The 72,089-nt window shown below is 43.5% G+C and overlaps 2 protein-coding genes across 3 annotated transcripts; both read right to left on the bottom strand.

Annotated features, from left to right (window-relative positions):
• Positions 1–23,521: 23,521 nt before the first annotated feature.
• Positions 23,522–25,480, bottom strand: Rpl22l1 (ribosomal protein L22 like 1). Of its 2 annotated transcripts, none has more exons than XM_052730795.1 (4): positions 25,229–25,255; positions 24,391–24,483; positions 24,121–24,242; positions 23,522–23,768 (listed from the first exon to the last, which is right to left on the bottom strand). In XM_052730795.1, exons 1-4 carry the CDS (start codon positions 25,238–25,240, stop codon positions 23,624–23,626), a joined length of 372 nt encoding a protein of 123 aa, XP_052586755.1. In that variant the 5' UTR covers positions 25,241–25,255; the 3' UTR covers positions 23,522–23,623. The 2 variants fall into 2 exon arrangements, with proteins under 2 accessions (XP_052586755.1, XP_052586754.1); XM_052730794.1 differs by lacking the exon at positions 25,229–25,255 and adding an exon at positions 25,435–25,480 and having other exon boundaries at positions 23,523–23,768.
• A 12,343-nt stretch (positions 25,481–37,823) lies between these two features.
• Positions 37,824–53,820, bottom strand: Eif5a2 (eukaryotic translation initiation factor 5A2). The gene is made up of 5 exons (XM_052730796.1): positions 53,686–53,820; positions 52,900–53,100; positions 52,288–52,392; positions 42,916–43,047; positions 37,824–42,220 (listed from the first exon to the last, which is right to left on the bottom strand). Exons 2-5 carry the CDS (start codon positions 53,062–53,064, stop codon positions 42,161–42,163), a joined length of 462 nt encoding a protein of 153 aa, XP_052586756.1. The 5' UTR covers positions 53,065–53,100; positions 53,686–53,820; the 3' UTR covers positions 37,824–42,160.
• Positions 53,821–72,089: the final 18,269 nt, after the last annotated feature.

The following is a 72,089-nucleotide window of genomic DNA, read 5'->3' as shown; positions in this document are numbered from 1 at the left end:
GTAACCACTTCTTTTTCTTGCATCGAAACAGAGGAAACACAGCCAACAAAGGAAATCTAGGTACCGCGTAACCACAAGAAGAGGCACCCTATGCTCTTTGCAGAAGCACCAGGCTACCTGCAAAGGAGCTAAGTGGAAACTCCTGGAGAACTCCCCACAGAAGTGAGACTACTCACATGCGTAAGTGAGACCTTACATGAGGAGTGTCCATTTTCCCAGGAGCAGCTGGATTGTCAGGGGTCCACCCTGTCAGTATAAGCTAGAACTTGCTGCAGAGACAAAGAACATTTAAAATCTCAGGAGCTTAGAATAACAAAGGTTTGTTTCCTGCCAGCATATATACATCTGTCAGAGTTTGAGAAGTGTATTCCATTCCCTACAGTCCATCAGAGACATGGCTGGTGGAGTCTCCACAGCAGCACAGGCTTCCACAGTCACACGGGCATATGAAGAGGGAAGTGACAACATCCACACCAGCTTTTAGAATTTCCACTCACACAGCTGCCATTCTGCTCTTTCATCAATCAAAGCACGTCACTGGGACACTGCTCACCTCAAAGGGGAGTAAAAAGAACAAATGATTTCATTATACATTCAGAGAAATAGAGAAAGCATCAAGGAACAAGCTGAGTGGTCACCACAAGGAGCTGCAGTACTCACTTAATAGGGAGCATGCACACTGTCCCCCTAACTTCTGTGCTTACAGAGGTCGTCCAGGCTCTCTGTGTGCCTGGATGCACAGGATTGGCCATTTTGATTTATGAATATCAGAAACTCTCCACTTCCGACGCTACATGAATACATCACATGGGATCCACATTAAGGGTCTAACTAACTGTTGGCTGAAGGCATCGCATGGTAACGTCCAAACAGCCCAGACTGTTGCCAACAACTATAGACTGCTCCCCACAAACGACGGCAAGGCCCCCTTGCTGAAGACAGCAACTCATTGACCATGGAGGAGCTGAGCTGGTGCCCATGCAGAGCCTCCACACCTCCATGCTAGCACCTGTGGTACAGGAAGGAATTCTGTACACTATCAAAGGAGAAACGTAAATCAAGCCAGCCACAAACCCTTTGGTCTACCATGGTGTCCCACCTGCAAGATATGCTAGGGCAATGGTGGCACAAAGCTTGAGGGAGTCACCAATATCTGATTTGACTTAAGACCCACTCCGTGAGATGAAACTCATACCCAACACTGCATGGGTGACCAAGAACCTGAGACTAGATAGCCCAGGGATCTAGGGAAAAACCAAATATTACTGTTCTAAAAATAAATAAATAAAAATAACCACCACCACCAACAACAACAAATGTAGCAATAAAATGACTCCTAATGACATTCTGCTATACTTATAGATCTGAGTCTTGCTCAATCATCATCAGAGAAGCTTCTTCCTACAGCAGATGGGAACAAATATAGAGATCCAGAGCCAGACGTTATACAGAGAATGACAGACCTTGGAACACTCATCCCTAAATGGGATGTCTCTATCATATCCCTCCTCTCAGAGTTCAGGGAATCCCGTGAAAGAGGAAGCAGAAAGAGTGTAAGAGCCAAAGGGGATGGTGTACACCAAGAAAACAAGCCCTCTACATCAACAGGATCAAAACTCATATGAACTCACAGGGACTGAAGCAGCATGCCCAGGGCCTGCCCAGGGGTGCACCAAGTCCTCTGCGGATACATTATGGCTTCCAGTTTAGTGTTTTTATGTGATTTCTCAGTGTGTACATGACTGGGTCTCTGTTTCTTGTGCCTTCTCTTGGGCTCTTTTCCTTCTGTTTGTTTTGTTCAGTTTAAATGTGGACATTGTTTTGCTTTAGTTAATTTTGTTTTATTATTATTATCCATGAAGCCTTTTCTTATGAGAGACAGAAAGTGGGTGGATCTGGATGGGCGGGGAGATGGGGAGGAACTGGGAGGAATGGGGAAAGGGGAAACTAATAAAATCTATTTTCGATTAAAAGGAGGAAAAGAATTTAACTGCATATAATTCATTGCAACATAGATTTAGTCATTTTAAGATAATGTCTTTAGTCACCTGGAAGTAAAAATATTAAGTAACTATAATAGCACTACCTTGAAATTAGGATTTTTAAAGAAATTGTGTTTTTAGTTACTGCTCACTCTGGGAAAAATCTGGGAAAAATTGAAAGCAGAGTGAGCATCTCTGGAGGCTCTGGCCCCTGAGACCAGGAGGAGGACCTATCCCCAGGCCCCAGACTATGAACAAATCAGTGTTCCCATTTTATATTTTATGTCCTTTTCTTTGGATGTGGGAAAGTGACTGAACACACAACCGGGTCTTTGGCTGGAGTCTTGGGTAGTGTAAAGACTCATCAAAAATTTAAGAAAAATGGGGTTGGGGATTTAGCTCAGTGGTAGAGCGCTTGCCTAGCAAGCACAAGGCTCTGGGTTCTGTCCTCAGCTCCAGAAAATTTAAAAAAAAAAATAGATAGATAGATAGATAGATAGATAGATAGATAGATATAGATATAGATATAGATATAGAAAAGGATTTCCTTATTTAAGTAATAGACAACTCCAGTAAGACCCACTTTTATATATTTTTATGGAAACATTATTTGACACAGTTCTTTTGGAAGAAGATGGGGATGTATATCAAGAGATCGAAAATTATCCTTCTTTCATTTAAATATCAATTTACTGCTGGAACTCTAGCTTAAAGAATCTCAAGTGTTCTTAACTGAAACATTGTGTTCTTTGTCAAACTGTATACAGTGGTAAAATTATTTTAGACAGGCTAAAATTTCAATAACAGAGGAATTATTTAAGCAAGTTACGGTAAATTTATGAGATACCTGCTAAAACTATTAACTTTTAAAAGCCATAAAATTTATAAAGTGTAATAAAATCTGGGTTGAATGTGTGTGTGTGTGTGTGTATATGTGTGTGTGTGTGTGTGTGTGTGTGTGTATTATGTGAACAAAATACTTCGTACAGTGGTTCTAAACAAGTCTTCTTTCCCTGTTGATATGATCACTGTCATAAGCAATGGACTATTTTCTTAATTGCCAAGACAGACCACTGCAAATTTGTTGTGATGGTTAATCTTAATTTGCAATGTGACTAGATTAAGAAGTGCTTAGACTATCAGGAAAGCACACCTCTGAGTGTTTCTGTAAAGGTGTCTCCTGAGAGGATTAACTAAGAGTGAGGGAGAACTCTTCTGAATATAGATGGCATTGTCTTACAGTCTCTGGGTCTGGATGGGCTAAGGGGAGATGGAGGGGGAGAAAGCCAGAAATGAAGACATTTTTCTCTCTGCTTCCTGACCTCCATAATGTGAACTGTTGTGTTCTACATTTTTCCACGATGCACTGAAACGTCTATAAATGTGAACCAAAAATGAATCATCTCTCCATTAAGGTTTTAGAAAGGGACTTTGTCCCTGTGACAAGGAGTCTGACTTCCCTAGGAAAATGGCAGCAGAGGATGGTGCTGGGGCTGTGATAAGCCATCCGAATGGTTGGTTCTCAGGACCTTGGAAGTGATTTGCCAGAGGGATTAAAGAAGTTGAGAGAAATGTGTAAGAAAAAGCCATGAGTGTGGTGATATATTGTATACCCTAATAAATTTGCCTGAAGATCAGAGAACAGAACAAGCCACTAGATTAAACATAGAAGCCAGGCAGTGGTGGCACACACCTTTAATCCCAGCACTTGGGAGTTACCCGCCTTTAATCCCAGCACTAGGAAAGTTGAGACAGGAAATTATTTGGGTGGGCGGAGAAAGGTATATAAGGCGTGAGGAGACAGGAGCTACGGGAACTCAGTTCTTTTAGCTGAGGAAAGCTTTTCAGGCTGAAGAGTTCTAGAGGTAAGAGGTGGCTTGTTCCTTTGTCTCTCTGATCTTTCAGTATTTACGCCAATTTCTGGCTCCGGGTTTTTAATTAAAGACGATTTAGCAATTCGTGTTACACACGTGTGCTACGAGAAAAGTGCAAAGGGAAAATCTGGGGGAAACAGGCAAGTAGAACACTGTTCAGCATGTGAAAAATGAACCAAGCTCAAGAGGAATCAGGAGGGACTTCACTGGAAACTAGATTTAAGGTCATTGTCTCTGGGAACCAAACTTGGGTCCTCTCCAAGATCAGTATGTGCTCTTAACCACTGAGTCATCTTTCCAGCCCCCAAGCCAGTTTCTCAAAAGTTCAAGACCATTAAAAAGCAGCCAAGAATTTTCCATCAGGACAATGGCACATCTCAAGAACTGAGGAAACTCTACTCACTGCAAGCCCAAGGGTATGAAAAAAAAAAGACAATGCATTTGAAAGGCTTTCAATTGAGAAGGGAGCTGCTCCAGGGCACCCTTAGAGCAGGGAGCAACTTAGGGAGTTTTTCCCTCCGCTCAGCCACCCAGGACCCCAGAAGCTGCTGTAACCATGGTCAGAGGAAACACTGATACAATTTGAGACAGCAGCAAGCCTTGGCTGGTCCATTTTACAAAATACAAAAGTCACAAGGTGATAGAGGTCTCACCTCGGTTTCAAGGGAAGTCCTGAGTCAAGCAGTTCCTTCAAGGGTCAGATTCCTGCAGGCAGTCCCTGAGTGTGATGTGGGAAGCAAGAGAGTGAAGCTAAAAACAAACAAGATCCTGGGAAGCTACAAGTGCCTGAAGCATACAATGTCTGCTAGACACTTCAAGCCAGCTAGAGGAGAGAACAGGTAGTAAACCTCAAATGGTGAGCCACTGGGCAAAAAATGCCAAATCTCTTGGAGTGAATATCCATGTACCCTGCTTACATGGCATGGATCTACGAGATTTCATGTTAGCCTTGCCGAGTTTGGATCCAATTTTGGTTCCAATTCTTCTATTTCTTGTCTGCTAGAAGCTTGTGGCTTGCTTTTTAAGTTTTTAGAGGCTCACAGCTAAGTTGTCTTGAGTCTCAGAAGAGATCTGGGGTGTGAGTTTTTGAACAAGGTTTGAGCTGCTGAGACCAATGCAGTTCTTGGCTATGGAGTGCTGGACATGATCCTTTTGTGAGCCAGGGGTAGAAAATTATGGTTTAAGAAAGTGTGTTCAGAGGCTGGAGAGATGGCTCAGTGGGTAAGAGTTCTAGCTGCTTTCCCGGAGGTCCTGGGTTCAAGTCCCAGCATTCACATGCTAGCTCACAACCATCTATAACAGTAGTCCCACGAGATCTGATGCCCTCTTGTGCTGTGCAAATGTACATGCAGACAAAGCATTCATATAAATAAATAAGTCATATAAATACTTAAGTTACTATTTATTTATTTTGTTTGTTGAGACAGGGTTTCTCTGTGTAGCCCTGGCTGTCCGGGAACTCAGTTTGTAGATCAGGCTGACCTCAAACTCAGAGATCTGCCTGCTTCTTCTTCCCAAGTGCTGAGCTTAAAGGCCTACACCATCACCACCCGGCCAATAAATAAATCTTTTTCTTTAAAAAAAAAAAAAAATGTCTTTGGGTAACAAGTTGTCAAGCAGTGGGTGGACTTGAGGTTGTTAACTGTGTCAACTGGTTGGGTTGAGCATGCTTAGGGTATTAGTAAAGCTTGTTCTAGTAAAGTAAAGCTTGAGGGCATCTGCGAAGGCATGTCCAGAGACGATTAACCGAAGGGGAATGACCTGTGCTGAGTGTGTACGGCACGTTTTCACAGGCTGGGGCTTGTGTGGAACTAAAGAGGAGGAGGGAGAAAACCCCAGGTACGGGCGATGCCTCTCTCTGCTTCTTGGCTGCCATGCTGTTCACTGCGGGGTCCTGCCACACCTTCTCTCGTCAAGATGGACTGAACCAGGGGCCCAAACAAATCCTCCCACTTTCAAGTTCAATTCAGGTACTTCGTCGTAGCAACGGAAGTCTAACATATATGGTGACATCACAATGCACTTAATAAGACTGTGAGTTTATTTTACAAAGTTGGAAGATAGAAACAAAATGTATATGGGTGTTTATATGTAAAAGAAAATCAGGATATTAGGTAATATATTTTATAAAAATCTTAATTCTGTTTTTATTTTATGTACATGAGTGTTTGCCTATACGTCTGTATGTGCAGTATATGCAGTACGTTCGTTCCTATTGCCTTCAGACACTGGAAGAGAACATCGGATCCCCTGGAACTAGAGTAACAGACAGTTGTAAACAGCCATGTGTATTCTGGGAACCACACTCAGACGCTCTGCAAGAGTAGCAAGTGTTCTTAAACACTGAGCCAGATCTTCAGCCCTATTTTTAAAAATTCATTAGAAGGAATCTGTTTGGTATAAAAAGACATGTCAGAAAAAGACCTCTTGGGAACACTGTAAAGGCTGTGAAGGTTCTAGAGCGCGGGCTTAGATATTAACCACAGGTATAAGGCAAGGGAAGTGGCTTTCTGCCAGCAGAAACCGGTTTCACAGGTTCCTGAGGAGTGCTGACCGCAGGCTCTCCTCTCTCCACCAGTAATCCTTCTGCAGTCCAGCTTGAGCTGAACCCTGGTAGTCCTCCTGGACCAAGCCAGTGGGCCTGTCTCTTTTGGTGGTGGTCGGCGTGTGTGTGTGTGTGTGTGTGTGTGTGTGTGTGTGTGTGTGTGTGTTCAGGGGTGAGTTGGGGGTTCCCTTTGGACCTGACGCAATGCAAGCCAGCAGGAAAAAAGCTCCCTGGTCAGTATCAATTGGTTTCCCAATGTCTTGTGGTCAGTGTGTGTGGTGAATTAATTGTTTAAGGCTAGCATATATGGCTCTGATAAAACATCCTGTCAGAAAACAGCATAGGGAAAGAAACGATCTATTTGGTTTATATTCCAGGTTGTAGTATATAATTGCAGGGAAATCAGTGGCAGGAACTTGAGACAGCCACACCACTCTCAAGTCTAAAGGAGGGAGGAATGAATACAGCCTTGCTCCCTGCTTGTTGGCTTGCTAGCTTCCTTCACTCTTACAGGGTTCAGGGCTCAGCCTGTGAAATAGTCTCCCCACATTCATCGTAGGTTTTCCCACCTCAATTAACAATAAAGACAATCCCCTGCATCCAAACATCTTGGAGACAATAACGTTTTGGAATCCAGTATTTTACACATTTAATAGAAGATAATATGGAGCTGGACATGGTGACATGACATGCCTCTAATTCTAGGGTAGCAAGCAGAATCATGAGTTTGAGACCAGCTTGAGCTAGAAAGAGACACTTTCCCCTGCCAAGACTGGACCATTAACATTCCACCATGAATGGGGGAGAGGAGAGGGTTCATGAGGACCCAAGCTTCCCCAGGAGCTACAGGAAGTCAGTGTTTGCTGGGGCTTGTGGGAAGGAGAGTGATTGGTCTCAGTGGTGTGGCCACTGGTACAGGGCCGCCCCCAAGGAGATAGCTTCCCACCCGCACTCCTGCAGACGGTCCTAATCGAATGCTAAGTGCATGATCACAAAACAAACAAATACGCCATGAAAGTAGGAGGAGCTTGGGAAAGTGAGGGCGAGGGGAGAGGGCAACGCGACTCTGATCAAAGAACAGTAAGCACAGAAATGAAATTCTGAAAGAATATTTTAAGTTTAAAAGATTTTTTAAAAAGCTCTGTTTTTAAAAAGTCATGTATGTATATCCATATATAAACACTGAAATATATAAGTGTATATGGCACAAATATAAGAAATCATGTAATAGTCTTCGTGTAATCTTCATTAATCAAAAGCAGTATCTTTACTATGATGTGTGCATAAATACAATCTGATTTAAGGCTATGACGAACTTCACGTCAATTTAAGTTATATTTTGCAATCAAATAGTTATAAAAAATCCTTCAGTTTTTAGATAGTTTCAAAAATCATCAGGAGAATGCCTAGTGACATTTGAATTTCATATAAACAATAAATAAATTGTTGGTTTTGTTTGATTCATTTGTGTTGTGTGTAGTAAGAGGGTCGGGAGATAAATAATTGTTAACATACATCCCAAGTATTAACCTAACACACACTAAGAAGGATCAATATCTGGAATTCAAGTGTAACTTGACTGTAATTTTTTTTTGCTTTCAAAATATGATTTGTTGGATTTTTGAGTTGTAAATAAAGGGTTATGAAAATGTATCTAGACGTGTCTTAATTGAAATACTATCACTTGTTTTGTGTTTTATTTTTTGAGATGGAGTTTTTCTGTGTAACAGCCCTGGTTGTCCTGGAACTCACTCTGCAGACCAGGCTGGCCTTGAACTCACAGAGATCCTCCTGCCTCTGCCTCCCGATTGCTGGGATTAAAGGCGTGCGCCACCACACCTGGCTTGAAACACCATTAAGACTACTCTTCCTAGAGTGACTGGATCCCTTTTGAAAGGATTCAAAGGTAAAAAAATTTTAAAATATGCTTATATCTGCAGCAAAGCCAATCAGATTAATGACTTAAGATATTTCAAATGCTTGAAATAACATAATAGTCTAAAAGCAATTTATGACATGCATTTTTTATAAGCAGTTCTTTCCTGTTTTACTTTAAAATTCATCATCTATAAAACATCTTCTTATACTGTCACAAATTTGTGTTGCGTCAAAGCTGTAGCCCCACCTAATGGCAGAAATACGTGATTGCAGCCCTCGGGGAGCCCGGAGTCACAAAAACGTTAGTAAAAATACCATGTGTGCGCCGTCCACATGCACGCACTTGGATGCCCCTTTGTACGCCTCCTTTTTGTAGTTATCTGGGGTTCAGAATGCACAGTCTCGTTCTTACAGGAGTCTCTTCCCATGGGTTGGACTTATGAGATATTAATACGTTTCTGTCATGTATAACCACCAGCTCCACTCCAGGCGCCCATTTACCTACACAGTAGAACCCTCAGTGTTTAACTTTCTGATTTCGAGAATCAAAGAAGGGAGGGGCACTAACAGTTACCAAAATTTGGGGTTCCATGCCCTGTCTGGGAACTAGATAAGAAAGTGTTAAAAAAATAAAAAAAGTGTACCCTTGACTGATATATTCTTGTACACGTCATCAGGGAGTGGCCAGGCTCGGACAGGGTGTGAAATCTCCCTGGAGTGGTTCCATTGTTCCAGACAGCACACATATTTCACTTGAGGAAATCAGGGCCGGCTGTAGGTAAATGGTTCTGTCGTCTAGGATGTTAGTCTCTGGCATAAATCGCAGTAGTGATCTTACCCATTCTTTTACATTTTAAAAACTGGTTGTTATTTTTACTTATGTGTATGTGCGTGTTCGTGGGCAGAGGCACACATGGGGGTTTGTACTCGGAGGGTGGAAGCATCAGATACAGAGCTGGAGTCACAGGAGACCATAAGACACTCGGTGTAGGTCCTGGGAACCACAGCCAGGTTTGCAAGAGCAGTGTGTACTATTAACAACTGAGCCATCTCTCCTGCCCTTTTGTGTGTAAAACTTTCCACTAAGAAAAATGTATGTATTTAAAACTCAAACTCAGTGATATCAAGTCAGAAATAAGAGTTTGTACTCATTTCTTAATTTTGAAGTTAAATTTGTAATCAATTTTATCCCCACCTATGGCTCCTTCCTTTCTCCATGATCAAATCCTGTTGTAATTTACATGAGATCCATGTGGATAGAGCATGGATATATCCATGTGGATATATCATGTTTGGCTCATAGTAAGCACTCAATAAATATGTGCAAATTTTTAAAATAAGAAACAAACGTGTAGCATGTCCATGTTGAGACAAATCCTCGACTAGTCCCTGATATGAATTCACAACACGCCCCCACTGTTGGGCATGGTCACACATGCCCGGCGGGACCTAGTTACTTCCGCCTAGTCATTTCCGGGTCAAACGTCTCCTGTGACCCAGGAATGTGGCTTTATGCGATTGCATAAAGCTCTCGCAACGCAACCACGTGGTCTATGCGCATGCGTAGAATAGTCACATGGGCCTGTGTGCGCAGGCGCAGCCCAGCGTTTATAAGCCGTTTATGATTCCCAGGCCCCCTTCACTCACGTGTCTTTCTGCAGGCCGGTGCATATCTGTCCCTCTCCCTTATCTTAATAAAACTTTTGTTGTGGATTCTGTCGTGTTTCATGACTTTTCCTTGAAGGGCAAGAGCGCCTCAAAAACCAACAATCCCCACATGAGTAACCATTATAATCTTTCTTTTTTCTTTTCTCACATGTTTCTTAGCCTTTTGCTAATTTCCCAAGCCATTTTCCTAATTAGTCTCTCCCAACTAATATATTTTGCACGATATTTTCGGCCTGCAGCATTTCATTTTCCTATAAAAATACATTCATTTCTATTTCAACTTCTTGCCCTCTTTCTGCTCACTCGCCGCCTTTTCCTCTCTGTTCCCAGTTCCTTTCCATTCATGCCGTGTCTGCAGCTCTACTTCCTCCTGTGTGTTCACACCTCACAGACTAGAAGTGGTAAAGGAGAGTGTGGAGCCAGACTGGTGTCGTGCTTCAGATTCCAGCCGTGAAGTCATCTTCACGAGTCTCAGTTCATCGTTGTGATGGTGGGGTGGTCTGGATGAAAACGGCCTCCATAGGCTCAAGGAGTGGCACTGGTAGGAGGTGTGGCCTTGTTGGAGGAGGTGTGTCACTGGGCGTGGGCTTTGAGGTCTCAGAAGCTCAAGCCAGGCCTGGTGGCTCTCTCCCTTCTCCTGCTGCCTGTAGATCCAGATGTAGAACTCTCCGCTCCTTCTCCAGCACCAGGTCTGCCTGCATGCCACCATGCTTCCCGCCATGATGATAATGGACTAAACCTCTGAACTGTAAGCCAGCCCTAATTAAATGCTTTCCTTCATAAGAGCTGCAGTGGTCATGTGTCTCTTCACAAAAATAAAACACTAACTAATGCAGCGCAAATTCTAATTGGTCTTAACAATAAAAACCTGAAGTCAGAGATCAGGGTGAAAGCTGAAAGATCAGAGAAGCAGAGCAGCCGGCCACTAGAGAGACTTCTTACCTCTACAGAATCCTCAGCCTGAAGGGGCTCGAGATCCTGTCTCTACAAATCCTCAAACTGAGTGAGCTAAGATCCTGTCTCCACCTCCCTAATGCTGGGATTAAAGGCGTGCACTACCACTACCTAGCTCTGTTTCGCTTTTAGACAGATTCAATCTCGTGTAGCCCAGGGTGGCCTTGAATTCCTGATCTTCCTGCTTCCTCCTCCCAAGTGCTGGGATTAAAAGGTGTGTGCCACCACTGCCTGGCCTCTATGGCTAACTAGTGGCTGGCTCCGCCCACTGATCTTCAGGCAAGCTTTATTTGTTAGATCACAAACAAAATATCACCACAAACTAAGACAGATGGATTCATGGAAAACAGGGCAATGGGAGCTAAAAAGACCAGTCAGTGAGTAAGGGCTTGCTGCACAGGTGTTAGGGCCAGAATCTGGATGCCTAGAGCCCACACGAAAGCTGGCTTGGCTGTGAATGGCTGTAGCAGAAGATAAGGAGGATGGATGGAAATGGGAGGGACAGAGGAGAGGGGACCTGGAGACAGGCAGATCAGGGCGGGGGGTGGGGGCTCTTGGGAGGGTTCACTGGTGAGCCAGCCAGTCTGAATGGTGAGCTCCAAATTCAGTGAGAGACCTTGTCTCAAAAAGTGAAAGAAGAGGGGGCTGGAGAGACAGCCCGGCAGTTGAGAGGAAGAGGGGGCTGGAGAGATGGCCCAGCAGTTGAGAGAACTGACTGTTCTTGTGAGAGACCCAGGTTAGGTTGCCAGCACCCACATGGCAACTCACAGCTGTTTGTAACTCCAGTTCTGGGAATCCAATCCCCTCTTCTGGCCTCTGTGGGTACCAGGCACACACATGCACACAGACAGGTAAACACAGAGATGCATACAAAAATAATAAATAAATCTTAGAAAAAAGCAAGGTGCTCAAATTCCACCTCTGACTGCCACAGGAGCGCGCGCGCACGCACACACACACACACACATACATAAATGCACTTGCACATACGTGCCCACCCATATCCATACAAGGCACAGTGCACACAAATAGCATAATATATAGAAAGCCTTGTACATAGCATTGGGCTTTACCACCTCCACTAACACTGCACAGTCTTGATTCGTGTACCTGGAAAACAAGTCTTGAAATCAGGCACACTGCTCTCTCCCATTGTAAGATAGTTCAAAATGTTTTCACTGCTATGGGTCCTTAATCTTTTTGTATAAATTTTAGTATTCAGTTTGTTGTTTTGTTTTGTTTTTTAGTGAAAATGAACAGACTCTTGGTTTCCTTAGGGCAGACTCCCTCTCCCACTTCACACATGGTGAGGGGAGGAGGCACCACTCAGACCTCCATGATTGGATTACTATTGGTTACTTCCAGGACTGGCTTAGGGAAGGGTACCTGGCTTGACTCCAACCACAGAGACTTCAGCCCTGAACTTACTCTTTGCTTGTCAGGTTGGGGTTTTGGTTGTTGTTGTTTGTTTTGTTTTGATTTCCTGTCACCTGCAATTTATTGACACTTAGCCATCAAGAGACAGGAAGGCAGGTAGGAACTAGCTTGGCACTCACGGGTACATCAAGGTATTCTGTTGAACACAAACGTTTTTATAAGATGTGCCCTGCAGACACAGTTGCTCTGTGAAAAGGCAAAGCAATAACAAATAAAGCAATTTAGAGTCGTGTCTCAGCACAAAGTCAAGAATGCTGACAAGCCCACAAAAATAACAAATCTATCCCTTCTTAGCCAATATAAGGAACTGCTGCTGCTTTACCGCCACAGCTCAGCTCTGGCTCGTCTTCCCACCTCCGAGGTAAAACCGTAAAGATGCTTGTGATGATGCCATGCGCCACCGTTAATCCCAGCACTTGGGAGGCAGAGATAGGTGGATCTCTGTGAGTTCAAGGCCAACCTGGTCTACAAAGTGAGTTCCAGGACAGCCAGGACTGTTACACAGAGAAACTCTGTCTCAGAAAACAATCAAACAAAACAACAACAGAAGAAGATGCTTGTGATGGCTGATCTTGGCTGTCAGCGTGACTAGATCTGGAATCAGCTGGCCACTGGCACTGCAGGAGGGTTTTTTGATCAGAGTATTTAAAGTGGGAAGACCAGTTTAAATGTGGAGGGCACCTTCTGGGGGCAGCACACAGAAAAGGACACAGAAAAGGAAAGTTTCCTGTTCATGCTTACTTACCTCCACGCTCACTGCAGGTTCCTCCATGCTCACTGCTGGTTCACCTGCTCGTGGCATCTCTACTGATTCATTTGCTAATAACCAGCTCCTACCAGCTGCCAACATAGACCAAAGACCAGCAGCTCTCCAGGGATCTTCCAGGCCTCTAGTACAGCCTGGAAGGACTGAGACACTGAGCCTTTACTGAGCAACTACTGAATTCTCACCTCTCTGGGGTGAGACAGCCATTGTTGGGCTACAGCAACCATACTGTGTAAGCCAGTCTAATAGGCCCCCTTAGAATACATATTCATTCTGCTGTTCTGTTCCTTTAGAGAGCCCTGACTGACAGTGTCCACTCATAGAGGACTACTGAACCCCTAACCTGCGCAAGTCCCTACCACCTTGAAGCCTTTGCCAAATTGCCCAGTGTAAGCCCTTTTAACAACTTTATACTCAGGTGTCCGCCTCAGGACCTGTATCTTTGTGCCAGTGTGTTCCCCAGAATGACCCCAAACTAGTCCCCTGCCCCAACCAAAATGTCTGTTTTAGACTCTGATCTACCAAAACAAAAGCCTGCTCAAGAGTTGTTTTTTTGTTTTTTAATTACTACACCTTATTTATTTTCTGCTTGGGGAGGGGGATGCACAAACACACCATAGCATGGGTTTGGAGCTATTTTGCCAGGTAGTTTGGGAGTAGATTTTAATTTCAGATTTATTTTTAATTACGTGTATTGGTTGGAGCTGGGTACGTGCCATGGGTACAGGTGTCTCCGTAGGGCAGAGAGAGGTGTAGGATGCTCTGGAACTGGACCTACAGGTGTTCAGGAGCTGCCTTACATGGGTGCCAGGGATCGGACTCTGGTCCTCTTTAAGAACATTCCAACTCTTACTGCCATCTTCCCAGCCCTTCCGCTGGGGGAGGGGGGCCGGAGGAAGAGGGCCAGTTAGCCATAGCAAGACCAAAGAGAGATGGACCAGAAGACAGTCAGAGAGAAGGACCTCATAGCTGCAATCCATCTCTTCAAAACTCCAACTTCCTCGACTTCCTCTTGATAACTGTCTCACTAAATAAGGGAAACCCAAGCTTCCTTGTGGAACGTATTTTTCCCCAATTTTATTTGTATTTATGTGTCACATTGGCTAGAAAGGAAAACCCTCAATTCTAAACATATTTCAGTGGACATTTCTTTTATTAATTTCATATTTTAAAAAGTTGGGTCTTCCTTGAGATTTTTTTAAAATTAATTTATTTTTATTTCACATAACACATTGGTGTTTTGCCTGCATGTATATCTGTATGAAAGTGTTGGATCTCCTGGAACTGGAGTTACAGACAGGTGTGAGCTGCGGTGTGGGTGCTGGGAATTGAAGCCCAGTCCATCTGGAAGAGCAGCCAGTGCTCCTAACCACTGAGCCATCTCCCAGCCCCCTTCCTGTAGATGTTTATAAGAAGAGTTTATAACCAAAGGGCAGTTTATTTGATGGTTTCTCCTCTTGAGGACAATGCTATTCATGCACCAATGTGCTGTAACTTGAGCATGGTGATATAGATCAACATATGCAAATGGAGCCAATGATACAAATGTCCTAGACACTAAATACCATCTGCTAACACTTAAAGCTATGACTCCAAAGACCTATCTGCTAAGACAGACAGACAGACTGTGGGAAGTCAGAAAGACTCTCCACTGCTGGTGGTGGTGAGTAAGAATGGCTTCCATAGGCTCATGTGTTTGAATGCTTAGTCATCAAGGAGTGGCAGGACTTGAGAAGGATTAGGAGGTGTGGCCTAGTTGGGGGAAGCATGTCACTGGGGGTGGCTTTGAAGTTTCAAAAGCCCAAGAAAGGCCCAGTGTCTCACTCTTCCCGCTCCCTGAGTGTCTGGTTGTAGAACTCTCAGCTACCTCTACAGCACCAGGCCTGTGTTCTGCCATACACCCCATGATGACAATGGACTGAACCTCTGAAACCGTAAGCCAGCCCCACTTAAATGCTTTCCATTATAAGAGGTGTATGGTCATGTGTCTCTTCACAACGATAGGACAGTCAACGACTAAGACTCTGCTTCAATGTCCAGAACTATGACCAGACAGATGAAATGTGCTTCTCCCAGCAATTAATAACACGCAATTGCTAAAAGTAGAAAATGTCAATGACTTCTTACCTCAAAGAGATATTTTCAAACACAGGTGCATGTGCAAAAGTTGCCTCCAGGTAAATACTGGAGAGACTCCACCTCAGGAAGAGGAGCTCATTAGAGGTGAGGGAGAGCAAGACCTACTTCTCAATATACTCTTACTGTGAAAACTGGCTTGTTTTTTATTTTTAAAGACTTAAAATTTCTTGATTGTGTGTGAGTGTATGTGTGCGTGTGTGGGGGGGGTGGATGTGGAGGTCAGAGGATCCCCTGGAGCTGGAGTTATAGGGAAATAAGAGCCTCTTAACTTGGGTGCTGGACTCCAGCAAGAGCAATATGTGCTCCTAACTGCAGAGCCATCTCTCCAGGCCATATAAAAAGACATTTAAAAAAACTGTATATATCCATCTGTGAATCTAAGGAAAAAAACCAATAAATTACATTTTATAAAATGTTGTAGAACTTACATAACACATACATATCCAAAGTGTAAAGGACAACAAATACTTGTAAGTTAACAGACCTATGCCAGGACTGCTTTCATCAAGCGGAATGTGTTGGTAGCATCCATTTAAAAGAAACCCCACATTCTATCACTGCACTTGTGAATGCATGACCTTCCATTTTATTTTATGTGTGGCTTTTGTATCACTGTGTGTGTCATGTCTGTGCTTGCTGCCCGGGCAGGCCGAAAGAGGACACCAGCTCCCTCGGAACTGGAGTTAGAGACAACACCATAGAGTTAGTGAACCACCATATGGGTTCTGGGAATCAAACTGCTTTAATCCCAGCACTCAAAGGAGAGGCAGACAGAGCTCTCCCTTCAGAGGCCAGCCTAGTTCACACAGCAAGTTCCAGGCCACCCAGGACCACACACACAGTCAGACCATGTCTCAGACCTGAAAATCCAGGGGAGGGAGAGAGGCTCAGCACTCAAGAGCACCGACTGCTTTTCCAGAGGACCACTTTCAGTTCCCAGCACTCAGTGGTGGAATCAACTATCCAGAAGTCCAGTTCTAGGGGATCCGATTCCCCTCTGCTATCACTGTGGGCCTCCGGCACACACTGTGGTATAGACATACATGCAGGCAAAACACCCGTACACATAAAATAAGAATAAATAAATAATAAACAAATAAAAACATAAGTGTAATATCATGATCATACCCAGTACATTTAACAACTATTACTTTAAAATAATTAATTCTTTTTTTTTTTTGCCTTTCTTTCTTTCTTTTTTTTTTTTTTTTTTGGTTTTTCAAGACAGGGTCTCTCTGTGTAGTTTTGGTGCCTGTCCTGGATCTTGCGCTGTAGACCAGGCTGGCCTCGAACTCACAGAGATTCACCTGGCTCTGCCTCCCGAGTGCTGGATTAAAAGCGTGTACCACCATCACCTGAACACCTTTCTTTCCTTTTGAAACTACACTTTTTGCAGGTTGTCTATTTTCAAGAATATTCTACACAAATAAGTCGCTCAAGAGATTTACATTTTCACTGTTAAGAGATTCATCTGGTTGGAATCATCAGTCTCCCAAGCAGTGTTTGAACCTACCCTCTCCCATATTATATCTCTACCCCTCTTCCCCCACCCCAGGTGTAGAATCAGAGACGTGCATTACCACACCTGGTGCAACAGGGGGCCTGGATTTGATTCCCAGCACCCACATGGTGGTTCGCAGCCATCTCGAACCCAGTTCACTCTATAGTCACTTGCATTTTAGGACTGAAGTTGCACTTGTTCTGATTTCATATTCTCACAGCTTTCTTTCACTGTTTTTAAAAGTTACACGTATTTATTTGTGTGCGCCTGTACACGTGCACATTTGATGGTGTGCATGTGGAAGTCAGAGGAAAACTTTCTGGAATCAGTTCTCTACTTCTATCATGTAGGGTGGGGGCCGGGATCGAACTCAGATCACCAGGCTTGGAGGCAAGTGCCATTGTCCATACTCCCTCCACGCCTTGCAATTAAATCAGGCTGGTCACAGACACTGTTATGACTTCACTGGTGTAAGTTCTGCCCACTGAGTCTCTTTAGAGTTTGGGAAGGGATGTGGAATACATAATGGTTTTCCACACTGCTTATGTGTAGATTTCTCTCAATTGTGAATTCTCTCATGGAGTCATAAAATGAATGAATGCTATTCCTTATCTTTTACATACATAGGATTTCTCTCTAGTACAGAAATTTTTTCCCCAGGAATAATGGGCACTGTGATGGGTGAAGGCTTTTTCTACAATGCTAACATGTATAAGGGTTCTCTCCACTGTGAGTTCTTTGATGCTTGTTGTAATTCTTACTTTTTTGCTTTTTGTTTTTGAGGCAGGTCTTACTGTGTAGCCTGGGCTGGCCTGAAACTCGATATCTAGACCAGGCTAGCCTTGAAATCAGAGGTCCACTTGCCTCTGCCTCTCAAGTACTGGGGTTAAGACATGTGCCACCATATCCAGCAATTTTTGCTTTTTTAAGTAGCTGGTTTGTGTTCAATATTGCTTGCCTATCAAAAATGTCTACTTTTTTGTTTTTTTTTTTCCGAGACAGGGTTTCTCTGTGTAGTTTTGGTGCCTGTCCTGGATCTCACTCTGTAGACCAGGCTGGCCTCGAACTCACAGAGACCCTCCTGGCTCTGCCTCCCGAGTGCTGGGATTAAAGGTGTGTGCCACCACCACCCGGCACCCCACTCCTTTCTATCAATGCCGCAAATACACTCCTTTGAAGAAGCTGGCTATTGATCTTGTAGAGTGGCCTGAACTCTCGATCCAGGTCATCGGGCTTTCCTGGTAGCAGTTAGCATGTGCTTTAACCACCGTTGTGTTTGTTATTTGAGGGGTGTTTTGTTAAGATAGTACTTAGAGCTAGTCTCAGTATGTTTTCCTCAGTTGGAAAATAAACGTGCATTTGGGACCGGGCAGTGGTGGCGCACGCCTTTAATCCCAGCACTCGGGAGGCAGAGCCAGGTGGATCTCTGTGAGTTTGAGGCCAGCCTGGTCTACCAAGTGAGTTCCAGGAAAGGCGCAAAGCTACACAGAGAAACCCTGTCTTGAAAAACCAATAAATAAATAAATAAATAAATAAATAAATAAATAAATAAATAAATAAATAAATAAAATAAACGTGCATTTGGGAACTATTTCTCTTAAACTGCCAAGGCATCGTTTCAGCCCCCGTATTCTTGTTCCTAAGAAACAGGACTGAGCTGATGAATCGGCTGTGTCTAGGTATAAACTCACATGCTAGTTAATTGAGAGTCTGAGGCAGTAAGAACCAGCTGGGTGTCCTGCAGAGTCAGGGAGTAGAGTGGCCTGAAGAGGTCAGCTTTGGAATTCAGTAAATGGATTTACAAGAGATGAGCCAAAACAAACAAACAAACAAATAAACAGGTAAAATGCCAGGTGCCAGCTGATCTAGTCCCTTAACTTACAAAGGGCACGAAGCCTGGAGATTGGCAAGACTGGGCTAGGCACTCTTGCATTGAGTAGGCTGCAGGAAGATTCTTGGAGGTAAAGCACTTTGCTCTGCTTCCTGTTTGCACTGGGCACTTTTTGCTTGTGTGTGGGCATGTTCTCTTTAGCCTCTAGAGTACTGAAATCTCTTCAGGAAGTATCAATTTAGAGCTATTCTCTTCCTTCCTGGATTACAGTCAGCTGGGGGGAGGGACGGGACCTTTTTCTAGGTCAGTTGTTTTAACCCGTGTATCCTCATCTTTTCCTTTGATGCTGTTGGCTTTGCTCATTTCAGTGGATCTTGGTGGGTTGCCTTTCTTTATTTATGAGGGATGGGTAATGTTTTTAATTACTTGACTTGGAGTTATTTGGATTTGTTTATGTAGGAACACACACAGAGATAAATGTGGCTTGTGAACTGAGAGGAACTCACAGTTCACCGAGAAGTCAACTGTAGCCATGTTCAGGCCAGAGTGCTCACTGTGGCTTACATTGAGACACAGGGTTTCTCTGTACTAGACAGTCTAAGGCATGTCTCTCTTGGCTTTAGGAGGCTCGTATGGCTCCTGCAGATAGGGCTGGAGAGAGCTAGCAGAGAAGGGGTGTAGCAGGAATCTTAATGAGTCTTATTAATAAAATCAAACCTGAGCCAGGTATTGGGGTGAACACTGGAAGATCAGAGAGACAGAACAAGCCACAGCTAACCTCACCTGGCCAACTTCTCAGATGGTCTTGTTTCCTCAGACTGGAAGCTTCTGTGTCCTCATTCCAACGGCTCTCAGCTGAACTGTGCTGCTCAAAACCTAAAAGCTTAACCAGTCAAATGCTTAACCAGCCAAATGCTTCTTGTTCTGGTCCTCTCGCCTTATATACCTTTCTGCTTTCTACCCCACTCCCTGGGATTAAAGGCTCGCTTTCTGGGATTAAAGGCATGTGTTTCCAATGTGGCCTTGAACTCACAGAGATCCAGAGGGATTTCTACCTCTGGAGTGCTAGGATTAAAGGTGTGAGTGCCACCATTTTCTAGCCTTTGTATCTAATGGCTGTTCTGTCTCTGACCCCAGATAAGTTTATTAGGGTGCACAGTATTTTGGGGAACACAGTCCCCCCACAAAGGGGAGAATAAACCTTGGTTAGTAGGTAGAATTTGGTGGTGTAGTTAGAAAGTCTGATGTTTGTTTTCTCCACGGAGATTCATTTACACACATCCAAAAATGTAGCATTGGGAATCTTTCATTGCAACATTTGTGCCACAAACTATACCTTTTGAGATGCTTTTGCTTTCTACCCATGGCCTCTGAGCATGGAGTGGACTGTGATGGCTGAAAGAAGCTCTTATATTAGGCGTCCGTCTTGACCCCTAGCAGCCATTGGTCTTGACTTCAAGTTCCTGGAAGGAAAGTTCCCAGTAACCCTGACCCAATGACCCCCACCACTACCTCCAGAAATATATGGCGTGACCATCTGCTTTGTTGTGATATGGCTCACTGGTTTTCTGTTTCTGTAACCTGCCAGCCTCCAAAGACCCAGGACATCTCCTTCTCCCGGGACTCCTGTCCTTTGGGAATTGTGCCCCCTTTGTTCTAAGAACAGTGTACGATCAGTAAAGCAAAAGGATGGCGTGTTGCTTCTGAGATTAGTCCGCGGACACAGCAGCTTTGATCTTGGTCTTCTCCCTGGAAGGGAGACCAGCTGGTGTGTCCCCAGCAGCCCAAGGCCACAGAACAACGATAGGAATTCTGCTGGCAGTCCACGGGTGTGCTTGGGAGCTAACTCTCCAGCCCCATCAAATCCAAAGCCAACTTTTTTCTTAAAGGGCTAGATAGTACTCAACTGTGCTGTTAATACAATATATATATAAAAAAAATGGGTATGGCTATGTTCTAAGAAAATTTTATGGGGACCAGGAGATGGCTCAGTGTATAAAGTACTTGTTGTTCAAACATGAGGACCTAAGTTCAAACCTAGCATCTGTGTGAAAATTGGATGTGGTGGCGTGTGCCTGTTACTATAGCGTTGAGGAGTGGAGATAGCAGAATCCCTGAATTACTGGCCTGACTACAGAAAAATGGTGAGCCTCAGGTTGAGTAAGTCACTTTCAAAAAGCAAGGTGGGGAAGCAATGGCGGAAGACACCAACCTGTGGCCTCCACTTAGGCAGGCATGAGCGCTCCCTCTCTCCTCTCCTCTCTCCCTCTCTCCCTGCAGCCCAGGCTGTTTGGATATGAAGCATCCCCCATCAAGGTCATCTACTGAAGGCTCATCTCCCCTAGAAGCACTGCTCAGAGCAGGCTTTGCTGCAATGTTTGGAGTGGAGGAAACGGGTGGATCATGAGGGCTTCGCTTTCAGCAGTGGGAGATGCACAACCTGAATTGACTATTGTGTGTGGAGAAACTGTGGAAGGCAGACTCTGGCTGCAGAGAGCAACTCCCTGGGGAGTGCCTTTGATGGGCACCTCCCTCTGCTGCTTTCCTCTCAGCCTTTGCCTCCTGGCCTTTGTGAGATGAATAGCTTTTGCTCCATCACATACTACTGTCCCCATGCTTTGCCTCTGCGGCCCTGAGCCTCGGATCCCAGTGACCTGAAGCCTCTGCCACTCTGAGCTAGGACAAATCTTTCCTCCTTTAAGGTGTTGCTATAGTATTTTGTCATAGCAACGGCATTTGACCACATAGGACCACAGCTTAGAACCTCACAGAGCCTCAACCACAGTTTAGCTGAACCCCACAGAGCCTCAGCCACAGCCACTCAGCTAGGCTGCCTGGGTTGGTTTGAGTCTCACCAAGTGTGAACTACAGAGTCAAAGTTACTACCTTAGTAGAGCACTCCATCCATCTTTTGACTCCTCCGGTTTTCTACTTACCTTGCAGGCTTCCGGTTGCCATCAGAAAGGGTTCGATGGAGGTGGCAAGGGCATTCTAGCCACAGGACCTTGGCTCTTCTCTTCCTGGAATGCTTCTCTCCCAGATGTCTACTTGGTTGGAGGCAGTATCTCCGTTAGGACTGCACTGCAAGGGTTCTTTCCTATCCCCACAGCAATCCCTTCTCCCAGGCCATTCCTCACTGCCTTCTTTTTCTTCATAGCATACTGTCCTGAAACATACACTCCACTATTTTTCTTTTCTGTCCTCCTACACTGGACTGTAAGTTTAATGGCGGTAGGAATTTATGATTAAGGCAGTATCCAAAAAAGTACATGCAACTACCAAATAACAAATACTTGTAAATCCTTAGCCATGAGTATCTTATATAGCATAGTACATATTAAATGTAAAATTAATTTGCAAGTTTTTTAATACATGACTACCAGATGCATTTTCTTTTTCAAGACAGGGTTTCTCTGTGTAGCTTTGCACCTTTCCTGGAACTCACTCTGTAGCCCAGGCTGGCCTTGAACTCACAGAGATCCACCTGCCTCTGCCTCCCAAGTGCTAGGATTAAAGGCATGCACCACCACCACCTGGCCTCAGATCCATTTTCAAAAGCTTCTTGGAGGGAAGGCATTTAGGAAATGGTATGTGGGAGCCCTTGCTTGATCCTGTCTACATTCTCCAATTCCTTGTTTTCTTGATAGAGTCTGATGTAGCCCACACAGCCTTGCCTCACTCTATGAAACCAAATGACCCTGAATATTTGATCCTGCCTCCACTTCTAGAAGTACTGGTTACAGGACTGATCCACCAGGCCATTTTGTGAAGGTTAGATCTCTCACCTACATCCCCAAGGCTCCAAGCCTTTAGTCAATTTCTTCTTTTGGCCATGACAAAAGCATGTCACATTCATCTCACCTGAAACACTTCCCAGGGCAACACTGGAACCTTTCAAGAGACAGGAGGGGCCTTGAGAAATGGCTGGGGTATAAAGGTAGACTCTTGACTAGGATTTCTTATGAAACCTGACACTTAACTCCTATCTTCTACCATATACAGGGGCACACATAGCTGGTTCCATGAACCAGGAATCGACCCTGCCTACCCTGCTGAAGATGCAAGGTCAGTTACTGTGTACACCAGTACATCACTGTCTGTTTATTCTCTAGAAATTGTTGAATTCACTCATTTCTCATTTCCACCTTTTCTCCAAAACACTGCAATGGACCCTTCATGCATTCACCCTGGCCCCATCAGATGTCATTGGTCTCATAATGGAATCTACAGACATCTTTACCAGATCCCAACCAATACACTGGGATCATTCTAAACGTTATTCCACTTGACTAGACTACTTCCCCCTCTATTGTTTCCTGCTTACAACAGATTCAAGTTTTTATTACCTTACCTGATATAATTTATTAAGTTCCTTTCTAGCACTGAATTATTTTCCAATATCCTGTGGTACTCAAGAGTAAAAGCTAATGGGATGTTTGCCATCTTAACACCAATTTACCCAGTGCCTGGAGAAAAGATAAGCATGTTACCTAACTTCTTGTGAAAAGGTAAATAGGACCCAAAGCAGTTTAAGACAACTGCCACAATGGAGTAGTTCAGGAAAACTGGCGAACACCTGACCCCCAGTCAAAGCCAACCATTCACATTTACAAAGCAGGTCAAGACATTTGCTAAGGCTCCTTGTGCCAGGGCCCAGGGAAGCACCTGAATACTGGGAAACCATGGAGGTCGTCGGAAGACACTTCCTCCTGCCTCATCTCCCATTTTGCTAGGGATTAAGGGCCCATCAAGTACACTTCTTAGAAGGGCAACCTGAAGGTATGGGTGGTGAATCAAGACTCCAATTGGACAAGGCAGCAACTTTCTCTGATAAGGTCTACATCAGTCAATAAGCATAGGATTCGTTCACAAAGAGCCTTTCTGTTAATTAAAAGCATCCTCTAGACAAGGTATGAGTAACTTAACAACCATTTTCTAGGCACCGTGCCTAGAAAATTTACAAAAACCACACTTGTTTTAAGTGTACAATGATTTTTATTTGCTGACAAAATCCAATTTTAGTTGTTTTTTAAGTCTACAAAAGCCAACTAGTCCTCAGACTCTGACCCATCTTCATCTTGACTAATCTGGAAATAACGAAGTTCGTAAGTTTCCTTGTCAGATGCAACCACACGAAGCCAATCACGGAGGTTATTCTTCTTAAGGTATTTCTTGGTAAGATATTTCAAATACCTTTAAAACAAAACCACAACTTCATTAAGATATATAACTCCCACTATAGAGGCACACTGCCACGTCTTCCCAAACTCACTAGTCTTTACTTCTAAGAAGCAGATAAGGACAAGAGCAATCTCTCAATCCTATGTATAATTTATATCCCATGAAATCTGCTGTCCCTCTACCCTCAAAATGCTATTATTCTTTATGTTTGAAACTATTGGGAACAGCAGCAGTGGCAGCCTCTTCATCCTGTCTCTATTGCACGAACACTTTAAAACAGATTTAACAGAGGAATTTTAGCAGAATGCTACATTTTATATATTCTACAAAACATTTCATTACAATTTAAAACCCAGCAACTAACCTTTTAGAGAACTGTTTCTCAGAAACAACTGTGATTTTATTCTTCAATCGTTCAATGTGAACAACATTCCCAAGATTTCCAGTTTTTCCATTGACTTTAACCTTCTCCCGTAGAAACTGTTCCTGTTTTCAAACAGAAAAAATGCAAAACTAGGGAAGAAAACCCTAGACAGTCACTAGGGAAGGTACCCTAGGAGCACAGCTTAGGTTAATATCAAGTACTATATTTAAATGCCAAGAACTATATAATTATAGTAAGAAAGACACTTACAAAATTTCCAGAATCAAAAATTCCATCTTCTACTGGATGAGTAAGGTCCAAATGAAACCTCCAGGTTGACTTCTTAGGCTTCTTGTCTTTCTGCTACAAACATAATTATGAACTGAATTATGTTCTATAATGGGGTTATACACATAGATACTATTCAATACCTAAAGGAACCTGCACTGCATGAAAAGGTCACTTATTAACTTGGTTTAAACCACATTTTCGACAACTCCTATGGAATTTTGCCACTAAATGCCTCACAAATGTAAAGCTATATATTAGAACATACGGTGAGATTGGCTTAATTCCAAAGAACTGTTTCCTACTGTAACTGAACAAATAACCAACATACTTTCAATTTCAAATCAAAACACCCATCTGGTTCTGTCTAAATTTAAACAGCATATTTAAGCCTGCATATACAGAGTAATGGGTTCCATTATGCTGTTCCAGTTCGTCCACACAGATCCACCCAAATGACTACAATTAGTAAGTCTCCGCCCTCTGGTAGCTTTGTAAACTGTCCCCCTCCAATTATCACAAACCCGGAACTAGCATTTGAGCGAATTATGAAACTCGATTGACTCATGGCTGTGGAACAAAATCCCTATGGTTTATGGTGTCAGCCATTGCTCAGCTTTGAATCCTAGCTCAGCAATTTTTAAAAAAATTACTTGGTTAAAATGACTTTCCAAAGTGTTTAAACCACGCTTCTCATATTGCTAAGGTCACGACTTTAACATACACAACCGCGGACCGGCCACCCAACTCTCCTCTCCCGGTCGCACAGTGGCGAAAGGTCATCAGGAGCCAGGAAGAAATCGGGAGCCCCGAGACCGACCTCGCGAGCCATCACCTGGCTCGACGCCCCGCCGGGCCGCCGGGCCGCCGCGGGAGGCTGGGAAACTCCGATCCTATCGCACCAGTGGACACCCGGGACGACTCAATCGCGCCGCTGTCTTCTCGACGGAGGCGCTCCCCCTCCCACTAGCCAGACGCAAAAGGAACCTACAGCACGCTAACAAGCTCGCACGCGCGGGCACTCACCGGCGCCATACTGTCCCGCGGCCGTGGGAAGAGACCGGGCCTCCGTGGCGCGCACGCTTTTATATGGAAGCGTGACGTCATACGCAGAGCGCGCAAGTCGGCCGCAACTCGGAACCGGATATAGGCAGGAGTGCACGTCCGGTCACCTAGGAAACAGAGGCGTGGCGTCGGGGGCGCGGATGCGCGGGCGTTGGGCTCCCGCGTGCGCCATCTAGCGGGCAGCGGAGTTGAACTCATTCTCTGCTCTTGGCTTCCCAAATTTACAAGCCAGAGTGGAGTAGTTCAAGGGCGCAGGAGTCACCTTGCTCAGCTCGGGGCAAGGCCGAGCCTCGTGTTGCTTTAGGACTTTCTCTATTGCGATTTTAATCCTCCAGAGAAAAAGTTCTATGTTTTGTCTAGGATTTTACGGTAGAGGATGTCTTTCTGAGAAAAACATGTTGAGTACACTTTGGGTTTAGAGGATGGGCATAGTTTAGTCTGTTTTCTACTGGCTTCCCAATTTGCTGAGACCTAACTACCAATGTCTACAAGTACATTAGGATGGTGGTAACTTGATGGTAGAAAGAAAAAGAGCCTTTGAGTTTTGAATGTTTGTAAATTGATGGCCAGTCAGGAAACTAGCATGCCTGTTGGTATTTATCAGTAACAAGTCCCTGTGGATGTGAGACTCCAGGATTTAGGGGCAGGAGATGGGATGGACTTTAATCGTGGATTTGGAAAAGGCCCTACAAGCAATTAGTTAGGACATGGAGCTAGTGGTGCTGGAGTTCTAGAAGAAATCAATTTCATTAAATTTTCAAAAATCTGTTTGCCTCAAGAACCACAAGAATGGTGGGGACAGGGATTAGCATTTCTTTCTCAAGGGCTTTCCCTTCTGTGAGCAAAATGATCTTTGTGTTATTAGATACTTTGAAAATAAGCCATTAATTGACGTCTTAAAATTTTGTGTTGCTTATCCTTGGCAACTTTCTATGTCCTAACAATAAACATCTTTAAAACTATTAAGCCATTTATGTGAAGGAGACATAAAAATATGTGACTCTAAATAACTAATAATCCCCAAATGCTTCATTAGAAAACATAATGGGTGAAAATGATTAGAGAAACTTTTTCTCGTGATTAGAAAAATATTAACCAGAATTATGCAAATAGCAAGAATTAATGTTATCAATAATTCTTTCCAAACTTTGGATTTCCTACAAAGTGTACATTGTCTTACTTACTATTCTGCTGCTGTACAGACATCATGGCCAAAGCAATTTATAGAAGGAAGTTTATTTACTGACTTATAGTTTCAGAGAGTGAGTCCCTGACCATCAGAACAGGGAGCATGGCGGCAGGCAGGCACGGCACTGGAGCAACAGCTGAGAGCTTATGTCTTGATCTACCAGCATGAAGCAGAGAGGACTAACTGGGAATGGTGTGAGCTTTTGAAAGCTCAAAGACCACCCTCAGTGACACATCTCCTTCAGCAAGATCACATCTATCCTTCCCAACTGGGGACCAAGACTCAAATATAGGAGTTTACAGAGGCCGTTATTATTCAAACCAACACAACATCTCACAGTTTTTTGTTTTTAGCTGTAAAAAACCAAGACAAGACAGAACAATGAGAGCAAATGTGCAGTCCCAGCTACTTGAAAATAGGTTAGTACATGACAAACACCTCCTCCTCCTTTGTTTTTGAGACAGGGTCTCACTATGAAGCTCTGGCTGTCATGGGAGCATGAAGACCAGGTTGGGTTTAAACTCACAGGTATCTTCCAGCCCCTGCTTCATAAGTGCTGGGATCAAAGGTGTGCACCACCATACCTGGTGGACAGATATATTTCTAACAAATTATAAACTTAACTTATTGGATTTACTTGACATTAGTTTCTGAATAGCTGGATCAGTTAAAAACAACAATGCAGGATATTGTAGATTAAGTTTATTGTAAAACTCCGTATTATATGGCCACCTAAAATACCTAAAACACAATGTTATAAATGACTTGTAATGTATAGTTAAGGTGATGGCAAAGTAAATGAATATTTTGGAGGCCAAAAGAAAAACTATGGTCATACATATCTGGAGTATGAATTAGCTCTGCCAAGATAGAATTGAAAATCTGAAACTACAGTTAATGTGTTCTTGGATTGATGCCAGGGAGAAGTAAAAATACTCTCTGGAGAAATGCACCTTTGATCTAGTCAGGAAGAATTTCCTGAGCTAAGCTTCCAGAAATATGAGCTGGCAACTTTTTTTTTCAATAATCATTGATATTTTTTATTAAGAATTTTTTTATTCATTTTATATACTAACCACAGATCTCCCTCTCTTTCCTCCTCCCACCCCCTCCAACCTTCCCCTCCAACCCATCCCCCATTCCCTCCAAAAAGGTAGGGCTGACCTCCCATGGGGGTCAGCAGAGCCTGGTATATTTAGGCAGGTCCAAGCCCCTCCCCCTGCATCAAGGCTGTTCAAGGTGTCCCACCATGGGCTCCAAAAAGCCAGCTCACGTACCAGGGATGGATCCTGATCCTACTGCCAGGGGCCCCCTAAGCAGATCAAGCTACAAATTGTCTGGCTTATGCAGAGGGCCTAGTCCAGTTCCGTGGAGGCTCCACAGGTGTTGGTCTAAATTTCATGAGTTTCCACTAGTTTGGTTTGGTTGTCTCTGCAGGTTTTCCCATCATGATTTTGATGTCCCTTGCTCATAGAATTCCTCTTCTCTCTCTTTGACTGAACTCCTGGAGGTAAGCCTGGTGCTTAGCTGTGGATCTCTGCATCTGCTTCCATAAGTTACTGGATGGAGTCTCTATGATGACAGAGTATTCACTGATCTAATTACTGGGGTAAGGAGCTGGTAACTTTTTAAATCACTAAGTACGTAGAAAAACAATCACTGTGAATAAAGATCAACCACCCATACCTATAAAATCAGATCACAGAACCTGCATATATTGGAAATATCCAGAACATAAAATAAGTATTTTCTATATGATTAAGAGCTAAGTGTATCTCAAAATATGAGGGAACCAGAGACAGTTAAATTTTGTCAGTATTTAAAACATAAGCCACAAGAAGAATTTATTGTGCTTAAAAAATACAAAGGCTGAATTATAAAGAATTTAAAAAGTTATGCTAAACAGGAGGCTAGACACAGCTGAAGAGAAAATTAAGAAATCAGCGACTAAAGTTCAAGAGACCATTAAGGGAAAGAAGCTGAGCATGGTGAGTGCTAGCTCCCGGGAACTCAGGAGGCTCTAGCAGAATCCTGTGGTTCTCAGAGTTTGAGATTAGCAGACAACACTTTGAGACTTTGAAGAAAATGAACAACAACAGAGAAAAAGGAAGGAGAAAAAATACAGAGGAGGGATGGGGGACTGAGTAGAAGACAGAGGAGGGATGGGGACTGAGTAGAAGACAGAGGAGGGATGGGGACTGAGTAGAAGACAGAGGAGGGATGGGGGACTGAGTAGAAGACAGAGGAGGGATGGGGACTGAGGAGAAGACAGAGGAGGGATGGGGACTGAGTAGAAGACAGAGGAGGGATGGGGACTGAGTAGAAGACAGAGGAGGGATGGGGGACTGAGTAGAAGACAGAGGAGGGATGGAGACTGAGTAGAAGACAGGAGGGATGGGGACTGAGTAGAAGGTCGAGCAGGTAAAAGTGCTTCTTTGCAAGCCTGTTGAGCAGGTCAATTCCAGAGCCTATGGTGAAAGGAGAGAGCATACTCCCCAAATCTGTCCGCTGACCTCCACTTGCATGTGGTAGCAGGCACACATGTAGCACTACACACACACACACACACACACACACACACACACACACACACACACACACACACACCAGCAATAAAATGAAGTTGGAAAAAAGAAGGGAGGAAGGGAGCAAGGAAACAAGGAAGGACATTGTAGAAACACAGAGCAGATTCAAGACAAGGATGCCAGAGGTCCTCCTATCTCCAAATGGCACTAGCTGGGAGGTCCAGTCGGATGTAGCAGAGAGAATGGGAAAAGACAGAGAAATGGCTGAATTCTCAGATTCAGGAAGCCCAGAAACCCCAAGTGGAACAATTTAAAAGAGATAGTCCTCCATCTACACTTTAGTGAGCCTTCAAGACACAAAAACACAATTATTTCCAGACTCCAGAGAGGGAAAATCCAAACTATCCACTAGAGGACCTGCTACCCATTCTCAGCAATAACAAAGGCCACAAAGCGACACTTATAAGAAGAAAACTTGAAGATGCACCTAAGACATTTTCAGACCACCACTCTCCATGCTTACTACCCATATATCTTCAGAGGGAATTCTGAAAGATGGACTTCAGAACAAAGAAAAATAATGCTAGAAAGAAGGCTGATGTGTTAAATGTTGAGCAAAAACAATTACTAATTTGCATGTAATTCTAAAGATTACCAATTGGATATAGTAATGATAGTCATTTCTGGCTTGTGAGTTAGAGTGCTATTAATGTTCTTATTAATTAACTAATGTTCTAATTAATGTTCTATTTATACATCTTAATGATACATTTACATTACTAAGTATCTTTAGTTTGTGAAAACTCATTAAGTTGTAAATTATGTAATTATGATGCTTATTTTTGTACAAATGTTACATGAAGCCAGGTGTAGTGGCCCACACCTTTAATCCCGGCAGTTAGGAGGCAGAGGCAAGCAGATTTCTGGTTCTAAGCCAGCCTTGTCTACAGAGTGAGTTCCAGGACAGCCAGGACTGTACAGAGAAACCCTGTGTCAAACATCACAAAGAAAATAAACAAGCAAAACCCCAAATGCTACATATGAATCAAAACAGTTAAAAGAGAGCACCAGCTATCTTATGGAAAATATGGTAAAGTAGATGAACAATTTCCAGGAAAATACAACCTACTGGCACTTCCATGAGAACAAACAGAATATGTGCAGCTTGGTGTCCTTGTGGGACTCCTAACAGTGGGAAAGGGGGCTGTCTAATTCTTTTGTCTGCTTTTGGGACCCTTTTTCTCCTACTGGGTTGGCTCCTCCAGTCTTGATATGAGGTAGGTGCCTAGTCTTATTGTAACTTGTTATGTCATATTCTGTCGACATCCCTGGGAGGCCTGCTCTTTTCTGAAGGGAAGCAGAGGAGGAGTGGATCTAGGGGAGAGGAGGCACATGTGTGGGGAGATGGGAAGAGAGGAGGGAGGGAACTGCAGTCAGGATGTAATGTATGAGAGAAGAATAAAAGAAGAAACAAACAAACAATATCTGAAGAGTCTTGCGTCTCTTGAATGGATTCATTTCGTAAATAAAACCTCCCAACAAGAAAAACAGTCAAATAGCTTCACTGGTTACTTTACCAAGCATTTGAGGAAGAAATAATGGCAGTTACATCAGCTTTGTGTTCAAGCTCACATTTGTCAGTTTCCTGTTTTCCAGAAAAGAGGCTCGCTTGCCCAGTTTCCTGCCCTCCAGGGGTAAATGCCGCCCTTAAGGAGTTAGCCTGTGCTTTAGGGTAAATGCTGCCCCTAAGGAGTTAGCCATGTGCTTTCAGGCTGCTGTCTGGCTGGAAGTATGAGCTGCCATGAGTACTCCGTGTTTCGTGTCCCAGAAACCTTTAGGTAGAAGTGAGTAGTGTGCAGGGCGGTCCTGGGAAGCTACATTTTTGCAGTTCAGAAGTGCATGCTGCATGGCTGTGCCTTGCTTGTCCCTAGGGATTGCCATTTGCTTCTGCTGTCTGCCAGCTCCTAACTCCTGTTACCTTAGATTATTCCTAGGTGAACCAATTACATATGCTAACAGGCAATGGCAGGAATTTTACACAAACTTCCAGATAACAAACAAATTAGGAGCTGACAAAGGGATCAGTTAAGAACACTTGCTGTGCAAACACTTGCTACACACCTATCCCCCCCCCACACACACCATATTTACAGGTAAATTATTAGTAAACCATACAGCATGCAGCAAACTGGCATTATATTGTGATGTGTGATTTAAATAATTGTTGTACAAAGTTTAACATGCAAAAATGGTCAGAATTGGTACATAAGTTTGTTAAGAATGCTGGATACAAAATTCATATACAAAACCATATCTCTGTAACAGCAATAAATTAGAAAATGGTCAGAATTGGTACATAAGTTTGTTAAGAATGCTGGATACAAAATCATATACAAAACCATATCAGCAATAAATTAGAAAATGGAATTTGAAGAATGCATCATCTTTAACAGTACAAAGTATACAAACACCCAAGGGAAAGGTGTCATAAGAGATACAGGATTTGTATGAAGAAAGTGTAAAATGTAATTGAGAGAAATTGGATAAAGGAGATCGATTGAAAACACAGTGCTCACTGAATTGTCGTGGACACAGATGGTACCCCCTCCCGACTTTTGTGTCTTCGGGGGCCACAATCAACCTGGAACTACCGGCTCCACCCAGGCCTGAATCAGCTAGACACAGATGGTGCCCCCCACCCCCAGACCTTTGTACCACACACCACAAATACTGCCCAAGGTCTCTAGGCCCAGCCACAGGGGAGAGAAACAGCAACAACTTCGTGCATGCCATTCCTTACTGCTGGGATGGGCAGTATTCAACCCAGCGCCACTATGACCCAACCAAGAGCCCTGGTAGTGGGCGGTTGGACATCATTGTGTCGAGAGAGTCCAGGGATGGGAGGTGCAAGAGAGGGGGAGGCTGAATTGTTTGTGGGCTGGGGAAAGAGGTGGATCCAGAGAGGTGAGGGTGGGGAGGAATGGGCTGATGTGAAATGCCAGCTAGCCACCCAAGTCCAGGGAGATTTCTGGGCCTGGGCTATGACTAAGGACTAGGTCTTGATCCAGGGCCCTGGAGCCCCCAAGGGGCCCTGTGTTGGTGTCTGTGGCTCCTGTCATCAATGGAGGCTGTGCAGGGGCTGGTGATCTGGGCTGTCACTTGGGGCCCCATTGGTGTCTGAGGGCCACACTGCCACAGGGGTCATACCAATCTGGGTGACCTGCACAGCCACCTAGGACCATGGTGACAACCTGGCCTGGGCTGCTGCCAAGGACCATGTCTAGGTCCGTGGTCTTGCTGGGGCTGGTGTCTGTGTCGATGTCCCTGGCCTATGTTGCCAATAGGCCCCATGTGGATGCTCAGAGTCTAGGCTGCAACCTGTGATCATGTTGGTGTCCAAGGGCTCCAGGCCGATTTGGGTGACCAGGGCTGTAAACTGGGGTCATGGTATCATCCGGATGAGGGCTGCTGTGGAGGGCCATATCTGGGTCCTTGGCCCTACAGCAGCCAGGGTCTGAATTGACGTCAGGGCTCCTATTGTCATTGAGAACCATGTGGATGACCTCAGACCATGTCAATGTCTGAGAACTGTGCCACACCTGGGGCCATGCTGATCTGGGAGCTGTGGAGACATCCGGGTACAGGCTGCTGCCTAGGGCCATATCTGGGTCCGTGGCCCTGCAGAGGCCTGGGTCTAGGGTGGTGTCCGTGACTCCAGTTGCCACCAAGGGCTCTGCAGATGCTGGGGGTCTGGGCAGCCACCTGGGACCATGTGGATGCCCTGGGGCCATTCTACTGCTGGGGCCGTATGGATATGAGGAGCCTGTGCTGCTACCAGGGTGTGGTGGTGTCTGGCCGGAGCTGCTGCCTAGGGCCATATCTGGGTCCATGGTCCTGCTTCAGCTGGAGTCTGAAGTGATATCCATGTCCTGTATTAGCACGTAGGTCACTGGACCATGTTGTGCTGAGCCGACCCTGCCCTTCACTAGCCCTAGGATGGCTGGTCCTGCAGCAGGCAAAAGCTGATCCTTTCCCTCAGGGGAGAGCTGGCCCCCACACTCTGGAAAGATGGCCCCACCCCTCACCATAGGTATGCACCTCACCTGAGAAGCATACTAGAGCTGACCCTGTGGTCAGGACGCAGGTGAGCCAACTCTGAGGGCATGAGAGCAACAGAGCTGACCCCGCCCCTTTCATTTGCCATGCAACGGCATGGGTAAGGGAAAGATGCCCCCCTCCCTCTGTTACCTGTGGCAGGTAAGAGAGTTGGCCCCTGGGGTCATGAGTGAGAGAACTAGCCCTGCCCTACACCAGCTGCAGCACACAGGAGAACAGGCCCTGCACCCTGCCTGGGCAGCTCTAGAGTACTAGAGCTGACCCATTTGTCAGGGTGTCAGGGGAGCCAGCGCTGAGGGTGTGAGAGCAGGAGAAGTGACCCAGCCCCACCTCGTATGCCCCTACAGCCACCAGGAGAGAGGGCCCTGCCCCTCTCCTGTGCAAAACAGTAGAGCTGGCCCTGTTGATATGAATGAGGGGACCCGGATCTGAAGGCCGGAGAGCAGAACTGGCCCCACTCCTTGTGGTAGGCTCCATTGGGTGAGCTAGCTGAGGCAGTGCTGAAGAGCTCACCTGGGTAGTGAGGATGAGGAGAAAGCTAGTGAGTTGACCAACCCAGCTACCACCAACGTCCAGAACAAGGGAGTTAGCCCACCCAACATCCACTCAATCTATGAACTGTTAGAGCACGTGAAGGGGACAAATTTACATATCGCAAACAGCAGGATCTCCATGACACAGGACAACAGGCTATCCAAAAGGAGCCCCAGTGAGAGCCCAGTATCAGTGGTATTGCAAAAACCAGAGGCCTCGAGGCAGACCAATGAACAGTAAACATGAACAGACTAAAGGGTGAACTGTGTGTCTTACAGGCCACACTACAGCTTCCACTACAAGATTCCTCTTTTTTTTTTTCCCCCTTTTAAATTTGGTTTTGCTTTTGGGAGGAGGTTGCAAGAGCAGAGGGTGGATTTGAAGGGACAGGGAGATAAGTGGGATCGGATATATGATGTGAAATAGAATCAATAAAATTAAAAAAAATTCAATGCTCATGGATTGAAAGTCCAATGCAATAAAGCCAGTTCTCCAGAACTGTGGACTAATGTGATCTCAAGCAACAGCTTCCTATGCTCATCACCTGCTTTCTTGACAAACCAATTAAAGTTTGCATTTAAGCACAAAGATACCAGAGTAGAGAAGATGTATTTGAAGAAAAATAAAGGAGGGATTTTCTACGAAATTGAGACATTTGATACTTTAATTGCAATAGTAGAATAGTGCTTTGTGGTTAGATATGTGACTTGAGAGTTTCCAGACATGTATGTGTATGCCTGACATTTATGGTAAAAGCAGTTCTCAACAGTGGGAAAAGAATCCTTACAACCCTCATTACTTTTCATGGTAAAGATATGTACATCTGCAAAACACAGGTCTTGTTGGTCAACAGAGAACATTAAGGCCACACTACTATCTGTACTGGAAACATAAGGTGCTTATAAATATGTATAAGCAATCTAATAAATACTTGCATGTGTTTGGATATGCATTTTGCTCCATGAAAAACTGCTATGAAGGTAGGCAGGGGAGTTCTGAACAGGGTCTTCATTGTGATCCATTTGTATTTCCACATCAGTCTTTCTACAGCTGTGTGTCCTGGGCTTCTGAGTCTGATGACATTTCTTAGAGCAGAAGGTACATGTTCTTCTGGAGGGCCCTCTTCTGAAAAGACTCTGTCTCAGTCATAGTACCAAGGATTGTGCTATGGCATGCAGAACAGATGGTCTCTGTGTCTCTGTAATTTACTTATTCTTAAAACCCCATCTATTTGCTATAGGTCGATTTATGAAACCACATTTACTTGCTTCATGTTTCTGTTCTGTGATCTATGAAATTGCACATGCATGCCAAGGCATACAGAGACAATTTGTGGGTTGACTCCTTCACCATGTGGGTCTTGGGGTCCAAGTCGGGTCATTAAGCTTGGTGGCATTAAGCTGCTGAGTTGTCACACCATCCCTCTTGGTTTTCTTTAAATTATCTGTTGCTTTCTTTCATGTAGTTATGACTGGCCTGGAACTTGCTAGGTAAACCAGCCTGGCGATTTTTTTTTTTAACTATAAGTTTCCTTGGACTTCTCCAACTCACTTGTTCCTGCTTTTGTCTTTGCTACTTCCTTCTGGTTTGTTGGCTGCTGTTAGATTCAGGAATAAACTCACTCATGTTCATGGTTCCATTTTGATTGATATAGACATTAATGTGATGAATTTTTCTGGTGCTACATCATTAGAGATTCTGAAATATAATGCTTCATTATCTTTGAGGAACTCTTTACAGACTTTCCTTTTATTGTATAGTAGGTTTCAACTTTTCCAGGCAGAAACTCCTTTTGTTTTTCTAGTTTTGTTTTTAATTTTACTTGGAATTGGTTTCACAATGCAAGTTGCATGTGAGAGACAAGATCTTGCTCCATAGCCCAGAGTGGTTTTGTACCCACCATCCTCTTGCCTTAAACTCAGGAGCACTGGGGTTACAGTGATAGCCCCCCCTAGTCCACTTAATTTTAAAATCTCTATAGAATCTTATCATTTTGTGTTCTCAATATCTCAATATTAATAGTTTGTTTGTCAAAGTTCCATATACTTTTGAAGGAAAGGTATTTCTCTAATTCAGGATGCTAGTGGTATGCGTGCGCCTATACATAAATGAAAATGGTGGTACTGACCACTGAAAGTATGCACATAATTGAGAACAAAAAAGACGGATGTACTACACATGTTGCTTAAACATATGCCCTTTCTCCCTCTGGGAATGTGTTGGGATCTGATGGTAACAAAGCTTGCCAAAGTGTTTGGGCTTTCCTGAACTCAGGACACATGTCACTTGAGTACTGGGAACCATCTCTGGGAGTGGCCAGAATATTATTTTGATTACATTTAGAAAGAACTCCCAGGATGCAGATAAGACCTTGCTAGTTAGCCTTCTGAGACAATGCACAGCCATTGATTGTAGTTACCAATGTCTGCTGAATGTAATGTGGGACTGGATGTTTTAATTTCCTGGGGGTGTGGCCTCATGACCTTAACATGTGGTGATTCTACAGACGTCCCCATTTGGATGTCAACATGAGGGAGCAGAGAGACACAAAGACTATGACACATAATCTATATCAACCCTTTTCATTTTCCCCCTCTGACATATACTTCTGGGAAGCTGGGATCTTAGTGTCTGCAAGTAAGAGCAAAGTGTGGGGACAGAGGATGGAAGCCTAACTGGGTATTTCTTTACTGTCTAACTCTGGCTTGTAGACCTGGAAGGTTAAGGTTATTAGTAATAATGATCATATATATAAAGTGGTAACTACTACAGTAACCTGGCATGGCTCATCGTGCCAGAGAAAGTACATGAATGAGAGAAAGCACTGAGCTACTTACAGGCAACCTGGTCACATGTCAGAGTGAGAACTGGAAGGTGGAGGGTTCCATGCAAGGACTCGTCACTCCACTTAGGCCACTGTGGAGAGAACAGCAAACCCAGCTGGCAGGGAAGGGACACCTGAGGCCCTGGCACATCAGGGGTGAATGGACTGTTAACCTTTTTGGCACATAATGTTCTGGAAGGATGTAGAGAATGGGCAGGAAGATAGCAAGATATTTTCTATTTCCTGTTGAACCCTGCACCAAGTAACTACTTTACATACTTAACAAAATGAATGGCCACATGTGGTGCCAGTGTAATCCCAGCATTCAGAAATTGGAGGGAGGACCCAAGATTCAAGTTAATCTGGGCTATACCAGGAAACCCCACACCACACCAAACCAAACAAAAAAGAAAACTCCAAACCCCACTAAACAAACAAAAGTTCAAACCAAACAAAAACACTTTTAGTTTTATACATGTATTTGTATATCTGACGGTTTGACACACACACATAAGACACACCAACCACTCTCACTCCTGTGCCCTGACCCCACACTACACCCTTTCCTCATGTTCACGCTTCTTCACTGATTTAACCAGGACCACCACACTGACTATGGGTTTAGAGCCTGGAGTTGAGCCTAGTGGCCTCAGCAGTGGGCCCAAGGGTAGCCAGTGATTTTCCCTCTGTGGGAACTAAGAGCCAGTGCAGTGCAGCAGTGAAGAGGAGGCCTGTGAGCACTTCTCCCACGACTGACAGCTGACTGGGTCAGGTCTGTGTGGGCTCAGTGCAGGTGCTCACAGCTGTGAGTTCACGACTGCAACCACTGTATCAGATCTACAGGACGGCTCTTCGTTATCTGAGTCAGGGTCTTGCCACACAGCCTAGGTTGGCCTTGAACTCAGGATTACCCTCCTGCTACAACTTCTGGTGCACCACCATGCCTGGCTAGCAAAGAATTTCAGAACTTAAAAGGAAGACAAGTTTATACCTAGCCTGGAACTCAAAGTTAGAGATTATTATTCTTAGCCATAAAGGTATACACCACAAGTAAGGACCCAGCACATGAGACAATAAAAATGGAAAGCCTTTTTTAGAAGTTCTATACACAGTGAATACAATTTTGTAGTATAAAAATATTTTAAGAATGTACACATATAAGAATTGTGCACTCTTAAGTTTATTTTCATTTAATATAACATGAAGTTAACAGACATATATTTTAAGGTAACAAAATGTTATCATTAATAAGATTCTGCATTTTAAAGGGTATTTTAGTATAGCTGGAGATTTAACATTCAAAGTTTACTCATTTTTAAAATGTAAAACACACAATTATAATATCCAGATCTTACAATTTTAGTTTTAACCAAAAAATTTGCAAGTAAATTCAAGAAGTATTCTATATTTCAGACAAAAAAAATACACAGCTAACAAAGTGCCAATGGATTAGACAACGTCATCTGATCTGTTTTCTTCTGGGAGGAGGGTAAAGTCCATGATAATATATAACTAGTCATTTCAAGTCATGGTTTAGAACTAGTCATTTGAAGTATACTTCATAACAACAGTGAGTGCTTACTTGTAGATAGATTAACCATGATGACGAATCAGCTTATGAGTGCAGCTATGCTCTTTAATAGGCTCTTCAGTCACTGCTGAAGAGTTTAGTATCCAGTGTTTTTAAAAGTACAGTTTCAAACTAAGATGAACCAAGTCCCACCAACATCAAGAAATGGTTTCTAAGAACTTCATATAAATACAGAATCTCCCTTGTTACTTACTAGGGTCAGATTTGTTTTAAGATGTGACCAGCAGCGATGGAAAAGCTTGGCAATAAGTGTTTCCAGCAGGTGATGGCCTTGTGTGCACGGCCCGAAGACGTGCCCTCCACATGAAGGAGACAGATTACCAAATGTTTACAGCTCTCTTCAGGCACTTGACCTCACTGGGTAGTTATGTTGGTGTTTGAGTGTTTAGTTAATAGACAAATTAAATTACACAGTGACTCCAAACTGTGTTTCCACAGAACATCTGTGCTCCATAGCTAAGTTCCAATGTTCCCTGTACAATCAAATAATAATGCTGTTTGTCCAATTCAGAGAACACATTTCATAGATTTAAGTTGATAGATTCAATTTTAAGATTTTTCTACCACAGATTTCAAAAAACATTTGTTGCCTATTACTCATCAGAATGCTAAGAGAAACAAAGGCTTGAGAACTAGGAAACATTATACCTGAACATCACAAGATTTGAAGGTTCATCGGCACAATAGACTGTTTATGGAAATATGTTTTGATAGTTTTGCTTTCATACTAGAGATCTGCATTTTCTCATAGCAAATATGAATTCAATATGTAAACATTTTAAGATACCCAAAGAGTTAGGGATTTCCTGTCTGTTCTTGAATGTGTCTGAGACCCACTGCATCAATGTCTGGCTCCAAAACCCTCTTTGGGGTCCATGCCAAAAGGATACTAACAGAAACATCACCAAGGACAAGATTTCAAGGCAAGACCACTGGGAAGATCCCAGTACAGCTGCTACCAATGCTCCCATTCTTCTTAAATACTTACCATATAGCTTAATTATGTTATACGAGAATTTCTGTTTATATGTATTACAATATTATGACGAGAAAAACCTGCAATCTGTAGACAGCTAGCTTTAAAATAACGACACTGCAGCTCTTAGCACAAACAGCCCTGAGAACAATGTATCCAAATTCCAGCTCAACTAGAAACAATCTAATTGGGAAATCTTAGAAGTATAAAATCAAATTCTGGAAAACTTATTAAAAAAACCCAATATTTGAGGCACTACAGACTACAGTACTTTAATAGTTGGAAGGACTTTGAGAAAAGAACAGAGCTAAGTGTGTTTACACACACACACACACACACACACACACACACACACCCCATGTGGTAATGAAAAGCATGTGTCCCCAAATAGTCTAAATATATTGCAGTATCTTTTGCTAAAGATATCATGCCTGGCCTCAAGAGTTTTGGTCACTGATATAAAGCACTGGCACAGAAATCTGTACTACGAGGGGGAACAGCGTCAAGAGCTTGGTTGGTAACCAAGTGACTGGCAGTCCCCCCCCCCCCCCCCGCCCCAGGGCATCAAGGATTAGAAGGCCAAGTTAAGGCCCAAGGGTCAGAGGGCAAAGGACTGTACCAGTGTAACAAAATCGTCACAGTAGAAATAAAGTCTGTTGTTCTAGAATGAAAACATTCAACCTGTTCATACTGTCTAAACAGCAAAGAAAGAAAGAAACTGTACAGACATGAATTTGCAGTGACATCCAATGAGTCTCCATTCTCTTCACGGTGCTTGTGAAACTGGAGATCTGCTACAACAGTACGACCAGCACTAGGGATCAACTGTTAGCATTTCTCTCATGTCCGAAGAAGCCATTCCTGGTTTATGTTAAAAATATATACGTTCTCTGCTTCCCTGGACTAAATGAAATATTTTGCTCTAAGAGAAACATTTATGTGAAAATAAACAGTCCTGTATCTTTAAAATCTATACATATTGGAGTATGTACACTTCATAGAGTACTTAACATGAAACACTTTTGTCATTCAAGGTATGGAGCTAGAGATACACTGCTCTTCACTCTTACACTGCAAAGGAAAATAGAGATTCATGTGAAATTTGACGAGTTAGGAAGAACAAGGGCATGATAGTCCTGAAGTAATATGAAATCAAAACACCGGCATGGTTATTAATTGGCCAGATGACCAGGAAACAGTAGAAATAACTTTTTGGAATTCCTGTGGGTAACACACCAATCAGTACAACTAAAGTACACACAAAAACACCGGAAATCTGAAGCAGTGTGTCGAACATATCAGAGAAGATTTCAGCCTAATTCCTAACTGTGCTTGGCATGGGCAAAAGCTAAAGGTCACACTAAAGTCAACTGGCTGTGACGTGAATTTTTCTTGTGCTTTAGAAGTCTCTTCCTGGAACTTCTCTTAAACTATCTTTCTTCTTCTCTGGATTGGTTTGTGGAGGCTAAGACAAAATTTAAAACTGCATACAAATTAAGCAACTAAAATCTTGGCATTTCTACTGCTATTCCCCACTGCTGATCAGATCAGCTGCACTGTCACAGAGGTGTGTCTAGATGGGAACACAGGACTTTGCGGGTGCAGACAAGGAAGAGACCCGAGAGCCAGGGTCAGAGAATCAGGGGCTACAGGATTTTGTTCTAAGCTGCACTCCAATGCGATGATTGTGATTTTTGTCAGAGTTCTTCACAAACCCAGAACTATGTCTATGATTCTGGACACAATCTACATACAATGCAAAAATCTAAACAGAAATGGAGGGGCATCGCCCACAACATATTTAAATAATCCAGTTCACAGAATCCTTTCCTAGTTAGATTTAACATCAGTAACAGAAGTCACAAGAGAATAATATATATATATATATATATATATACACACACACATACTTAAAATAAGTTAATTTTCAAATAAGGTAATACTTCTTCCATGGTTTACGTCTATTTCACTTTAGAAAAGCATACAGACATTTAAAAAATCGAGTCAAGAATTCCAAAGCAATTTAAGAATTCCTAATTATATCTAACGTCAAAAACAAATATACTTAAAAAATTGTGAGAAGGGCTGGATTACCAACATTATGAACACCCACAAATAATGGTTGGAAGTTGGGCAGAGTTCCTGTAAGGCCCGTCCTTCTGGTGCTGGGGCAGAGGCTGGGGGCACAGCCAGAGGCAGAAACACAACTAGAGCCCACTCTATTCTGTATGCTGACTGGAAGGTCTTGAATAAAGCCCACCGTCCCATGACCCTGGCCACTGTCCCACGTCTTCCTTAGCATCTGCTCACTTGCTCAGATCTACCCCGCAGTTCTATTTCCTCTGTCAACCACGGCAGGTACTAAACCCCTATGGAGGTCTGTCACCAATTTGGCAAAGAAAAACATAATGGAGGTAATACATGGGACACCTGGCCACCAAGATAACGACATTTTTTGATGAGTTTAGTTTCAGGAAGTGTGTTTGCCACACAGAGCCTGGAGCTTTGACAATTCCATTTTATAATCTATGAATTCTAGCTATTGAGTCTGGAATCAACATAGAACAGTTCAACTGAAATGCATGAAACTTCTATTGCACTAGATGCTACATTGTTGATTGAAAACCCTGGTTTGTTAACCACTGAAGTTCAGGAGTGATTTGCTCAGACAAGTGACATCTACTGAAGCTATTTTATCTGTTTCTTATGGTCACATACTGAAAACTGCAGGAATGTTATAGGAAAGATACTTATAAAATTATACATCTTGATATATTCTTTTAAAGTTGCTAACTGCCTGCAAAACTAAGCCAGCACAATTTCAAAACAATAGACACATAACAAAAATAAAACGTGAGGTTGCTTATGAAGGCCATAGCTTTGGGACAACTAGATCCAGACCTAATGGACCTGCTCGTGCAGATGGTCCTGTCTATTTGCAGGGCTTTATGGCTACAGCATATTCTTCACTCATGGCACACATGACAGACACCTAGAAGGGGAAAGGCAAGCAAAGAGTTACTCAGGAGGTAATACGCAAAAAAGATGTGTTGTGTTCATCCAATACTGTATACGTGTGGATTTCTTTTATAATGAATTTGTCAAGGGGTAATCCAAAGCAGTTAGCCTATCTTCAGGACAGTTTTCTAGAGTAGAATTCCTCAGATGGTAGCTCAGGACGACTTCCAAGTAAACTGGACACACTCTATCAACAGTTACTTCATATTATACTTCTGAGTTAGAACAAGGAGTCCATCTTTCCCCTCTGTACTTCTTTCATTCCTTAAATTCATAGGTAGATCTAAAATAAGTATGGAGTTCCATGTCAATCCAGAACAAAGAAAACTAACAAACAAAAGCACCTTCCAAACCTGATGCTTTCTTTGGTAATAGGTCTGTAAGGATGCCATGGAAATTGCCTTATGGAGATCATTTCAACATTTCAGCGTATTTTAAAGTTGTATTTCACAGCTTTCGGAATTTATTTTATGTATTATTGTTGTGTGTGTGAACAGAGGAAAACTACTTTTATTAAAAGCGAAGAAACACACAGACAGCAAGGTGCTCATATAACGACCCCTGCACAGCAGAGGCCCTCGGGAAGCTGAGGTCTGCACCTACTGTTTTATGCCGACCTGTTCAGGGCCAGTTTAAAAACATGGCTTCTGAGTCTGCCATTGGTCCTACCTGCACATCTTCACCTGCATTGTATTTTCCTTCTATTTCTTTGCCCAGTTCACCTTCTGGCAGCTTAAGATCCTCTCGGACTTCACCAGTTTCTGTTAGCAGGGAAAGGTAACCATCCTGAATGCATATGAGCTATTAGAAGAAATTACAAGTGCATACTGATTAGATCATATCGACTTTGTTGTAATGTTTACACAGTTCAACTGCAACACACATCAGGGTGGATAAGAACACAGCAATACATTAACAGATTTGTGGCATTCAAAATGCTAACATGCCTCATGCCTCTAGTCCTACCTAGCACTTGGGAGGCAGAGGCTAACCTGGTCTACATTGCAAGCTCCAGGCCAGCCAGCACTAAACAGTGAGACCTTGTTTCAAAAAGAAAAAAAAGAGTAAAACGCAGGCATGTGTAATAGCCCCAGAAGAGATGTGTGATTCAGTCCCTGGACTAGCCTCACCACTTCCTGCACTGCCAAGGCATTCATAGTTAGACACAATACAACAAAGCTGTGCCGAAGGAAAATGACACACCGCAGTAAGCTTTTTAACAATATGCTTTAGAAACCTTGCAAATCAGAAAATGTAACTATTTTCCTTTAACCACCACACATGTACATGAACATACTGTATGCAAAAATTTCTGTCAGTGGACATCAAAGTTATTTTTAGTTTTTTCACTATTAAAATGATGCATTTTATAATTTGATTACAAGTAAAGTTAAGTGGAAATTTTTGGTCTTCAGACCAGTGTTAACAGATTTTTAAAACACTTCTGTACATCTATATGTCTATACACAAATGTATACATCTATAAAATATACAATATACTCTATCATCCCTCTCTCTCTATATATATATATCTATATCTAGTGTACTTTGATCTTATTTCCCGTTACCATCTCTTGACCCGCCCCTGCAGCTGACCTCACCTAGCCCCTCTTCTATTTTCAAGTCTTCTCATTTCTTGGTGAGCTATCAGGGTTGCGTACGGAAGCATGGCTGAGGGTTGTTTAGAGGCGTCTGCTGCAGCTTTCTGGCACTACACCACTGAAGGAGAGGTCTCTCCCTCCACTAGGATCCACTGACTGTCTGGAGACCCTCAGGGAGGGATGGTGACAGACTCTTAACATTACCTTATCTTACAGTCACAATCTAACCTGTAAAAAAGCACACTTTTTGATAAAATGCTTTAAAAATATTTTTCTAATTATGTGTAGCTGTGCATGTGTGCATCTGTGTGTTTATCTGTATAGGAGCTTAAAGAGATCAGAGGTGCCAGAATCCTCAGAAGAGAGAGTTTAAGGTAGTTGTGAGCCTCCCAATGTGAGAGCTGGGAACTGAACTTGGGTTCTATAGAACAGCAGTACCTGCTCTTAGCTGCTGGGCTGTGTCTCCAGCCCCATATGAACTCTTTTATTACAGGAGTGAGGAAAACAGCAAGTCCCCACCATCAGTGTGCCTACAATTCCAAGACACTTTGCAAAAACCACTCAGCTGGACTATCAGCTGCTTACATACATACATACACACACACACATATACGTGTGTGTGTGTGTGTGTGTGTGTGTGTGTGTGTGTGTGTGTGTGTGTGTGTGTGTGTGTAATGGGACATGGGCCCTGACATCTGTAACCAGCTCTATGACATAAGCCAGCATAACATACAGGAGTTTCAAAGTGTTCCGTAAACACCACTTAACAGGCTTGCTATGCATAGGAGAGTCAAGCCTTGATTCTACACAGTGAATACTATGAACTGTAGCAGTATTTTCTTGTGGGGACCATTAGCCCATAAATAATGACACAGAGACTTATTATTAATTATGAAATCTTGGCCTTAGCTTAGGCTTTTTCTCAAATAACTCTTATGACTCAAGTTAACCTGCTTCTACTAATCTACCTTCTATCACATGGCTGGATTACCTCTCCTCTGTACTGTATCTCCAATTTGTTTTGCATCTTCCTGGTGTCTGCCTGCCTCTCTTCTTCCCAGAGTTCTCTCTCTCCTTGGAAATCCCACCTATTCTCTCCTGCCTAGCTAGTAGCCATTCAGCTTTTTATTATACCAATCACAGCAACACATCTTCGCACAGTGTACAAATCTACAACAATGGACTTTTTGTCACTGAAGTGTTGGAGAAGTAGCTGGGAAAACAGTGAAGAACAAGCAGTGTGAGGCACACACACAGTGTTTACATCTCTGAGGACAGGCAAGTGCTTACAGGAGGCAGACTGTACCCTTTCAGTGGCTCCTGAGGTAGAATGCCATGCTTCAGGATGAAGGGTTCCTATTGCTACCAGTGACTGAAACACAGGAGCCAGATAATAACACTGGGATCTTACAATTATTTACAAATATATTGTTTTAAGAGTCAGAATTCATGAAATGAACTGCGGTGAAATGTATGAAGTATTTCAAGACAAAACTGCATAACTGTAATATAAGCATACAGTGAAGCCGAACGTATGTGAACGTTAAGGAAATTATTTAAACAGTGCCCATCTTTACCTAGATTCATCCCTTGTTAGCACCTAAACTGTCTGTGTATGTCTTTGTATGTGTGTGTGTGTACACATACATACAGTATACAAAATACACCGCTACACATTCTTGTTTTTGCTGAATCATTTGAGAACACGTTTCACAGATCACTTTTCAGATATAAACACTTCAGTGCGTTTACCCCCCAAACACGGACACACTCTTATGTAAACTTTCCAAACTAATCTTTTACCCATCTTCAAATGTGCCACTTGTCCTGACATTCTGATAGCAACTTACTGAGCCTGGATAACACGCTGAAGTTCTCTGCTCTTGTGTGGGTTTTGTTTCTTGTAATGTGGAGCAGCTCTATCACCCTGCCTGTCAAGACATTGACACTGACTTCATTTACAGGATGTCGCTCCTGTCTGCCTTGTTACCTTGTAACAAGGGTCTGCCTTGTTACCTTGTAATTCATGTAATGTATTTTTGGAAGAAACTTTCTAAATGATGTATCCTTGGAGTACCAATCACACCAGGAGGCAAATGTACTTATCACACTAATGGAGATGCTAACCCTGACCACCTACCTGGCTACTAGGGTGGTATCTGCAAGATCATTATGGTCTAAATATGGTTCTTTCTCTCAAAAGGAAGGAAGAAGCCAATGGTGTTACTGTTAAATTCTCAAAGCCTTTTGGATTAGAACACATATAACACACACAGTTGGTGTCCCAGACTCCTGACCAGCATCTGAGACTTACTGGCACTGAAATGTGGTGTCTTCTCTTTACTAAAATGTCTTACTGAAATAATCAAGGGCTACTTGGGAAACCAGGTGATTTCACGTTCAGAGTGGTTAGTGTACATGATGAACGTCATACTTCACTAGAGTATGAGGGACTATCAAGACTGTTAGGCACAGTTCAAAGGGACTCAGGAATTAGTGTGACTAAGCTCACTTTGGCCAGTAACAAAACCACCTGGAAATTAATATGGAAGACAAAGATAATGTACTGGAACTCAAATACGTTGTTGTCTGAGTTCCTAGTAAAGATCAGTTTATTGGTTATCTTCAGTGCATACTTGGAGCAGATCATTTCAGAAGCTGATAATGGGAGCGGGTGAGATGGCCCAGTGGGTAGGGGACTTGCCGCCAAGCCGACAATTTGAGCTCAATTATATTACACAGTAGGAGAACCAACTCCCTCAAGTCTTCCTGACCTCCACAGTTCCATCATGGTATGTGTGTGTCCCTGTGCGCACACACACACACACACACACACACACACACACACACACACACACACACTATATATATATATATATATATATATATATATATATATATATATATATATATATATATACCCACGCATGCACACACACACACACACACACACACACACACACACACACACACAGAATGAGGGAGAGAGGGATAGGGAGCGGGTAAAGAGAGAGAGAGAAGAAGAGAAGAAAAGAGGAGAGAGGAGAGAGGAGAGGGAGAGGTGTTTTTTAAATGTTAAAATCCCTGGTAACGAAAGGCAGAGTGATGTATTTATTCCTTGTGTACTTGCACACATGCATGAGAATGTACTCAGGAGATGTGTGCCCTAGTCCTCAAGGTAAAACAAAGCAGGCGATGAAGAGTTTCCACAGAAGTAGTCTGGCTCTCAAAGAAATGGAGCAATACCGGATCATTGCTTTGTTTCCTTGAAATGAACGGAATGAGGCAATGATGACATGTAAATCTAATAACGTTAGAGAAAAACCTAAGATCCCGCCGGGTGTGGCGGTGCATGCCCTTAACCCTCAATCCTCGCACCCCAGAGGCAGGGGCATGTGGACCTGAGTTCAGGAAGGCCCCAGTTGGTTTCCCCCACTCCAGGGATGACACCCTATCTATCCCACGTGCACAGGCAGCACTTACTGGACCCAGTGGTTACGCAATAAAGAGAGATGTGAAGTTGGAGAGAGCTGTGGGAGGGGCAGGCCTGGGGTGCTGGAGGAGGGAGAGCAGATATCGTCTAACTGCACTGCATTCGTGTATGAAATTTCCAAAGAATAGATGAAACGTTTTTCAAAGGAGTAGGAGTTGTCATATATTGATAAGTATCAAATCGAGGTGATATGTGGGATTTTGATACTCCGAAAATTCCACATTAAAAAGAAAAATACAGCCAGTGAGACGGCTCAGCAGAAAAGCATTTGCTGCAGAAGCCTGATGATTTGAGTTTGATTCCTGGAAGCCACATGTGGAAGAAGAGAACTGACTACTACCATGGGTGAGTGCGCATACATGCACACACAGAAAAAAAATAAAAGTACACAGGGAAAAAGATGCAGAATTTTAGAAAGTGAGAGCACTGGAACTATAAATGCTGGGGGGAGGCGCAGTGGGCTGAGAGAGGACGAGAAAATCGGAAGGGTGCAGGGGCGTTAGTGACCACAGATCCTGCCAATGATGTGCCCAGAATAAGGAAGAGCGTAGAGGGGGGGTTATGGGAAGGGTGGTTTTGTTTTGTTTTTCTGCCTGTGTCTGTATTACTAATATACAGCAGATGGTAGGGAAGATTGTCACTACGAGTGCTTTCTTAGCCCCAGTTTCTGAATTTGGCTTCACATTCTATTTCAAAGCAAGCAGCCATCACTAGGCAAGGTGAGACTTTCTTCTTTCCACTTCAGCCTTCTCTCCCTGGCACTCTTCAGCTACTTCCCAGAACACGCTGGTCCCGGTGAAGTGAACTCTTAAACATTACTATTATATCACCTAAATCAGTAAGATGAGCATCGGCTGGCATGTCACCTGACCCAGCCCGTCACTCTGTTGGGTATGCACAGGCCACAAGTGAGAAGCATCAAAAGGTAACAGGATAGGGGCTCAGACTCAGAGAGCGCTTTCTCCCACACTGACCACTTCTCCCCCGTGGACTTATACCAAAGGCTGGATGGGGAATTCTTTCTGTAAAAACAGAAACTTCAGAGTCATTTTCAGTGGCCAAATGGTGGGGCTGGGGAGACTTCTACTATGTTGATTTCTACTGAGTATGGGCAGAGTCAAGAGTTGAGTTGGAAGGTCGAGGACACTGGAAAAACCAAGCTAGGAAAATTGTTAATGAGGTCTAGGGTAGTGGTCCATGCACAGACCTCTCTAAATGTAAGCAGATGGTCACTGGTGGGTGCCAGCTGTAAATGAGGCTCTTAATTAGATGAAACACTGTTACTGCTGGACACCACTTTGTGGGCCTCAGTACTGTTCTACATGTTACAATATAATACATGCTGCTGTTTTTCCTGTAAGTAGAAGCCACTGGCTTAGCAACCTAGCATGGCTCTTTTCGCCGCTGTTCTCTCTAATGATCCTGTAGCAATATATCTGCCCCTTCTCCCTAATTTCTGGTTTAGTGGTTTTCCATTCTCAGAGACAGAATGCTTCCTTGAAGAACACAAGGCACTCAGAGAACAGATTAAAATGCTAACAAGATTTTCAAGCACGGGGAATTATAGCATCATTATTTTCTTTATCACTATTATTTTAATTTGCAATATGGAGGCTGTGAGATGGCTCAGGGGATAAAGGTGCTCGCCTACAAGTCCTTACATCCCTAGGACACACATGACAGATGGAGAGAACCAACTCCGGAAAACTGTCCTCTGCCCTCCCCAAGTGTATGCATGCAGGCACACATACACAAAGTTAAATAAATGCGACGTGGATTCAAAAGTCATAATCCTGGCAGTCCACTGATCACCGAAGGGTCTCTGATATGCACTTTATATGTCGTGTACTAAGAGCTCCCCTACGAGGAATGGTCTTCAAATGACAGAAAAACACTGAATTTGTAGTAGAGTATACAGCAGCACAGACATTCTAAAACAGTGACTCCAAAGAATAACCTAAACGAGCCAGTTCTACGTTGGACAATTTGGGAATTCCCCTGAAGGGCCTGAAAGCATTTTCTATTTTACACCACCACAGAGCCCCAGACAATTATAACTTCTTTTGAGAAAACTAATGGAAATTAGCAATTCTAATCTGGGCCAATCTTGGAATGGGAGTCGGGAGACACTTTCTTGCATCCTGAATTTATTTTAAGAATACACAAATTACATCTGTAAATATTAACATATTTCTTCCCCCATTTTTTAAAAAATTATTACAATGAATAGATGTACACAATCCACTTTGGCTGGCTGTCAAACTGGCACTCAAAACATTGAATTCAGCAGATGCAAAGGAACTGCATGGAGCCAGATAATAACAGAAGCAGGGATTTAACCAAGGCACTTGGAGAGGGGAGTGAGGACCACCAGAGTATAATAAACATATTAGAAAGCTCACAGAACCAAGTTCCTAACTGAGTGACTGGAAATAAGCATTCAATGCCAAGGGAAGCTGCAGACCCTGAGCACTTCCTGTGCAAGGCCTGGTCCTGAGTGTTCACCAACCGCCTGTGCCAGGCCTGGTCCTGAGTGTTCACCAACCCTCAAAACGGTCCCGTAAGAAGCTTGTTATTCACATCCCAATTTGATGATGAAAAAGAGACCAGAGAGACTGGGTAACTTGCCAACCAAGGTCACACAGTAATAAGTGCCAAAACAGAGACCGAGATCCAATCGACTGACACCATCCTTGACTGTCCACTGTGCCATGTGGACTACACACTAAGGGTGGGACTAGGGAGAAGTAAATAACATCTCTTGGGTGCATGCTTGAGAAGGCACCCAAACACCCCCACCACAGAACACTTCAAAGAGAATGAACAAGAATGCACAAACTGCATGACCAGCAAAGCGAACGTCCGCAATGGAGACAGGGCCACAGTGAGCAATTCTCCCCTTTGCCCCAGGCCTGCGATATGGCTGGCCTTGGTATTAGACCTGTCTGCTGAACATCTGCACAGGAAGTGAGGGGTACACTCGGACCTTACTAAACACCCACATAAAATCGGAACCAAATTCATCTTTTTATGCTCAATTTTAAGCTTCAATCAATGATTCATTAATTTGACCATAGTAATTATGTGAACTGTGGTGTCAGCTTGATGAAGTATCAACAGGTAGAAGCATGGGGAAACACCACTGAATACGATGAATACTGAGTATTCAAGACATTCACCAGACAGGATGAGAAAAGAAATCCATCTTGGCAAAAGTAAATTCTATACTTAGCCTTAATCCGACATGTTAATCTTAAACACCACCACACTGAATAAACACATATCCATTTAACTGTTTACTGAGGGCCTACTACACACCACATCTAAAGCCAGTGAGCTGAGAACATGGAAATGATCAAGGAGAATCTGACATAGGACATGTGAAGCAGAACAGAACTACTTGTCGGTGTACACAGCTGCTATGGCCACACACTTTCTAAATCAACCTTGGTTTGTAGACTGAAAGGCTGCACACTGTGGGAAAAGACACACTGTAAAAGACCACCTAGCTAGAAAGTGCCAGGACCAGACCCAAACCTAGACCTGCTTGACTCAAAACATCACTTGTTGGTGTTTGATGGAACTATCAAAGTATTTTAAATTTGTGTGGACTCAATACAGAAAACATAAGTGGCATAGTGAAAACATAAAACTTTTCACCACATTAAAACTAGAAAAATGTTTACATGTGGATAGGAAAGGAAAGGAGAGGCTTCAAAGGAAGTCACTGAGTGAATGAGGTGATGTGGACCTTCCCAAACCTTCTGTAGTGGTGCAGGGAGACCAGCTTAAGGCTAAGGGTCAAGCTCACACAGAGAAGACGGAAAGTTTATTTTACTCTGCATTTGGTACAAGAACTGCTTAGCCACGATCAATCAGAACTTCCCACATGCTAGAAGGTCAGTTACCATCAACACTCCAAACGGCAAAATGCTATCATTAGACACGACCTGTCTCCAGGGGTAACTGGAACTAAAAGTTGAAGATTATATACATACATATGTGTACAAATATGTAAAAATTATATTATAAAATACATATGTTAATAGAAGGTCACAATTAGTGGATATAAATAAATCAATCGCATAGTTCTTCATTTTCTCCTTTTACTCAGTGGCCACGCACTTTATATTTATGGTTTTCAAGTTACTTCCTAGAATACCAGAATACTTTCAAAAATACCAGATTCTGACATGTAAAAACTTGGTTAGTAGGAATATGAATTCCAGTCTTGGAAGTCTTAGGTCTGCTCACTGAAAAGAAATACAACACTTAGGAAGGAATTATCTAAACCTGAAATAGTTTACAACAGAGAGAACAGTAATTTTACTAAATATTAGATTTGTTTGCAATAAGTAAATATTTACATTTATTTATTTAGTGTATGTATGTATGTGGCACATGTGTTTCACAGCTCCTGTGTGGAGGTCAGAGGACACAGGAATCAGTTGTCTCCGTCTGGAACTGAGCTCAGGGCCAGGCCTTGACACCAAGTGCCTTTCTTACGAAGCCATCTCACTGGTCCAAACACAGTGCCTTTACAAAGCAGGAGCAGAGGCCGGAGGAACAGCACAGATGGTAGGGTGTTGGCCTAGAACATGCACAAGGCCCTGGGTTTGATCCCCAATACAGCATAACAGGGCATAACCTGTAATCCCAGCACTCACAGGTAGAGGCAGGAGGATCAGAAATTGAAGGTCATCCTTGGATGACAAATGAGTTCAAGGCCAGCCTAGGATATAGGATCCCCTATTTCAAAATTTAAAAAAAGCACTAATATTAACAAGAATAAAACAAAACACTATTTCTCTAATCTATAAGATAAGTGGAGTCTACTAATTGGAGAGCAAAGGACCCTGTAAAACTACTCTTAACTCTTGTCACGCTCCTACTAAATAGGGTGTTCAAGACATCTGAAATAGTATTATTAAGGAAATCAGTACTCACTTGATAATCGTTTCTCTTAATATTTGGAACATCCATGTTGTGAGTAGAAGGACAAATATCTTCATATTTTTTGCCAGTGAAAATATCAATTCCAACAAGGTGTACCTAACACAGGGAACAGGAAACACGTTTGATCTGTCAGGTATCAGCTCACTACACCAGGGCACAACCCCAGCAATGATCAGAATGGATTCTTTCACCCCTTTCCAAGGTCATTTTATTTTCTTTAAAAACGTAGCAGTGGTCATAGAATTGGGGTTCAGTAAACACCTGACAGTTTCATGGAATCAAAACTCAACACACTACAGACCTCAGCACTTCAATTACAAAAGTCCACAGAAAATGAAGACCAGGTCTCTTAGAATTCTAAGAACAGGTTTGTTTCAACTGTAAATGAGATGTTTTGGATTACCAGATTCAGGAAAGTTTTAGTTTCCAGTTAATGAAACATTCTAAGGACTCAATTAAAGGAGAGCACTCAGAGTTAATAGCTGATCATTCAGAGACTAAGGGATGAAAAAAAAGTTATTTTAAATACAGAAACCTCATCATGTAGAATGAGACACAAATGATCTTATCGCTGAAGCCAAAGAACGACCTGGAAGGCCTTACCTTAGCATGACCATGCTTCCCAGTCTTGGAAGTTGACATCTCCACGATTTTGCATGGTCGTCCTTTGAGCACCACGAAGCCGTTTTTGCGCAGGGCTGAGCACTGCATAGGGTAAGTGCTGGAAGCCCCTGCATCTCCAGTAGTGAAATCAATTTCGTCTGCCATGATGGGCTGGGGAGATGTGTGGTTTTTCTGCGGGAACTATGCAAAAAGTTTGTTTGCTTTTTAATAAAGGGCATGTCTCATTCTGGGGGCAGGTAACAACGAGCATCACTGGCCCGATATACTTGCATTTATAGGACACCCACTCTTGAGTGATGGATACTTTGCCATTCAGGCCTCTAAAAACTTTTCCAGTCCTTGGTGGGAGGTAGGGAGGGAAGACGCAGAGAAGCTCGCAGGGGAGTGAAGGCGACACCAGCCCTGGGCCAGCAGGTCCGATCCTCACCACCCCACCGCAAGAAGTGTCCACGACCTTCCTGCGCCGGGCTACGGGGCCCGGCGCCTCCACCCCATCCCCGCTGCCGGGGCGTCAGCCAGGCCGCAGGTCCAGGGAAGGCTGGGACAGGAGCACCCGGCCGGCAGCACCTGGCCCTCAGCGCGCCTAGCACCCGCAGCGGCGCCGCCCTGGCAACCGGGTCTCGGCCCAGCGGCGAAGGGCCTGCGCCCGGCGGTCCCGCGCTCGCCCGCCTGCAGGTCCCCATGCATCCCGGCGCCTCCCCTCGCCCGGACCCCAGCGCCGCTGGCTGAAGCCCCCGCCCCGCCGGCCCGGCCCCAGGTCTTCACCTTCGGGCCCGCACCGCACGCCTTTGCTGCGTCCGCCGGTCCCTGCGGCTGCGGCGGCGCTGGCGGCCGCGGCTGGTCCAGGAGACGGGGCGGGGCCGCCACGCTTCCCACACCCGGCTCCCCGCCCCGGCCCGCCCCGCCAGGGCCCGCCCCGCCGCGGCCCACACTTCCGGGATAGGCCCGGGCGCGGCGCAGGCCCCGCCCTCAGGTCTCCCATTGGCTCGAGGCTTTCCGAGTCCCCGCCCAGTCACGTGAAGCGCGCCCTGGCAACCCCACGTGCTGCGGATTAGTGCACTTCCGGCGTGCAGAGCCGGCTGCAGTCGACCGCTTGAAGCTTCGTTGTGATACCGGGCGCGATGCATCCTCATCTTCAGTTCGGGGCCCAGCTGACCTTGGGGATGGCCATCAGCCCTGGCACGCAGGTGCGTGGATGCTGTCACATAACGGTCTTCAGAACTCTCAAGTCCTGCGGATTTTCCAAGTGTCCCGAGTGGTAGTGGAGTGAACTTTGATTCAAGCCTCTGGCACAGCTTGCAGCCCTGCTTGGGGTTCCAGTCCATGCTTGGAGCTCGAAGTGCCAGGTGCGGTGTTGTTTCATGACTGCATTGTAGACCGGCAGAGGACTCCAGACACCCTGTGGTGAGGTGCTGGTGCAGCCTGGCAGGAGTCAGCGGTGTTCCCAAGGGTGGGAAACCCTTCAGGATGTGAACTAACCCATGTGCCCAGAGACTGTCTACTCTGCCCTGCGGTCTTCCTGGCGTTGGTGTGCCCTAGAATTTGGGGTTTTGCTGTTGTTTGTTGCTAAGGATTAAAGACAAAGATTCTTCAGAGGTGTGGTTCCCGTTCAGTTTCATCATAGTCGCATTTCTCTTAGCTTGCAGAGAATCTAGGTAATTAGCTTTTCACTCCACAACCCAGTTCATGTCTTTCAGTGACTTGGTATTGCCGTCTTGTAAGTAAACCCAGTCTCGTATTCATGTATACACATATGCAGAACATATTTCACGTGTGTTGTTTAGACGCATTAAGCGTGTGACTTCCATAAAGTAAACTCTGCCTCTTGTTAAGATGTGAAAGAGCCAACTTAGAACCCGAGGCCATTGAGTTCCCTCTGCTTTTCCTTATGCTGCTTAACCTATCCCTATTATCATTATTATTATTGCTGCTAATATTTAAGTAAGAATTACATAGACAGTGTACTGTTTCATCCTGACTACTAATGTTTTTTAAAAGCTAAGATTAAAGTTGGAATTTATATAAAATAAAGCTTACTTTCAGTTCCATGAGTTTTGAAAAAGAAAGTCAATATATAATCACCCTCATAATCAAGATAGAGAGTATCTCCCTCATTCCAAAATTTCCTGTACCTTTTGTCATCAGCCCTGTTTCCCCCCCCCCCCCCCCCACTCCCAGCCAGACGGTGGCAGCCATCAGCAGTTACTCTTTTATCTGCATTTTGAATTATGGGGAAAGTCAGGGGAAATGAAGCAATTTGCCCTGAATCATGTCGCTTGTAAGTCAGTCAGAGAATTAAAGTTGAAATTACTCCTTGGTCTACTATGGTATTCACTTGTCCACAGAAGATTTGTATGTAGAGTCAAATGACTGTTTAATTTAACAAATACAGTGCCTTCTCCGGAAGTCTGTAGAACACTGAGGTAACATATTCTGAGCCCTCGTTTCTGGGAGAGTTACAGCATTCCTTGTAGGTTCCTGTAATCACATTTTCACTGTTAATGAGAGATTCTGTCATGTTTATTTCTATTAAAGACAGCTTGTTTCATATGTATGGTTAACATTGGTTGTGTGACTAACAGGACTATAATTCAAACCTGGTATTTTATCTACACTCCTGTCGCCTCTCTTTGGCACAACACAATCTTGTATGTAGGAATACTAGCGAACTTTTCAGCATGGTGTTTGGGGGCATTTCAAGCAGAAGACAAAATGCAAAACAGAAAACAAAGCTCAGAAAGAAGCAGTCAGCAGACAGAAAAGAAGCCGTGTGCATCCTGATAGTTGAGACCACAGAAGAGAACACTGCTGTACTTGACCTCAGCTAGGAAAATGTGCACATTCACAGATGACCTAGAAAGCACGTGTGTTGGTTAGGTTACTAGTGAGTTTTCTTTTGTGTGTGTATGCAAATCCACAAATGTGGAATCCCAAAATAGTGAGGCTTGAGTGTTTAATTAATTTATTATTTATATATTTATCGAATATTTATTTTTGCACCCTTCTGGAACTCCCAGGTAGAGTCAGCCCCTTGTCCATAAGCTGTTTGTAGTCAGTCAGTAGTCATTTTCAAAGATAAATGGTACCAGCAACTAGAGAGCCTTGACAAAAGGAGCTCCTCCTGTTTAGCTTAGGTGTCGGCCAGGTAGAGTAGAAGGCAATCTGCATGTAATTTTGAGTTTCCTACAGATAGGTTGAAGGGTTTTGAAAAAGCTGGAATTAACGTCTCATTAATATGTTCAGTTTAACCTAATAAATGTGTCTAAATATTCTTTCACATGCCACCAATATAAAATTATTACTTAAGGCATTGTACATTCTTTTAAAATTATTATTATTATTATTACTGCGTCTTTACAATCTGGTGTGTGTTTACTTACCATCTAAGTTTAGAGTAGCCGCATCTCGGGTGCACTGTAAGCTGTACGTGGCTGATGGCTTGTCTGAACATCACAGATTGGAAAGTACAGCTATAGCTTCCCTGGAGGTGGTGATCTAGTTTGAGATCTAGAAGCTAGTAGTAGGAAGCTGTTAAAGTTTAACTATGCAGTTCCTCCCAAAGACTGATAGACTGAGGGTCTGCATCCCCTGCTGGGGCACAATTTTGGGAGATTTCTGGAAACTTTAGAAGGAGGGAGCTAGCTGAACAAAGTAGATCACTAAAGGTGTGCCTTTGGTGTGATCTTGTTCCTGACATCCTGTCTTTTCTCTGCTTCCTGTCCTTAATGGAGAGCAGATGCTTTTGACACATACTCCCAGGCCATGATGTTCTGACAAAGCACATGGGGCCAAACCATGAGACAAAATAAATGCTTCTCCCTTTAAGTTCTTTCTGTCAAATATTTTGGCCACAACAATAAAAAGTTAATTCAGAAGAGAGTTATAGAGGGGAAAATGGGGGAAAAGTCATAATTGAATGTTAGAGGTCAAGGTGGAGAGGCACAGGGTGTAAAGAATTAAATGAAGACACATTGTTTTTATGGCATTAATATACCATCCACTGAGATGGAAAGTTCAGAAGAAGCACGTTTCAAGTGAATTGAGTTCACGTTGGGTTGAAAATCCTTGTGGAAGTAGGCTCTGAAACAGAAGTCTACACTGGAGAATCACCAGCATGTATTGAAGGTGTGAAGGCTCTAGCTATGAGAGTGGATGAATTACCTTGGAATCAGTCGGCACAGTTGTCTTAGTACTTCTATTGCTTGGTGAAATACTATGATCAAAAGCAACTTGGAGAGAAAAGGGCTTACTTCAGCTTACAGTTTATAGTCCATCATCCCGGGAAGTCAGGCCAGGAACTGGAAGCAGGGAGTGATGCAGAGGTCATGGAGGAGTGCTGTTTCCTGGCTTCTTCTTTATGGCTTGCTCAGCATGTTTTCTTTTGGTACTTGGGACCACCAGCCCAGGGGTGGCACCACCTACACTTCTCTGGCCTCCCACGTTCATCATTAATCAAGAAAATGCACTGCTTGCCCACAGGCCAGTCTTGTGGGGCGTTTTCTAGGTTGAGAATTCCCTCTTTCAGATGACTTTAGCTTTTGTCAAGTTGACATAAAATTAGTAAGCACAGTTAACCCCTTGTCAACATGACACATAGACACATCACTGTGCTACTAGGACCTTTCCTTTCTCATTTGTCCCCAAGATGACGTGTTAATATCACAATATAAGGGATAAGTAATTTTAAAGGTCCCACAGTCCTTAAAATTCCAAACGCTTTAAAAGTTCAATCTTTTTAAAATATCCTAAGTCCCTTTCCAAGTTCCAAATTTCTTTAAAATGTCTACAATTTCTCTAAAACTCTTAAGTCTCCTTAGAAGTTCTAAGTATCTCAACTGTGGGCTCCTATAAAATCAAAATAAATGCGTTCTTACTCCAAGAGGGAAGAACCAGGACACAGTCACAGTCAAAGCAAAATCAACATCAAGGTCGTAAAATGTTCAGTGCTTCATCTGGGACACACACATTCCGGGCTCCAAAGGGCCTGGGTCACTTCTCCGGCTCTACCGTCTACAGCACACCCAGCTTATCTTCTAGGTTCAGCCTGGCATTACTCCACAGCTGCTGCGTCATTGGTGGTGGTACCACGGTACTAGGCATCTCTAAAATGTTGGGGCTCTCCACTGCACTGCATCAGTAGCCTCTCCTGGGGACTCAGACCATGGCACGTGGTGCCAAGCCTCAGCTGCTCTCCGTGACCACTTCAGTCCTGGGGTTTTTACCGCCCTTGGGTCAGCATCCTCACCAGTGGCCTGGCCTGGTTCCTGTGGTACCTCCTCAGCTGCTCTTCATGACACCCCTTTATGGCTTCAAAACCAGGACTACCCGGGAGACTCTTACACTACTATATTTGGCTGCCAAAATGGGATGCAGCTTTGGCGCCACTGGACCACAGCTTCTGTGGGCTGACCCTCAGTAAACATTTCCCAGAAGATTTCAATTGTACTAGCAAAACAAAGGTTTCACATTAGTGGTTGCCTTAGAGTTTCTATTGCTGTGAAGACACATCATGACCACAGAAACTCTTATAAAGGAAAACCTTTAATTGAGGTGACGACTTACAGTTTCAGAGATTTAGTCCATTATCATCAGGGTGGGAAGCATGGAGGCTGGGAATATGGCAGCTTGCAGGCAGACATGGTGCTGGGAGAATTACACATCTTGATCCAAAGGCAACAGGAAGTGAACTGAGACACTGGTCATGGTTTGAGCATATATGAGACCTCAAAGCCTGCCTCAACAGTGACATACTTCCTCCAACAAGGCCACACCTACTCCAACAAAGCCACACCTCCTAATAGTGCCACTCCCTATTAGCTTATGGGGGCCAGTTACATTCAAACTACCATGGTCTTGTCAAATTCTTCAGCTGTAGCTGACTAGAGCCCAGATTCTTAATTCAGGATATATAAATAGTGCTGATAGTCTTTACTTCCCTCTGAAACTTCACAAGCCAGGCCTCCATTGTCTCTACTCCATTCAACCTTCTCATCTCCTAGGTAGGAGTAGGACAGCCCAGTGACCTCTGAGCACTTGTTGGCTTTGTGTTTCAAAGTTCAAATGCTAGCACTATCCTCCCCAAATCACATGATCAGGTCTACCACAGCAAAATCTCATGACCTCATACCACTTTCTATTGCTTTGATAAAACTCTGGCACAGCCATGTCTGAATGGAATGGCAGAAGTCATAAAGCCAGTACAGCTGCTTGACAAAGATCCAGCAGAGCTGAGCCACTTGATGGCTGACAGGCTACCTTTGGTTTTCATCTCCACCTGTTGCATACTTGGGGCACTTTTAATATTTGTACAGTTTGGGGATGTTGGATTGATAAAAAATTCCTTATAAATAATTTATGCCTTCTCCCAGGAATGCTGCTTCTAAGCTTTCTGAACATACTATTCCCCCCACTTTTAGGGAGATATCTTTGTCTACTTGAAGGTCTTCCTTATGCCTTGGAGGTTGTGACACATAAAGAAGCCAGAGGTCTCTTCATGAAGCTATGGGACATTCTTGAAACATTTGTCCCTGTACTTACACAGGAATAAGATAATCAAAACAAAGTAAACTCCAATGGATCAACATGATTTGGTGGGCTAGAGGAGTTGGCCACAGTTCAGATGATATCTCTTCCCACTGTACACTCAGACAATTACATGTTATATATCTCTGCCTACACAGAGACATATTGATGAGAATATATCGAGTGGAAAAATGATAAAAGTATGAGGTGTCAGGACCTCCCTCTCTTAGAAAAGTTAGCTTATGCAGAGCCACTATAATGTCATATGACCAAGGAACAACAGAATGCCAGGATTAGATGTATAGACAAATTCTATAAAGATATAAATATGAACATTGTATTATGCCAGAATTTGAATAATAACTGCAGCAGCTTTGGCCTGAGGATTTTTCCTGGGCACTCTGACCATTAAGAGTTAATAATACGGGCTGGAGAGGTGACTCAGAGGTTAAGAGCACTGACTGTTCTTCCAAAGGTCCTGAGTTCAATTCCCAGCAACCACATGGTGGCTCACAACCATCTATAGTGAGATCTGGTGCCCTCTTCTGGCCTGCAGTCATACATGCAGGCAGAGCACTGTATACATAATAAATAAATAAATCTTTTAAAAAAAAAGAGTTAATAATACACTGCTTGGGGCATGGCAAAATGCTTGGGTGGCTTGATGATTTTTGTTTTAGTCTAGTGTCCTTGAAGCAACCAAAGCTACCAGCCTGAGAACAGGCTGTCATATGCTTCTAGATTCTCAAAAATTGGGTTATGGGTTTATGAGTAAGAATGATAACTCTGCTTATTAATGATGTCAAAACTTGAGGGAAAATGTTTGGAAATGATAATTCTGTTTTGTCATAGTTTATTAATGATGACTAAAAGATGAGCAAAAGGAAGTGAAACACATGTCCAAAACCAAAAATGATATGATCTATGTTTTGGAACATCGTAAATGTATCCCTGCTTACTAAATTCTGTATAAATAAAGGAACACTCTGGCTGCTAGTCAGTCAGACTGCAAGATTCTCCCAACCACCATGGTCTGGCTCACCTTCTTCCCCTGCCAATTCCTTACATCCTCTGCTGGGACCTGTCCCACTGGGGATGACTCCTGTATGCTTCCTCTCTGTCCATCTCTCCTAAAATGAAACTAAGAAGTATCCCGTGTCTGATTCCTCCATCGCCACTCTTGCATCCACCCGTCTTCAGACCCTGCCCTCATCCGGAGCTGAACTCAGGCAAAACTCCATAACCAAAAGCAACTTGGAGAAGAAAGTGTTTATTTCTGTTTACATTCCACAATCATATTCCATCATAAAGGGAAGTCAGGGCAGGAACTCAAGACAGTAACCTGGAGGTAGGAACTGCAGCAGAGGCCATGGAGGAGTGTTGCTTACTGGCCTGATTTTCATGGTGTGCTCAGCCTGATTTCTTATGGTACCCAGGACCACCAGCCCAGAGGTGGTACTTCCCACAGTGAGCTGGTCCCTCTCATATTAATCATCAATCAAGAAAATGCACCACTAGCTTACCCAAAGTCCAATCTGGTGGAGGCATTGCAATTGAGATTCCCTTTCACCAAATAGCTTTAGTTTATGCCAAGTTGACTTAAACTAGCCAGTACAACAGTGAATACAAGAAGAGAGACTAAAATAGTGCCCTGATATGTTTAAGGAGTACCCAAAGGAGAATGTATTAATTACTTTTCTATTGCTGTGATAAAATACCATGGCCAAGGCAACTTATAAGAGAAAGCATTTATTTGGGCTTCAGCTTCCAGGGGGTTAGAGTTCATGACGTCAGAGTGAAGACATAGTGGCCGGGACAGTGGAGAGCTCACATCTCAAATGGCGGAGAGCACACTGGCGGGAGTCTTTTGAAACCTCAAAGGCCGCCCCAGTAACATAACACATCCAACACACTTCCTAGTATGTCACAAACAATTCTACCAGCTAGGGGCCAAGTTTCCAAACATATGAGCCCATGGGGGCCATTCTTATTCAAACCACCACATTAAGAGAATAAACTATATTGAATTTCTTAGGTGGTAAGCAACAACAAATTTAAACAGAAAGCAGGTATAAGAGAATGTTTATTCATGTGTTTTGTGTATGTGAGTGCTTTGTCTCCATGTACACCAGAAGAAGGGATCTGATCCCATTACAGATGGCTGTGAGCCATCATGTGGTTGCTGGGAATTGAACTTGAGACCTGTGGAAGAGCAGTCAAGTGCTCTTAACTGCTGAGCCATCTCTCCAGTCCTGGTATAAGAGAATGTTACAAAAGGACTCCAGGTTTGAAGGGAAGCCTGCAGAGACAGAAACCACACAACCCTTTCATTTCTGTGGAAAGAACCATCTCATCTAATATCATTATAATAAGCAGCCTATGTATCAGTAGAGAGATCCCAAGAAATAATGTTCTAGAGCAATGGTTCTCAACCTTCCTAATGCTGCCACCCTTTAATACAGTTCCACATGTTGTGCTGACCCCCAACCAAAAAATTACTTTCATTTCTACTTCATAACTATAATTTTGCTGCTATTATAAATGGTAATGTAATTAACTGTTTTTTCTGATAGTCTTAGATGACCCCTGTGAAAGGGTCATTCAACCTGCCCCCCCCCAAGGAGTCATGACCCGCAGTTGAGAACCAATGTTCTAGAAGATGGAATTCCAATGACTTTAGCTTTGCTTTCCTAGCCACTCCTTGACAAGGCACTTTGTTCCAAAGATCATCTTTCTAACTCTGTATTATATCGAGTTTCTGCCTTATTGATGTTTGAAAAAAAATGGGATGAAACAGGTTTCTAAATAGCATTAACTAAATCAGTATATTATCTTTCTGTCACTAGAACAAATAATATATATACTCAACTCATAAAGAGAAATGGTTTGTTTTGGCCCACAGTTTTGGAGGTCTCAGTTAATGAATTGGCCTCATTGCTTTTAGGCCTGTTATGAGGCTACGCATTAGGAGGACTGTGTGGTACAACAAAGCCACTTATGTCATGGCCTAGAAACAAAAGAGGGTGAACTCCTTCACGAGGACATCCTCAGTGACCTAAAGACCTCCCTGTAGGCCCCACTATGAAAGCCTCCCCTGCCTCCCACCGTTGCTACCCTGGTATTACAGCCTTTAACAAGTGGGCCTTTGGGGAACAGTCAAGAACCAATGTGTGCACAACGATTGAAACTGTTGACTGATACCCCACATCAGCAAATTGTTAGTTGAGTTCTATGAATCTTTCTATGATTGTGCACCCTCTGTTTCCACAAACAATTTCCATTTTTAAATATGGTTATATGCCCTTATCACAGTCAATGGTTTTCTGCATTTTAGTTGTTAATTACAACCAACCATGGTTGAAAATATTAAATGAAAAATTTCAGAAATTAGTAACTGATGAGTTTTATTTTTTATTTTTATTTTTTTTAAAATAATGTAACATTTATTTTAAAAACCAAAATGAAAGAAACAAATAGAAATCAAAATAATTACCCACAATCTAATGCAAGAGCCACAGAAAAATACAAAAGAGATCAAGACTTGACAAAGGAGTTGAATTCTGATTTGTATTTTGGACGAGTTAGAGGGAAACATAGACGTGGAGTTGAGACAGCATTTAACTGATGAGCTTTAAATTGTAGGATGTGGGGCTGGAGAGATGGCTCAGAGGTTAAGAGCACTGACTGCTCTTCCAGAGGTCCTGAGTTCAATTCCCAGTGACCACATGGTGGCTCATAACCATCTGTAATGAGATCTGGTGCCCTCTTCTGGCCTGCAGACATACATGATGTATACATAATAAATAAATCTTTAAAAAATAAATAAATAAATTGTAGGATGTTTTGAGTGGAATAATGAAATCTCAGGCTGTCCTGCTTCCTCCTGCGCAGGACATGAGGCAGTCCTTGTCTGGTCTATCTGGTAAGGAGCCATTTTCATTATCAGACTTACGGTTGAGGTATCAGAGTGTAGAAATCCCATTTCAGTTGATGATGGCCCTACCACCTAAGAATAGTGGTGCTAACAATTTGGGTATCCCAAGTTGTAAAGCAGTGCCTTTCAGTGGAAAGCTGAGAGTTTTTGAATGATAAGAAAGGAAACAATTGCATGTTGTGCTTACTAAGACCTATGGTAAGAACAATCTCCCAGCCATGAAACTGTGAAGACAGAGAAGGAAATCTACGCTAGTTTTGCTGTTACCATCCTAGACTATGAGACTTACAGCCAGGGTGTGGGGAGTGTTCAGTCAAGTGGAGAAGGAATGACGCTGTAAGACTTGGTCCTACCTGTGATCTCAGATATTCCTTAGAGGACTTGGAGCATGGTCCCGTGGAGAAGAGGGGACTACTATATATATATAAATCATGAGATACCTATAATTATTTTTGTGACAATTATATTTTTACTTCCAGTCTCTAAGTTGGAGTTTCATTCTGGACTGAGTAACAATGAAGAGTTGATCATAAGGGAATTGTTGCCTTCCTCCCCAGGGAGTAACCATTTTGTCAGACAAGGCAGGAACTTCTCAGTCAGGTATGTGCTGTTGGTAGTGTTTTCAGACAGTGTGAGGTATCTCATCTTCTATTTTTCAAGTATCCCCCATTCATTCTGGAAAGTTCTTTCCACATTAAGTACCTTAGGTTTACAAATGAGGTCTAACACTATCATCAGTGCACATGGAAAAAGCCTGATCCTTCAAATCAAGTCAGCCTTTATAAAATTACCTTTCTATTGATCTCTCTGTGTCTCTCCCTGTCTCATCTGTCTGTCTGTCTGCCCCCCCCCTCTCTCTCTGTGTGTGTGTGTGTGTGTGTGTGTGTGTGTGTGTGTGTGTGTGTGTGTGTGTAGGTGAGAGAACAGCTAGCCAGAATCAAGTCTCTCTTTTTACCATGTGAGTCCTGGGAGTTGAACTCAGGTTGGCAGACTTGACAGCAGATGCTGTTACCGCCCCAGCCATCTTGTTATTCTGTGGCAATGCCACCATTTCCTCTCCAGCAGTGCTTTCTCTTTTCATCAGCATGTAGTCCTAGTGATTGGTTGAACTGTTTTTATCACTGTGTAGTACAGACCACCGTGTTCTGCCTCATAGTGGGAGCTTCAAAGATACAGTAGCATTTTCGCTCCATCTTGACTCTATACAGTTCTTTCTGTTAACTTTTCAAACTTAGCATACAAAATAAGGCGTTTTGTAAATGTATGTCATTACATTTGTCCGTCTCTATCTCCCTCTCCCACAGCCCTCCCTCATCTGCCCTGCCTCTTCCATGCTGGTCCTCTTCATCCCCTTAGGTAGTCCTCTCATACTCGGATGTCATATGGATACTGTTACTCTCTCTTTCCCATCACTTCCCTATTAGATATGATAACAGAAGTGCTAATGAACCGCCAGCTGTGAGGCTGGAAAGGAAGCGACCCCCGTCCCTTCAGATGTGGTTTATCAGGAGAAAGGGCCTTGAGACGTGGTAGGAAGGAGAGCAGTACTCAGAAACAACTCAGTGTGTGGAAGTCTCAACATGACGGAGCCCTAGAAGGGAGAAGAGCCTTTTCAAACATGGAGAGGAGCTTTGTCGAGAGAGAGAATGAGCATGGGAGGGAGGGAGAGACAGCCAGCCAGTGAAACTAGATGGTAGGGCAGGAAATGTCTTTTCAGAATGAATCAGTCCCCAGAACAGACCCCAAGAAAAAAGGAAAAATCAGACTTTTAGAAGTTGCAGGGACTGGCAAAAGGTTTCACATCATGATTTAGTTAACATAGTGTGTGACAAAGAGGACAGGAGAGCCAGGTCCTTCCGTAATCTGAGAGCTGTTAGGAGAGCACAAACCGATGCTTCTGTCCATCCTAGAGAACTGACCTAAAGGTGCAGGTCTGTGTCTTCACACTCCTTTCTCATGCTCCCCTTTCTCCTTTTTTGACTTCCTCACACTCAACACAAATTTAAGTCTAAATTTTGTGTTCTGTCCAATTCTAAATAATCACTTTTGCAAGATATATGACTTCAAGTCAGGTAGATAAGTTGGGACTCTGGTTGCAAGCAAAAACTGGTTTTCTTTAAAGTTAAAGAAAAAATGGAGTTTAGTGGAGGAGTATGAGATGCATGCAACAGCTGAGGGAAAGGAGGAAGAACGGGTGGAGAGGAGCCAAGCAGATTTGGACATCTGGTCAACAAATGTGGTCCTCAGTACAGCAGGTTCAGCTCCAGGTGGCCTGATCGGTTCTTTAATGGAGCCTTAATCAGACTTCCATTACTACAGTGGGAACTTAGAATGAAAAGGGATTTCTTCAGCAGTATTGGAGGTTGAAATTCCAAGCAGCAGCTCTGGTGAGGGCCCCTTCATGGCCACATCACTTTATGGCACACATGGGAAGCAGTGTGAGGTCATGTGACCAATGCAAGGGCCCTGGTGAGTTTGAGGTTAACGAGAGACTGTTTCAAAAGGCAACGTGGATGATAAGGAATGACACTCAAAATTGTCCTCTAGTCTACACACACACACACACACACACACACACACACACACACACACACACACATGTACATGGATAGGCACACCCACGCACACCTCCACTGTATTTCCTCCCCAGCTCCCCATACACACTCTCCCCAAAACTGAGTGTATTGAACTTTTTTGTTTGTTTTGGTTTTGGTTTCTCTAGACAGGGTTTCTCTTTGTAGCCCTGGCCATCCTAGAACTCACTTTGTAGACCAGGCTGGCTTTGAACTCACAATCTACCTGCCTCTGCTTCTCTAGTGCTGGGATTAAAGTTGTGCATCACCACGCCCAGCTCAAACCAATGTTTTTGTTTGTTTGTTTTGAGACAGGGTCTCACTATCTAGCTCTAGTTGTACTTGGGACTCACTATGTAGACCATGCTGGCTTCAAATTCACAGAGATCCACTTGCCTCTGCCTCCAGAGTGCTGGGATTAAAGCCATGTTCCTCCAGGTCTGGCTGAGTGTATTTCACTTTTCAGTACATTCTATAATTTTTACCATGTTTAATTGGATTTGTAACCAGAAATAAGAACCAATTAAAACTGTACATAAAATCAGTTTTAATTGCTATTTTTATAAGTACAATGATGAGAGTTATAAATTGCTTAACGCCAGAAACAGCTGGAAATGGAAATGTACTGGAAGGATGAGAAACTTCTGAAAGGACAAGTAAATAGGTCAATAGGAAAGATTTTATTTTTTATTATTTAAGACATGATGGATTAAAGCAAAAATTAAAACACATTTAGAGCAGCAGTTCTCAACCTGTGTATCAGATATTCTACATATCAGATATTTACATTACAATTCACAACAGTAGCAGAACCACACTTATGAAGTAGTAAGGAAATAATTTCATGGTTAGGGGTCACCACAGCAAGAGGAACTGTATTAAAGGGTCATAGCGTTAGGAAGGTTGAGAATCACTGCTCTAGAGAGCATTGTATATGCAAATGAGGTATGTATAGTAACACAAAAGGTAGGAAATAAAAGAAGCATTTTGTTGAGAAGTTTTTAAATTTTGGACTCAGTAGTGGGGAATGGAAGACACCAAGGAACTAATGCCTCCCAGACACAAGACTGATGCACGCATGAACTCTGAGACTGTTGCAGCATGCACAGAAATAAGCCAGATGAGGTCCCAGTGCTTGGGAGGAGGTGAACACAAGCCCTACCCCTCACCCAGATCTATTATTGTCAACCACTCGTAAAGGAAAAATTGGTTTTTTCTAGGGAGCCTAGCTGGGTATACAAACCATACTTGGGAGGCCCGAGGCCCAGCAGCATGGCCAACACAAAACAAACTCCATGATAGTTTTGGAGATGTTTTGTCTCATATTGCTTTTTGGGACTTAAAATTTTTTTAACTTGTCTTTTGCTTGTCTATTATGGTTTCCGATTTTATTATGGGTTTTGTGTATATACGTGTGTATATGTGTGTGTGTGTGTGTCTACATATGTTTCCTTTTTTTTAAATTCTATGTTTGTTTGTTTATAATGGCCTGTTAGTTTTCTAGGGAGAGAGAGAAAGAAAGTGTTCAGTTGGATGGATGGGGAGATGGGAAGGATCTGGAAAGAGACCGGGGAGGGAAACTGTGATTAGAATATACTATATGAAAAACATTATTTTCAATAAAAAAGATTAAAAATTTGGCTGGAGAGATGATTCAGTTTGAGTTCCAGAACTTACATAAGGAATCCATATGTGACAGACACCTGTAATCCTAGTAGCGGGAAGGCAGACAAGTAGATCTCTAGGGCTTGCTGATTAGCCAGCCCTAGTCTGCTTTCAGGGAGATACAGACCAACAAGAGACCCTATCTTAAAACAACAACAACAACAACAACAACAACAAACCAGAACGGCACCTCCACCCCCACCCCATGCGGCTGGAGCAGGCAGAACTCAACCTAATGCAGCCCGGGGTTTTTAGCTCCAGACCATAAGAGGAGTCCAGCAACACTTCTAGACTAATGAGGAGCCCACCTGACACTATTATGATCTATTTGTGATGAGGAAGCAGGGTCCTGCCCAGTGCCATGACCAATTGAATGGGACAAAGAGATCCACATGAAGGCCTGGGGCAGTCTGCCTCAGGCTCCAAGGAGAAAATATGGGCCCACTAGCATCTTAGGGCACCAGGCAGACTGGCACTATTATGGTGAGCAAATATATGTTGTGGTATGGCAGAAAGAGAGAGACAGAATGGTTCATGTCCTGTGGACAGACACATATCTGAAGAGATGAGAGAGGTGAGGGGCAGTCTGAGGTGGGTGGTTTCATTGCCACCCAGGGCCATGATGATGTCTGGGCCTGGGCTGTTGCTGGGGTCCGTGTCTGGGTTCATGGCTTTGATGCAGCCAAGGTCTCTGTTGATGTCTGTGGCTTCTGATACCGCCAAAGGCAGGGAGGATAAGGCTGCACAGAGTTGGCCCCACCCCCTCATTACTGCAACACTGGGGAGAGCTGATCCTGCCCCTCACCAGCTGAAGCACTCAGGAGAGCAGGCCCTGCACCTCACCTGGGCAGCACAGTAGAGCCAACTTTATTGGTGGAGGTGGAGGTGAGCCAGTCCCGAAGTTGGGAATGTGTGAGAGTTGTCCCCACTACTCATCTGTCATGCAGTGGTGTGGACAAAGAAGAGATATCCCCCCATACCCCTTGCCACCTGCAATATACAAGGGAGCTGACCCTCCCACTTACCAGCTGCATCATTTGGAAAAGTGGCTGTGCACCTAGCCTGGGCCACACAGCAGGGCTGACCCTATTGGTGGGGTACAGGTGAATTTTCCCCCTAGAACGTGAGCAGGGGAGATTTGGCCCCATCTCTCATCTGCCCTATGGTCGTGTGGGTGGGGGAGATATGACGCCCCCCCTTGCTGCCTGCCCTTGTGGTGGGTAGGAAAGCTGGTCCTGAGGTCCTAAGAGGGGACAGCTGTTTCTGCCTCTCACCAGCTGCAGCACTCAGGAGAGTGGCCCCTGCAGTTCCCATGGGCAACACAGTAGAGCTTATCCTGATTGTCCAGATGTGGGAGAGCTGACCCTGAGGGTGAGAAAGCAGGAGAAGTGGCCCCGCCCACTCCTTGCTCATCACTGCAGAAGGTGAACTAGCCAGGGTAATGTTGGAGAGCTCACCCTGGTGGTGAGGACAGGGGAGAACAGGAGGGCTGACTAACCCTGCAACTACCCAGACCCAGAACCAGGGTTAGGAGCTGGCTCACCCCGACATCCACCCCATCTATGATCTACAGGAACATGTGAAGGGGCTAGTCATGATGACCCAAAACTGCAGGATTTCCACAACACAGGGCAACAACAGGATAACCAAGAGGAGTCCCAATGAGGGCCCAGCATCAACAGTGTAGCAGAAACCAGAGTCCTCGAACCAGGCCAATGATTCTTTGCAATAAACACTTGCAAGTAAAGATATATGGATAAAAGGATTTACTGTGTGACTCACTGTGTCACACTACAATTTCCATGATGGAATTTTTCCTTTTAAATTTTATTTTATTTTGGAGGGGAAGTTGCAAGGGCAGAGGGCAGATACGAAAGAACGGGGAAATGAATAGGCTGGAGATGCATGATGTGAAAGACACAAAGAATAAATGAAAAGAAAGTTAAAAAATAAAACAACAAACAAAGTAAACAAAAAACAAAAGCAAAGGAAAACAAAATCCAGGTGTGTGATACCTGAGGAACAACTCCTAAGACTCCCGTTTTCAGTCAGAAAGCAAGAGCACCATGGGGTGATGTGCTCTTGTAATTTCAGGGATACATGGTTTCGGTGTGGCATATGTTTGTGACGTTAACCTTGAAGCATTGGTTAATGTAATACCTTTCATGATCCTCTGGTATTTTCTCTCTTCATAGTCTGTTTACTGGAAGCAAAACCACCAAGTCTAATATGTATTGCTGTGGGATGTCTTTCCGTACACTGTGAATATTATTGCTCTGATTTGTTGATAAATAAAGCCGTTTGGTCTATGGCAAGTCAGGTTATTGCAAGGCGGGAGAAATAGAAAGAGGAGAGGCAGAGGAGACGCCAGCTGCCGCCAGAAGAAGCAAGATGTGGAAGAACCAGTAAAGCCATGGAACACATGGCAAGACATAGATGTATAGAAATGGGTTCATTTAAGATATAAGAGCTAGCTAGCAAGAGGCCTGCCATAGGCCATGCAATTGGTAATTAATATTAAACCTCTGAATGATTATTTTATAAGTGACTGAGGGACTGTTGCCCGGGCAGGACTGGGGGAGCCTTCCGGCTATAATGTATTGAAGAAGAGAAATCAAAATCCACCTCTTACTGGAATAAACATCAAATAATTCGTGGATATATTGAAGAAACATCTGGATTAGTAACAAATATGTTGAGGCATATATTCATTGCTATACATATGTCCTGTTTCTTAGTAACAGTGTTCACCTGTTGGTCTTGTAACATAAATTGCTATTGTGGTTTTTGATTAGTGATATTCTATTTTTATTTTCCTTTCTTCATTTATTACTTGAAATTCTTTAAAATTATTATATTTATTTATTTTGTGTGTAAGGGGTATATCACAGGTGCACATGTGGAGGTCAGAGGACAACTTGGAGGAGTCCTCTCTCTCCTTCCACTACGTGGGTTCTTAGGACCACACTCAGGTCATCAGGCTTGGTGGCAAGTGCCTTTACCCATTGAGCTATTTTGCTGGCCTTTGAAATTCTCTGTAAAGATTTACCACCAAATTACCTTCATTTATTTGGATCAGTATGTACTCAAGGGTATCTATTTTATACTTTGGTGTGTATTTCAACAGCATGACCTTTTATCTTGTTCACTTTGGCCGTGGGCTAGGGTCTCAGTCTCTCACTGTTTCCCCCTTTCCTCCCTCCTCCTTCCTTCCTTTGTAGTGCTCCTTTTCTCTCTTCCTCCCTTCATTTCTGAGCTTAGACACTGCACCTAACTCAGCTTGTCTTGTATTTTCCCTGCCATGATCAAATAGTTAGTATTTGCAAATACAATGATATATACTTACAAACACCTTGTTGCTACCAGATGTGCTTCTAGACCCTTTCAATGGGCAGTGCAAAAGAATTAAAGTAGATATATTAAACCAACTATGTATACTTCATATGTATTGGCATTCCCAAAAGTATCTACATTCAGTGCTTTGCTAGAGATACTTGTAAAACTCAGAAGTCACCATCCCTATGATTAGAAAGCAAAATAAGCAAAGAGAAAAACCATCTTGAAATGAAGCCTGGAGGAAGTTAGTGGAAAACTTCTCCCGGGAGTTGGCCACAGAATGCAGAGCTGATTGCTCCAGCAATGCACCATAACCACAGTAACATTCACTGTGCTGTCTGTGAGGGAAGTTTGCCTGAGCCTAGAAATGCAGAGTTCTGATTGGGAGTCAGTCATGCACACTCACAGAGCAAGTGGTTTCTAAAGTTCCACATCTGTGAAAGGAAAGAATTTAGCATAAACCACACTGATTGCACAGATTACCTTGATTGCACGCATCATCTCAACAAAGTACTGCAGAACTTCAAATTTCCCAGCATGCAAAGTGCTCATCAGGGCACTGCAGGGGCTCCAACCTGAGGAGCAAAGCAAGGATAGCCGTGAAGTGGGCCTTCTGGAATAGGAGGGCTGAGCAATAGTCTTTCCGAGCTAATCCTTCATTGCATACCCATCCAGACACACTTACTTCATTTAATCATCGATGTATTAAACATGAGCTCATATTTCTGGCTAATACAAGATTTATTCTCCACTCTCATTGCTTCTTTCTCTGACAGTGAGACATAGTTCCTGTCACCTGCAATGTATTCACTTGGTTAACTCTACTATATATGTAAAGTAGTTTTGAAATTACCACATGTGCTCCTGTGAGAACACCAACCAGGGTACTGTTTTTATTACAATCGCTTCTGTCGTCTCAGCCTTGTAGACTCCCACTGCAACACTGTTTTCTGTAGTTCCTTAGTTCAGCTCCTTTCTTCTGGTGCTGCTGTAGCCAAGTTATATCTTTATAATCCAGTTGGATTCTTTCCTTATAGTCTGTATTATATCTTAGAGTTCTCCAAAAATATTGATTGAATTTTAAATACTAGCCCACAGCAATGTTTCCCCCATGTTACACAGTTTGGTGACTCTTGCAA

Source organism: Peromyscus californicus, unplaced genomic scaffold (assembly GCF_007827085.1).
Source record: "Peromyscus californicus insignis strain IS unplaced genomic scaffold, ASM782708v3 Scaffold_9__1_contigs__length_137607984, whole genome shotgun sequence".
NCBI classification, from domain to species: Eukaryota; Metazoa; Chordata; class Mammalia; order Rodentia; family Cricetidae; genus Peromyscus; species Peromyscus californicus.
The sequence above is the reverse complement of the archived record's forward strand: the minus strand, read 5'-3'. Positions and strand labels throughout refer to the sequence as shown.

Coding starts and splice junctions, on each gene's coding strand:
- Rpl22l1 (XM_052730795.1), bottom strand. Junction 24,243..24,390: donor TTTTTGATTCTGGAAATTTT/GTAAGTGTCTTT, acceptor GTTTGAAAACAG/GAACAGTTTCTACGGGAGAA. Junction 23,769..24,120: donor GAGAAACAGTTCTCTAAAAG/GTTAGTTGCTGG, acceptor TTTGTTTTAAAG/GTATTTGAAATATCTTACCA.
- Eif5a2 (XM_052730796.1), bottom strand. CDS start 53,064: ATGGCAGACGAAATTGATTTCACTACTGGAGATGCAGGGGCTTCCAGC. Junction 52,393..52,899: donor GGAAGCATGGTCATGCTAAG/GTAAGGCCTTCC, acceptor TCCCTGTGTTAG/GTACACCTTGTTGGAATTGA. Junction 42,221..42,915: donor ATGCAGGTGAAGATGTGCAG/GTAGGACCAATG, acceptor TTCCCCTTCTAG/GTGTCTGTCATGTGTGCCAT.